At 44.0% G+C, this 71,122-nt stretch overlaps 3 protein-coding genes across 6 annotated transcripts in view; 1 reads left to right on the top strand and 2 right to left on the bottom strand.

The window, feature by feature from the left end:
- Positions 1-10,285, bottom strand: part of Uba1 (ubiquitin like modifier activating enzyme 1) — a 22,137-nt gene extending 11,852 nt beyond the window's left edge. Inside the window, exons 1-8 of the mRNA XM_055607889.1 lie at positions 10,195-10,285; positions 2,190-2,306; positions 1,995-2,053; positions 1,728-1,896; positions 1,498-1,632; positions 468-574; positions 151-241; positions 1-44 (exon numbers count right to left, since the gene is read on the bottom strand). The exon at positions 1-44 is cut by the window's left edge and continues 89 nt beyond it. Of these exons, the coding sequence (XP_055463864.1) occupies positions 1-44; positions 151-241; positions 468-574; positions 1,498-1,632; positions 1,728-1,896; positions 1,995-2,053; positions 2,190-2,306 (722 nt within the window). The 5' untranslated portion in view covers positions 10,195-10,285. The remainder of the gene's footprint in view (positions 45-150; positions 242-467; positions 575-1,497; positions 1,633-1,727; positions 1,897-1,994; positions 2,054-2,189; positions 2,307-10,194) is intronic.
- Positions 10,286-17,857: 7,572 nt separating this feature from the next.
- Rbm10 (RNA binding motif protein 10) lies at positions 17,858-46,546 on the bottom strand. 4 transcript variants are annotated; one of them, XM_055607885.1, is made up of 24 exons: positions 46,260-46,546; positions 43,886-44,027; positions 33,442-33,625; positions 31,658-31,903; positions 29,908-29,977; positions 28,143-28,216; positions 26,587-26,673; positions 24,641-24,701; positions 24,333-24,509; positions 23,835-23,995; positions 23,568-23,665; positions 23,384-23,471; positions 22,019-22,202; positions 21,777-21,916; positions 21,544-21,661; positions 21,374-21,465; positions 21,111-21,275; positions 19,459-19,608; positions 19,299-19,364; positions 19,031-19,219; positions 18,871-18,945; positions 18,485-18,591; positions 18,277-18,406; positions 17,858-18,196 (listed from the first exon to the last, which is right to left on the bottom strand). In XM_055607885.1, the coding sequence occupies exons 2-24, from the start codon at positions 43,900-43,902 to the stop codon at positions 18,071-18,073; spliced, it is 2,805 nt and encodes a 934-aa protein (XP_055463860.1). In that variant the 5' UTR covers positions 43,903-44,027; positions 46,260-46,546; the 3' UTR covers positions 17,858-18,070. The 4 variants fall into 4 exon arrangements, with proteins under 4 accessions (XP_055463860.1, XP_055463859.1, XP_055463861.1 ...); XM_055607884.1 differs by having other exon boundaries at positions 23,838-23,995; positions 46,260-46,544; XM_055607886.1 differs by lacking the exon at positions 31,658-31,903 and having other exon boundaries at positions 46,260-46,541.
- A 146-nt stretch (positions 46,547-46,692) lies between these two features.
- Ndufb11 (NADH:ubiquinone oxidoreductase subunit B11) lies at positions 46,693-49,018 on the top strand. Its single transcript, XM_055607888.1, has 3 exons — positions 46,693-47,232; positions 48,509-48,639; positions 48,802-49,018. The coding sequence occupies exons 1-3, from the start codon at positions 47,032-47,034 to the stop codon at positions 48,923-48,925; spliced, it is 456 nt and encodes a 151-aa protein (XP_055463863.1). The 5' UTR covers positions 46,693-47,031; the 3' UTR covers positions 48,926-49,018.
- Positions 49,019-71,122: the final 22,104 nt, after the last annotated feature.

Below are 71,122 nucleotides of genomic sequence, written 5' to 3'. Positions count from 1 at the left end.
CCATGTCGAGCCTCATCAAGGCAGGTAACCACACCGGGGTTGTCCTGGTTAAAAAGGAGTGAGCCTCAGAGGCAAGTCAAGGTACAAGAGTACAGAGAGGGCTGCCATTGCCTATCTGTCTGCCAAGGCCTCTGAGGCTGGTTTCTTTACCTTGGTGACCATTGAAACCATAGCACTGAGTGGTTGTTCTCCATTGGAATCTGTGAGGACCATTTCCTCTCCAAAGTCACAAAAAAGTTGCCTGTAGAAAGTGGCAAGAATGATGCCTGAAGTCTACACAAAGTCCCAGGCATCTTTCAAAGTGCACTGGATATCTGCTAAGCAAACTTGCCATATCACAGTGGGAGTATAAGAACACTAATGTCACGTAGGGAGAGGTAAAAACACAGAATACAAAACTTGAGTTGCAGAAGAGGGATGAGCATCTTAGAAAATTATGGGGAAAGGCATAGGAGAGTAGCACTCACCCAAATAGGCCTCGTGTATCTGCCACCACTAGCTTGATGCCACGGCTATGACAGAATTCACTCACTCGAAGCTGGTCTTCCAGGGGGCTGTTGGTAAGGACCACCACCTGTGGAGAAGTAGAGCTTGGGTCAAAAGTCCAGAACTAGGAGAAGGGGAGAAGAAAGAACAACGGCAGAAAACTGGTGGGAAGGTTCAAGCAGTTCTCCTGGTCCTCCAGGCCTCTTTCATAAAGACTCTGGGGATCAGATTCAGTGAGAGGAAATCACAGCAAAAAGAAAATGAAAGCTTACAGCATGTTGGGAAAGGTAGTGTGGTACTAGGCAGACTGCAGAATAGCTGACTCACTTGTTTGCTAACTGCCTCAAACCCTGCCATGCCCTGTGAGACACAGGAAGGGCAAAACTATTACAATCCAAAGTCTAAGCTCACTCCTACCATACTTACCTATTGATGGTTCTCAAGATGTCAACCACTCAACAATATTTGAAACTGCTCTCTATCTTCTCCAGGAATATCTATCTCTTTCCACCAGGATGAGTTTCTACTACTATGTCAGATTGTTGTTGCTACAGCACCTTGGCCCTTGGAGGCCTTAGCCCCTGAGCCAGACTCTCAGCTCTTACAGCCTACCCTTTTTAACTAGCAAATCCCCATGCCACCTTTTCTGTGTCCAAGCTGCTATTCTCTATGCTTAATCTTCACAGGACTCCTGCTAAGTCAGTACTGCTGCCATTCCTATTCTGAAAATGGAAAGAGCAAGGCCCAGGATCTAAGTGACCTGCCTAAAGTTGCACTAGAAGAGCTAGACACTCATAGCAGGACATGCTGTCCCTCGTCTCTTCATAACTTCTATTTTGTATGGTGTGTCCACATCTTTCTCCCAAAAGGCAGGCCGAAGATCTCATTTTGCCTGCATCCTCACTGCTCTCCAGCATGACTGATACCCAAGACAGATCATTAAAATAGTGAATAGTACCAAAAATACCAAAGATGAGTTCCAATAAAATCAAGCAGGAGGTTGAGCAGTACCTGGAAGCCATTAAGGAAGTCCTCAACGAGAGGCCCAGTGTAGGCAGTGACAGGCACATAGCTGTTGAGTTCAGCAAGTCGGGGCTGGGATACCTCAGCCCGATTTTTACCAATGTCCTCCTCACGAAGGTAAAACTGTAAGGGGGTGGTAGTGGCAGGAGAATAAGTAAGATAGATGTGGCACACAGAGGCTGGTGTCTCAGCAGGGAAAAGATTTTGGGAAGAGGTACCTGGGAGGAGAGATCAGCCCACTGGGTAGTGCCTTGATCATGTAGGGTGACAGTCTTGACCCCACCAAGGATGATGTTCTTAGCGATTTCCACACCCAAGCCCCGCAAGCCTGAGACAAGGACACTGGATGTCTGGAGCCTTTTCATCGCCTCATGGCCCAAAACATACCTGTCAAGTTAGAGGGTGCTCCAGGTCAGGGTCCAGCCCACCAGGTCCAACTTTTTCAGTGCCCCTTCCCACCTCAGGCAGACTTCAGCCTGACTTACAGCTGCCGGGAGTAAAGGCCCTCATCTATGTCTGTTTCACTGCCGTTCTTCGCCATTCCCTGGGAATGGAGAGCAAGAATGGGTTCAGGACAACATGCATGAGTGGAGTTGTGGGATTGGGACACATGGAGAGTGATATGAAAGACACCCCTTCTTACTACCATAGTTGCCAGTCTTCAGGGAGAAGATACTCACGTTCGTTGGCACTGAGGACACTGCAGACAGCACAGACTGGGCAGGGGAACAGTTAGTACCCGGCTTTGGATCAGGCCCAGACACGCGACGTTTCTTGGACAGCGGCGAGCTGGACATCTAGAGGAGAAAGGCAGGCCAGAGTTGAGCCTAGGACATATACAGATATTTTTCTGGTTTGTTTGTTTTAAATACAGGGTCTCACCATGTAGCCATGATTTGCCTTGAAGTATTTTTCTGCTTGTTAGTGGTAATAGTGGGAAAAGATTTAGTATTGGTACATCTACTTTAGAAAAGAAATTGGCACAGAAAGAAACTGGCTGGCCCAGGATCACTCCACTGTCAGACTCAAGATTTGAACCTAGGTGGTTTGGCTTACAAATCTATACAGCTGACGGCTAAGTCATTTTGTCCTTCCCTAGACTAGCATAAGGGAAAGGTTCCAATACTGTGGAGTAAAATTCTGGAAAGATCAGAGGATGTGTAACTCAGCAAATACTCAGGTTTCAAATCTTGACCCTTACAGATATCATATGGAGCTGCTCCCTCACTTTGTAAAATGAGTGATGATATGGCTCCATGGATTGCCGAGATGAGAAAAGATACAGAGCACAGGCCCTGGGGGGGGGGGGGTAGAGCTTTACAAAGACCAAACCCTTCTCCCACTTTTAGGGATAGAAAACTCAGGCCAATAAACAGGTTACAGGAAGTGAGAAAATGCACACTTCTAAAATCTCTTTCTTGGCATGTGAAGTCCCTTCAACAGGTTAGAAGTAATGATAAATGAATATTTACTAGGAGCCCTCTCTGTGTCAGAGGCCACACTAAGCACTTTATGAGCCTTGTTATCTGTCCTCAGGGAATCCCTGTGGGAATTGCACTACTATTTAATCCACCTCACATGGAAGGAAAAATTTCATTCAGGAATATTTGGTGACTTGACCAAAGTTCCCACTCAGAGTGGTTGAAACTGGGATCAAACCAGACCCAATGACTCTGAAGTCTAAGCCACTTCTCAGAGTTAGCAAGTTTCATGCTCTCAATTGTCCTGACCCTGCAAGGCAGGGTTTAAGGTCCCTGTCGAACAAATCAGCCTGCTATTGGAAGTGAAGTCTAATAGTAGTAGATTCAGATTCTTGTAAATAGAACATAAGACCTAGAATCATTTCTCAGGCTCAGTAGCTCTTCAACGTACCAAACCTTTTTGTATACCCTGAGTCTTCTGTTCACACAGCTGCTCTTACTATGAAGCCTTTTTTGACCCTCAATACCAACAAAGCCAAGGTTCCAATTCAGCACCATCACATTCTAACATTAACACAATGACAAGAGCTCCCTACTATCAAATCCAACAGTCAGAAGATTAAGGACTTTAACCCTAATAATGCCTATGAACTACATAACATACTATAAAGCCTGGAGAACTCCACTCATTTGCCCAATGTCATGTAGCTGGTAGCAAATAGTCTGTATGATTTTCCTAGGTGAGTAGTGTCAGGATTTGGCTTTGGGTCCAGCCCACACTGCTCAAAGATGGGAGATAAATGGTGAAAGAGAGAAGACAGGAGGCCTAGGGTCAAAGTCTGCTAGTGAAATTGCTGGGAATGTTTAGATCCAACTTGGGTAGGAAGAAACTTGATAAATTAGGAAGGAAACAATGGTAATTCCTATTTTCCATTTACTGGCAGTGACTTGGCACAGAGATCTCATTTCCTCTAAGCCCATTTTCTCAAAAATCTGGGATAAAAGGAACTGTCTTCCTCATGAGACTAAAGAGGCTATCTGTGGTCAAAACTGAGGGACCTGAGGACATAAGCTCCTCCCTAGGAGGAGGCCACAGGAGCCTCCATTACTCAGTTATCTCCCTTGCCTTGTCATTGGTTACTTTGTTCAGGGTATATTCTTTCTTCACTCCCTACATCAAACAAGATCCAGGGCCAGAGAGTTCTTTATCAGACCTTTTACCTCTCCACCCCCAGTGCCAGCAGCAAGGGTCTAAGTAAGCAGGTTCAGGATCACTGTTCAAAAGTAGACTTCAAAGCCAGGTGTGGCAGTATATATCTACAGCCCCAGAGTTTAGAAGGCACAGGCAGGAGGACTCCATGTTGGAGGCTAGCCTGAGCTGCACAAAGAGAGGCTGTCTCAAAAAAGAAAATAAAAAAAGGAGATTTCAATTACCAGGTTTTGAAGTACCCCTTTATCAAGGCAAACAAGAGGAATCTAGGGCAGAGACCTTGCAACAAGAGCTAAAGATTCCCCCACTCCCATACACACACACACACACACACAGAGAGAGAGAGAGAGAGAGAGAGAGAGAGAGATCCTTTCTCCCCCGACATGTGCCCAGCCTTTTCTACTGGAATATATCTTCCAAAACTTGCTTGGAAAAGCTGAAATTAAAGCATTTCAAATTTACCTCAGATCTCCACACTGATGAAGGAAGCCTAATATTCTATTCTCAAAACAAAGAAAGGCTGGGTGGGGGAACCCTGGGGTAGGTTTAGGAGGCACAAAGTCAGTTGATTAAGGTGGAAGATGATACAGGGGAAGATGCTGGGGCCTGTCAAGCTTCTTGTGAGGTGCTAACTGAAAAAGTCTTTAGGAGTGTGACAAAGGCATCAAGAAGTGGTTGAGCTCAGGAGCTGTGAAGGAGATAGGAAGAGACCTTAGCAGGCCTTACAAGTAATGGGGGCATTAGACAAAGTTATAAAGGAAGACTTATGTCTGGGTTTCTAGAAAGAGGTGGGAGAATTTAGAACCTGAGACTACTACAGGAAGATGCTAGGGCTGAGAGAGTCTAAGATTCTAGTGATAAAAACGCTTCACCAAAAATAATGAGAATTTACACTAGTGCCAGGAAGCTGGGAGATTAAGTGCTAAGTGACTAGAAGTCTCTGGGGGCAGACTCTTGGAGAGGGATTTCTAATGGAGCAACAAAGGCCTTGTGTATATCTAATAGGTACCACAGCTGCTCTCATAGGGTAGAAATGGGAAGATGAATTTCAGATAGTTCAAACCTTAAAGATGCACTGCGCATGGAGGTACACAATCCCAGCACTAGAAAGGCAGAAGCAGGCTGGTCTCTTAGAGTTTGAGGCCAGCCAAAGATGGACACAGTAAAACTCTAATAAACAAACAAACAACAACAATAATTTACCAAGCAAATACTAACTAGATCTCCAAGTGAAGTTAGGTTTCTCTTATTCTGTGACTCCACAGAAACTGGGTAAATAAATAGATACTGGGGTCTTTCTACTCTGGTGAGGGATAAATGGGCATGTTGGAGACAAGGGTATCTGACAGTAATAATGGTGTTCAGTGAGGCCAAAAGCAAAAGCTGAGACCCTCTGAATGATGATGTTGGAAACCTTTAAAAATGATGTAGACAGATTCTGAGCCCTGCTGTTACATTAAGGGATCTATAAAAAGAGAAGCTAGAGTGCTGGTCTGCTTGTGAAGACAGAAGTTGGGTCTAGGATGAGACCGTCTCTGGTAGATAGGGCTATAAATCAAAAGTCTGAAAGAGTAGATAGATGGTGGCAGACAATCATTAATGGAGAATTGTGTCCAAACGGGTCCTCCCTGGTGTCTAGTCCCCGAGATGCTCTAAAGGTTAAGGATGGCTGATGGGGAAGAAGATAAGGCCAATAAGGGCACAGCCTTTTTAAGAACAATGAGAGCATGAAAAAGGGGGGGGGGGAGTCCCAAAAAGCAAGGAAAGTCCCTATGTGCTGATGATTCTAGAATCCAAAGGAGCGTCTAAAGGCAGATGCTGAAGAGTCTCTGACTAAGAATGCCAGGTATCCACAATGGAGAATGCTATGTCAAAGTGGTGTTGGGAGACCTCGAATATAGGAATGGGTCTCCCGTAGGAAGGCCAGGCAGACAGATTTTCAAGGAGTTTACTCCGGATGGCAGCTGTAAGGGCAGAGAGTATCCTTGGTGGGGACAGGGGGTGGAAATTCTGAAATTGCTGAAATGAAGGCCACAAGGCTCCTTCCTAAAGTCTGGCCCCTCTTAAGCCACGAGGGCAAATATTGAAGGGCTAGGAGAATTCTCAAGGGAGATTTCAGGGCAGGTCTTCAACAGCACACAAGTATGGACGGCTTTTACAAGCAGCAATGCTGATTTCCGTGCCTTTATTGGAGACTGAGGAGTTCTGACAGAAAACGCGAGGCTCAGGAAGGGATCAAGATATCTGGTTATAATGCTGAGCCAGAAGTCTCCGGAAACAGAGATAGGGGTTCTGATGTCAAGGTCAGATCTCAGCCCAAGGGAATAGGGGTGGTCCCAGACAGAAAAGATCCACCCTGTCCCAGGATTTGTACTCCCCCACACCCACTCGTCTAGTGATTCCTGATACCCACAACGCCGCAGAGCACCCAGACATTGGGCTGGCAACGAGCCAGCAGGGACCCTCCCATACCTCCCAGAGCCCTTGCTTCCAGCCAGGTGCAGAGAAAAGCTATTACCAATGCCGGTTCCCCGGGTCGCGCCGCCGCCTACTCCTCAAGGAGCCGAAGCCAAGCTCGGCCGCCACCCTCCTCTTTTTCCTCCTCCTCCCTGCCGCCTGGGCCAGCTAGGATCACTGCCGCCTTCTTCCCCGACCGCTGTGGTTGTGGTCTTCCCTACCACCTCCTTCACCCCAGCAACTGACACAAGATGGCGGCGGCAGAGCCCAAGGCCGGAACAAAACCCTAAGCCCTACCCCCAGATGCCCGGATGCAAGAGAACCGCGCCCATTCATGAATCATGTATTTTCCCTGCCCAGTTTGGGACTTCTTTAATTTGAAGGAGAACAGCTCCACCAAGCGGCTCTGGAGGCAGAAACTAGAAAAACAGGTAGCCCAAGAGGTCACACCCCATGAAACACGAATAAAGAACCATGGCAGCTAAACTGTCAAAGAAATCAAAAAAGGACTTCAACATAATTCTTCCAGATCATGAATTGTGAAGCAAGGTTTACTAAAACTAGGCAACCGGAAAGTAGATGTTAAAGCATAGCAACCACACCCCATGCTCATGAATAATGAATGATCTTGTAGCTGCCGGGAATCTAGGAGACCAAAGCTACATCTTATTCATGAATAATGCAAGAGGCTCAGTGGGATGGAACAAAAGAGGCAGGCTTGCCTTATTGCTCCATCTAATACCCAGTAAGCAAGAAATGGGGCTACTGCAGGGAAGACGGTCTCCCTTGGCTCCTGAGTATTGAATGACGATGCTGTAGCCACAGCTCAACCTGAAAACAGGTCAAGAAAGGTGGGTTATGCCTTTAATCCCAGCGCTCAGGAGGCAGGAGCAGGAGGATCTCTGAATGTGAGGCCTGTCTGGTCTACAGAACGAGTTCAGGACAACCAGGGCTACACATAGAGACCCTGTTCTCTCGGGTGGAGGCAAGGGGGTGGGTGGGGACACCAAAATAATGGTTGTACTTAGACTCTGCTTGTGTACCTGGTGGCACATACCTTTAATACCAGCAGTAAGGAGGTCGAAGCAAGAGAATCATTAGTTTGAGGCAAGCCTGGTTAACAAGAAAACCTGTCTCAAAAAAGTACAAAGCTCATCCATTTTATTAATTATTCATGAGGCTTGATGGGTACCAACCCAAGGTGGTCCTGCCCAGCAAGTGAAGATTATAATAGTCAAGACATGTGTCATAAAGGATAACCCTGCAAAGCCAGAGGGGAGCACAGTCCTTGCTCCTCATCCTTGACCACTTAGGGGATTATCTTGTCCCAACTAAATTCATACTCACTATATGCCTTTGATAGGCAATGATAGTAATAGAACTAATCCACCTCGGGTTGAAGTTGTAGACTTCCCAACACCCTGGGTTCAATCCATAGTATCATAAAAAACAGACAAAAAAAAACCCAACATACCAATCTTACTTCAAAAAACCTCAGATTGATAAAGTGTGTTATGAAAATGAGTACACAAAGTGTCTTAGAGCAGTGCTGCCACAAGGATCATTACAATTTTCAAATACATGTAACTAAAGGTAGTGTGTAAGCATACTTGCTTTGATCTAAAATTACTTATGTGTGAGGATGTAGCCAGCCACTGCAACAATTATCAACTTGAATGTTTCCAGATCAGAAGATGTGAATTAAGAACAAGAACTTACCTATGATTGAGTAAATATTTAGAAAGGGTTTAGAACAGTGACTGGCACATAGGACCATATAATTAACCTGAGCAATAGCAACACTTTTCTTAAAAGACAGGATTTTGCTGGGGTAATTCCATAGTACTTGGTAGGCTGAGGCAGGAGGATCACTAGTAGCAGTTAAGTGTGAGGGAAACAGACTCTGGGGGAAACAGACCCTAGAGAAAGAGACAGAGAAGCAGACACAGAGAGGGAAGGAAGAACAGAAAAAAGAGTGAGAGAAGAAAGAGTAGAGAGGAAAGAGCAGAGTGGAAGGAAAGAAGAGAAAGATGGAGAAAGAGAGGACAAGAGAAGTTTTGTTTTGTTTCCCTGTGTTGCCCATGCTGGATCTCAAACACCCTTATTTGAGATCCTCCTGCCTCACTTAGCTTCCCAACTACTCTTGTAATCCCATATTACTTGGCAGGCTAAGGCAAGCAGGTCTCTAATTCTTTGGCAAGCCTTGGGAAACACAGTGACAGCCTGGAGAGAAAGGAGGAGGAGACATGGGGAGAGAGAGGGAGGGATCGGATGAGAACACACCAGTAAAAGTACTATTAAGTACTATTAATAGTACTAATAAAAGTACTATTATCCAACTTTGAAACCAGATAGAACAAATTTGAACTCTAGTTCAGCCACTCACTGAGCGACTTTAGGACAAATTACTTACCTATCCTGTGTCTCAGATTGCTTATCTATGAAGTAGGATGAAGCTACTTTTGAGACGTTGTGAAGATAAAATGGATTAATAAAAATAAATAAATGGATGTAAATTATTGTTATTGTCCTGCATACCATTTTCCGACTCCCAAAAAGACTTGCCAAAGACCCACAACAATAAAGATGATCTGAATCCAGAGTCTCGGTTAGTAATCTAAAATTACTTCGACATAAGGCATGAACAAACATCTGTGCGGCATTATCTCTGATAGATGCCAGGTTTAAATCCTGGCACCTGTGAGGGAAAACTTCAGATCCCGAGGAAACTGTAAAGGCCACGCCCCTCACAAATTATGCCTAGCACCCTAGAAGAGCTTAAAAACCCTCTGGGCGCTACTCACCTTCACAGTTTATTGTATGGATTATCAGTGAACTCTAGTTTGTAAGGCAGACTTCGGGATTCCCCGTCAACACGCCCCTTCCGCAGGCTGATCCGCCCCCTAGAGAGTAATTCATAAACTGACACTTCTAGTGGACCAGGTGCGAAGGAGGGTTCGCACCACAGCCCCGGCCCTCATAAACGAATAAAGCGGCAACCAAGGACCTCTCGGTGGCCCAGTAGCCCTAAGTCCGCTCGGAAGAGCCAGGCAGACAGTCTTTCTTGGCCTCCGTTATGAGGCACCTCTGCTGGCGTCGGGGACCCCGAAGTGTCTGGGTCTCACTGCGCAGGGTAACCAGCCGCGGAGACCTCATCAGAGGTCACAAAGGCCACTGTTACCTCCACAGTGCCACGTTCCCACTGTCACCCTATCCGGTCCCGAAACAACTCCTGCTTTGACTTTAACTTTAACTTTAACTTCAAACTTCTTTCCTCTTGGAGAGCCCGAAAATTCTGTTCTGCTGACAGATTACTCATAGGCAGACCCCAAGCCTTCCCCAAGCATCCCCTAAGCTCTGCTTCCAAGGAGTATAAATCTGCATCTGATAACTACCTCATAAAGCAGACTATTAAGTGCCACCCGAATCCCCAAGCACTGTCTCCTAACGGTCTCCTCAAAAGTAGACACCCTCTGAATGCCACCTGGGCCCCACAACCTCCAAATTTGCCCATTAGAGATGCCCGAAGTTGGGATTCGGGAAGCACCCTCTTCCAAATGCTGTCCAGGGGCTTGGTGGCAATGTGCTCCCGCTCACCCCAGTGCTGGGCGGAAGCCTCGCCTTCCTTCTGGAGATAAGCCGAAGCCACAGGGCAACGGAAGAGCAAACCACCTCCGTCGTGCAAAAGGAACCAGAGTTTGCGCGGAGCTCGGAAGCGCGGGGCCTTAGAGGGCCGGGTCTGGGGTGTACCATAGATACCCAAATAAAAGGGCGCTTCTGCCTACTTCTGTGCTTCTGGTGCCGGTTTCAAGAGAATATATCCCCTACAGGTTGTGGTATGATCTCCATACGCAATGCATCCTGGGAGTGGTAGTTTTGTCCCGCTAATGCCTGGTGCACGTGGTGGGCATCAGCCCCTAAAAGATGGGGAAAATGTAAGCCTGCGTTTATTTCCTAGAACTGTGTACTCTATGAGGGTGGGAAACGGGAACGGAACATGATAGTGCCTCCAGGTTAGAAGACACATCCAACATAAGCTCAGGAAGGCTGAGACTCTAGTGGCCAAAAGTATTCATTTTCTTTTTCCCGTTTGTGGAGTTGAAGATGTGGGCTAGGTGTTCCTTGCCTTCATGGAACAATATTCTATTCCGTCGTGAGAAACAGCCCGTAAACATAACAAATAAGAACAAACATATACATATCCATTATAATAAGTAGCCCGTGACTACATAAATTACCTATGAACATAAAAATGTGTGAGTGTTTTTAACAGGAATCCCTTATGCAACTTAGGCTGCCTTGGAACTTGCTGTATAGCCCAGGCTGATCTTGAACTTCTGATTCTCCTGTTTACTTCACCAAGTTCTAGGATTATATACAGGCATGCTCAGCTGCAAATGTTAATATGTAAAATAGTTTACATTTATTTGTATATAATGTATCTTATATTTAGTGCATTGTGTATATAACTGTATGACTGACTAGATACATTGTATACACAGCATATATGTAACTATTGTATCGTTAAGGGATTATATACAATAGTTACATATATGTCATTAGGCAATGTCCTGCATGAACTTACATAAAACCAAATGAGCACAGCTTTGCTCATTTAAGCTAAATGGTTTAGCCAAGGATTCCTAGGCTACAAACTATATATATATACATATACATATACATATATATATATATACAAATATATATACTGTATAAATATATATACTATCTATAGTATATGTATTTTATGTGTGGACTAGTGGTATTTGGGGATCAAAACATAGTAAAACTAGAGCAAAAATACTAGACAATATGGGGTGTACTTAGTGGTGAAATACTTGCATAGAATGTGCAAACTCGTGGCACACACCTGTAATCCCAGCCATTGGGGAGGCAGAGGCAGGTGGATTTCTGTGAGTGAGGCCAGCCTGGTCTACAGAGTGAGTCCAGGACATCCAAGGCTATATAGAGAAACTCTGTTTCAAAAAATTAAGAGAAAGAGAGAGATTGTGCAAGCTCTGGATTTGATCCTTGGTACTTCAGAATAATAATAACAATAATGCTGGATAATAGGAAATTTTCATGTATAACTTTTGGGAATAGTCAAATATGCTTTCTATACATACACGACTGTACATGATATTTGCTAAATGCTATGGAGAAAAATAGACCACAGTGAGGTGAATTTGTTAGGATAGGTTGCAGTTTTACATAGAGAAGAACACAATGGTTTTTAGAGTTGGAGAGGAAGGAGGGGCATTAGATGAGGTTTGGGGATAGATCAGCCACGTTCTTATAAATGAGATTGAGATGTTTAGCATTTAAGATTCAAGGAGAAGGGCTGGGGAGATAAGCTCAGTGGTAAAGTACTGCTTAAACTTGAGGACATGAGTTTGATCAGGATCTGAGCACACTTAAGAAACTGGGCATGATGGCCTAGGCCTGTAATTGCAGTATTGGGAGGTTAGAAACAGGAGGCTATCTGAAGCTCACTGGCGAGCCAGTCTAGCTAACAGGTGAGTTACAGATTTAGTAAGCAATTTGTCTAAAAAGTAAAGGGTGTGTGTGTAAAGGAGGGAAATACAGAAGGAAAAGGGAGATAAATAACACTAAAGGTGTTTGAAAAAGCCATAGGAAAATACACTATTTTATAAGCTTACTTAACATACATATGTGTGTGTATATATATATGTAATACATACCTTTACATATTGTAATGGAGGTGGGCCACATGGAGTGATGATGTCCCCCCTTCCCTAGAGCCATAGCCTTAACAAAAACTCCAGCACCAGGCAAGGGAAACACCTTCCCAATTTTTGGTCAGGGGCCATTAAGAGAATCCCCCAAAACACAACCCCTTCACAGAAGGGAAAATCAGGAAAACAGGTAGAAAGATTGTAAGAGCCAGAAGACCAGAAAGCCTACTGCTAGATAGTGTCTTCTAGACATGACAGAGAAGCTGCATCCAAGAAATCCCAATATGGTTTCCTAAACAAGAATTGCATAATGACAATACCAGTTGAGGTGGCAGGGGGGGGGGGGGGGGGGTTACAGACAATCAGTGGCTGCTAAGAGAATCAGTTTTCTGAGACATACCTCTTGACAGGTTATCCAAGTTATCAGCCTTACAAGTAACACTAAATGAACTCAGTAGGATATATATATTGTATTATAGATGTACCAACTGGGGCTGGGCATCCAATGGTCACTTCTCTGAATTTTGACCAGTTGTGGATCCGTGTAATGGTGTCTGTTGCAAAAATAAAGTTTTGGTGGGGAATGATAGCTACACTTACCTGGATATAAGGATAAGTATGTTAATACATATATTATATATATATGTATTATATATATATATATGTATATATAATATATGTATATATTCTGTAGAATATATATGGGGGTCATGGGAGGAGATGGAGGAGGGAAAAGGGTAGAAATGATGTAATTCAGTACTCATGTATGAAATTCTTTTTAAAAATTAAAATAACCTGGGCATGGTGGCAAACACCTTTAATTCCAGCACTCAGGAGGCAGAGGCAGAGGTAGGCAGATATCTGTGAGTTCAAGGCCAGCTTGATCTACAAAGTGAGTCCAGGACAGCAAAGTTCTACACAGAAAAACCCTGTCTCAAAAAAAATTAAACAAATATGACACAGGTGAAATGGTTCAGCAGGTAAAGGTGGTGTGCTTGCTGTGCAAACCTGATGACCTAAGTTTGACCTTTGACTCTACATAACATTGAAAGAACCAATTCTAATTCCAGAGTTGTCCGCTTCATATGTGTGACATGCACATGATGATAATAATAATAAAGTTTAAAGATAAGGTGGAGAATGACAGAAGGTACCTGATGTCAACTGGCCTCCAAACTTGTACATACAGGTATGGACACTTTAACATATCCACATATACATACTATCAATGAGGAAAGGTAACAGGATTTTATTTTTCAAGACAGCATCTTACCATAGGTCAGGCTGGCCTGAAACAGCCTTAGATAACTGGGGCTGACCTAGAATTTTCAGTAATCCTCCTGCCTTAGCTCACCAAAGGCTAAGATTATAGGAATGAGCTACCACACCCATATGTAACCGGATTTTAAGCACAGGAATAATACAAAAATAATAAAAATAAAATTAATAAATAATAAAAAGTATAAATAATTAAAAAATATTGCCATGTTGGGCCTTACACATGCTAGGTTAGCACTCCTTCAACTGAGTCACACCCCAGCTCAGTTGAGAAAACAGTCTGGGTGTGTGGAAAGACCATTTTTAATAAGAAAGGGAAAAAGAAAACCACTGGAAGTTAACTGTCAAAAATCCAAGAGGTAATGCTAAGAGCAGTCCAAATCAGTAAAGTAGAAGCAGAGAGGAGGAGTCCCCTTCTGGACTGATTTCAAACTTAAACATGCTAGATTTGCTGAGAGATCAATCAGATTTGGGATATGAAAAATAAAGCCATTGCGGATCCATCAAGTTCCTGGCCTGTGTGGCTGGAAGGATGAAATTGTCACCCACAGGCATTGGAAATACCCCATTAGGAGCAGGAATGGGGCAGGACCAAGAGTTTGGTTTTACCTGTACTATACTCAAGATAATTGTTAGATACCTGTTGGTATAATGTTCTTGTGGAATGTATACAGTTTACCCTTGTTCTGATTTCTCTACCCCACTATCTGGTTTCTACCTGAACATTGCATTGTGATGTTTATTCTAAGAATCACCTGTCTCAAGTTTGTGTAAACATGCCACCATTTGTTCTCTGTATTTTCAATTAAACAACCAGCCAATGCCATGCAATGGAGAGAATAGGGTAGGGCATGCTGGTCTGGAGGGAAGGAGAAGGAAGTGTGTTGGGGAAGTGGGAGAGTGAGTCTTGGAACCACCTTGGAGAGAGGAGTTATAGCCACCAGGAGTGATGAACCAGACCTAAGATATGACTAAAAATATAAAATGGGGATATTCTGAATGGTAGGAAACTATGCGGGCTTGGAAGTTTAGGATGGAATAACTATTGCCCAGCACTGTGCTCTAGGTTAATTAAATAAATCTAGAGTGTGTGGTGATTTGTGTATACAGTTGGTTTAGGAATAACCACTGTTTAACTAAATGGTAAATCAATGATAAATATTAATAGCCAACAACAGGTCCCCAAGGAGATGTTGCTCTAGAGAAGACCACCAAGACTCTGGAGGCTATGACAGGAGGATTGCTGGCAAGTCTGAGGCAAGCTACACTGTTGAGTTCCTGTTTGAGCTACTGTGAGACTCAAAACAGACAAGTGAATGCACACAATTTTAATACTTAGGAGTTGGAGATAGGAGAATCAGGAATTTGAGGCCATCCTTGGTGACATAGAGAGTTATAGGCTATCCCAGGTTTCATGAGATCCAATTTAAAATTTAAAAAAGGAGGAAAAATGAGAAGGGTTGAAGAATGAATATTGAATTCAGAGGGTGAAGTCTACACCAGAGCTGTGAACTGAAGATCTGAGTATGTGGCAACTAAAACCATGCATGACTTTTTAATTGTCTTCACTTTTACCAATGGGGTGCATTAAGGATATAGTGTATGGTGTATATACAGCCATATTGCATAATTGAAGCATAACCCAGAACCTTCCTTCCCTCCCTTCTCCAAATGTAGTCTTTGCCTTCCTATGTTGCTAAGGCTAGCCTCAGACTTTTGGGCTCAAGTAATCCTCTGGCTCATACCAACTTTCTGGAATCTCCTGTCCAAGTATCTGGGACTACAGGCCTATGCCACCATGTTTGAATAAAGTTTTATTCAAAATGGAGTCTCAGGGGTGGCAGTGTAGCTTAGTGGTAAGAACACTTGCCTAGCAGGCAGTGGTGGCACATGCCTTTACTCCTAGCACGTGGGAGGCAGAGGCAGGTGGATCTCTGCGAGTTTGAGGACAGCCTGGTCTACAGTGGGAGCTCCAGGAAGCCACAGCTACACAGAGAAACCTGTCTCAAAAAACCAGGAGAGGAGGAGTTGAGAGAGGGGGAAGAGAGACTTGCATAGCATGGGTTCAACCTCAAACACCACAGACACAAATAACAGGTTCCTGAGAGATTCAGAAAATTGTGCTTTGTGCATTTACTCCTGCCTCCAAGGTCTGTTATGTGTCAAAGCCTGTTCTAGCTAGTAGAGATATTTTAAGAAGCAAAACTGACAGAAGTCCCTTCCATCATGGTGCTTTTGTTTCAATTCAAGCAACAAATAACAGAATAACAGATACGGAAAATATTTCATATGATTGTACATAGTGTGGAAAGTAACACAAGGGAACACATGGAACATGGCAGGGGAGGCTTGGGAATTTTACATGGGGCAGCTGGGACAGACCTCCCTATGGAAGCACTGCTAAAATGCTCAGACAGCACGTTTCCTTCAGTCTTCCTTTGATGTTCCTAACCTTAATGCTTTTGAAGATTATAGACCTTTTTACAGTTCATTCCTATTTGGGTTTGTCTAATGTCACCTGACTTGGATAAGGGACTCAACCAGGTGATGGCTGTCTCTTTCTCAGCCAGTCTTTATGGGAAACAGAATCCTAATACACCATAAAGACGGAACCTGTCAGGTTTCTCTCCAGTAAAGTTACTAGTTTTCCCAGGTATTAAGTACATTTAGGAGGCTGGAAAGATGGCTCTGTAAAGAGCACAAGGTGCTCTGAAAGAGAACTGAGGCTTGGTTCCCAGCACCTTCCTGGAGGCTCATATGGGGTGCTCCACATTCATGAGTTCACACACAGATTCAACCATGACAGAAAATGTTCAGGGAGGGCTGAGAGTATCAAGGAAGGCCCTGGGTTGTCCCTAGCACCAGTAAATAAATAAATAAATAAATAGGGGAGAAATTACACCTGCCTTTTATACGTACTTTTCCTTCTTCATTCCCTAATACTGTGTAAAAACTTACAGAATATATGTATTGTATCAGATACTACAAATGATCCATAGATGATTTTAAGTGTACACAGGTTCTATATAAATACTCTATCATTTTTTTGTATAAGGAACTTGAGTTTGGCATAGTGTCACATGTCTGTAATCTCAGCACTTAGGAGGTAGAAGCAGAAGGATCAGTTTAAACCCAACCTTGAAAATATTCAATTTGAAGCCAGCCTGGTTGAGAGACCTGTCTCAAAATAAAACAAAACTTAAGGTGGGAATCCTGCCATTTTGGTTCAGGTGGTGAAGAGCAATAACATTCCCAAAACAATGCCTTGCAGATAAGTAAGGGACATTGTGTTTCCTCCTTCCTTTTGTTTTTGTGGTATTTTCCTAACTTATTGTGTAATCTACGTGTAATAAATGCCATCCCCACCTCAGCCCTGTTCTGCCAACCACTGTCAAATTGCTTGGACTTCCAAATTAATGGAATCATCTAGTATGTACCTTTGTGTCTGACGTTTTACCTAGTGGTGTTGGTGAGGTTCATTTGATATATTTATCAGCATTTTCTACCTTTTTGTGTATTTCATTCTACAAAACATAAAGCTTTTGTTTCGTTGGACTTTTGGACTATTCCCAGTTTGGGGCTATTACCAATTCAACTGGTACAAATATGCATATAAGCCTTTTGTCGATGTATTTTCATTTGTGTTAACTAAATACCGAATTGTTAAATGCAATTGTTAGGTCACCAGGCACATGCATCTTTAACTTCATATGAAGTTAGTTTGCCATACCATTTTACCCTACAGCCATTGAGACATGTGAGTTCTCTGGGGATTCTGGTAATCCCTGCCAGTGGCATAAGTATAACCTGGGAGTCACAGGTGGTAAACCAGAGTGAGGCAGTGTTTACACATGTGGATGAAGGAAACAAGGGTGCTCATGAAGACATCCTTAGGCTGGGGACCTATAGACCAAGCTTCCTGTATCTCTTTGGGGTCATCAATATGTGAAGGGTATAGGGACAACCAGGGTTTAAGCACTTGCTGTGTTCTACATAGAGATGTCTCCAGCTCAGAATGGTTCCTATAGTCTAAGGACCATAGGCTAAGAGCAGGTTAGGGTTAAGTGAGGACAGGGGACTGGGAATTCCCAGTCCAGGTTCTGAGCCACAAACTTCAGGTCTCTGATAAAGGATGGGCCATGGCTAGAATCTTGCTAGTTGGGTTTCTGGCTCAAGTATTTATTTATAGCCAACATTGCCATCCAGCTTTGCCTAATAGCTATCTATGTATTCTGTGTCTGTGTAGTAACAGACCATGCTGGGTATGAAGAAGTAGAAATGGAAGATGCAGGCATTTTAGATTTTATTACAAAAGAAACATGATTTGAGCCCAATTTCCCAGCAAAAGTCACCAACTCCAAGTCTAATTTGGTGAGGGGCTTCTCTGGTTGGGGAGTAGGCTGGTATATATTAGAGCCTCCCTCAGACCACTCCAACACCGCATCTTCTCTGTCCCTGGATGGACAGCCCATGTCTGTAGAAACTGCTTTCAAAGTTGTTCACTGGGCTTCATTGAAGCGGGTCACCATTGTCTTGTGCAGTGTCTCTTTGTAGGATTCTGTTGATGTAACCCCATAGGAACTGCCCCGGGCGCCCAGGCCAGAACCTCGAACCCGTGTTTGGGCCTGTATAAGGGAGGCAGGTTTTGTCAGGCTGGTAGAGTTGCACTGGGATTGTTGGGGACAAGTGGCTCATAGAGACTCACCTCAATGGGCGTCACAATGCCCTGTTTCTTGCGACCCAGACCACTGCCTTCTTTCCAGCCCATGGCCTGGAGCATGCGACTACCAATGTTGTCACTGCCTAATCCATCCCGTGTGGGCTGTTCAAAGTCTCTGCAAGGGACCATGTATAGTGTTAGTGGTGTGCCAGTACCAGACTCTGTCTCACCTTGTACCTGGCCCTGTACTCACACAGAGGCTGTAGATATGCCACCGTACTTCCTCCTTTTGGGTTCTGGTGGCTCGGGGATACCATACTTCTCCCTGCGTTCAGCTGCACGGTCTCGGTACTTCATTTGCTACAAATTTGTACATGTAAGGATATTGGAATTGGCTGTTATTTTCAGCAAACATAAGCATGGATGAGGTGGGGGCCATGTATGTCTGTCTGGCCTGGTCCTAGGTCCTGAGGGTAAGGACATGATAGAATGGGACCTGGGAAGAAGCCTCACAGCAATAGGACCATGATGGCTGTCAGGCTGTACTTGGCTAAGGAACTTTAAGTCTCACTGCCTGGAGGGACAGGGACTTGAAGAAGGGGCATACGGGATAGAGCCTAAGAGTTGGTCACACCTCACCTCCATATCATTCTTTTCTAGTGCTTCCAATTCATTTTCTGACAAATGGGCTCGCCGATGAATCTCAAGGTTTTGCTGCAAAGGGGATAATGATAGAGTAAAGCAATTGGGCTGGGATAGGCTTGACATAGGATATCCTGCCAACTCTCTGCTTATTCACCTTGTGGAGCCCAGAGAGCTGCTGGTGCCGGATGAGTGCCTCCTTGCTGGGAAACTGGCGGCGGCAGAGCAGACAGGCTAGCTTCTGCCAGTCTGTGAGCTTTTCTTCCCGCTCTGGACCCCCTCGCTCCTGCTCCTCCTCACTGTCACTCTCCCCACTATAGGCTGCCACCAGTCCTCGAGGTGGGCTCTGTAGAAGGTGAGGATGAACAGTCAGTCAGACTTGCTGAGATCAGGGACCCCCTACCCTTTTTTGCCCTGAAACTCACTGGACGGTCATCACTGGCCAACTTTGGGAGATCCATGCTAGTGTGTTGTCTTTCAGCTAGTGCTCCCTGAGGTAAAAGACACAGAAATTCAGGGCTTCACAGAGGATCCTAAAAAGTGATGAGATTGTACATGGGGTACAGATGGACAGTCACAACACACCTTTTTCTCAAGGATGGCATAGCCTGCATCTGCAGTTGCAGACTCCCGCCGTTCATCATCTCGTAGAGCACTAATAGGCTGGAAGCTGTTTTTGAAGTTTTCTTTTTGCTTGTTGAGACTGCGGGCCCACCGCTCCATGTCCTTGGCAATCTAGGGGTTAAAGGTGAAGGTTAGAGTTCCATGAATTCCTCAAGCTTGGGGCTCTATTCTCTCACTCATGGCTCTTGCAGCAGCAGTCCTTTCTGCTCCATAGCCTCAAACCTATACCTTTCTAATCTGAGCTACTATAAAAGTCAGTGTGTACCTGGCTTCTGGGCTACAACTTTTAGGACTCACCCTTGTAGAACAGTCCTTTGCAAACTATAAAACAAGCTCAAATATCTCCACTTCCTCCAAACTATCCCATTAAAAATTAACTCCCCTCTACTGGTCCCATCCCCAAATATTCCTTGCCTCCCATCTACTCCATGTGGTTTGCAAAGGCACAAATGCAAAGGCAGCAGCAGTAGTCTGGGAAAAGAAGGCAGATACATCTGGGAGGCAGAGCAAGTAGGTCAGAAGGACAGTGGCTGTAGCACGAGGTCCTATTCTATTTTGGCTAGGGATCCTTTTCAAGACAACCCCTGGTTGCAAACTTCAACTTCTGACTGGCACGTCTATTACTATTTATCCTTTCATTTTTATCTTTTTAAATGTAGAAATCTATATACTTGTATACTAGGGGAAAGGGTACTGGGCCTTGAAAGATACTAGACAAGAATTCTTCCACTGAGCCATACCCCCAGCCTTGTGTGTGATGTCCTGGTTGTTTTTTGTCAACATGATACAAATCTAGGCATATCTGGGAAGGACTCTGAATAGAGAAATTGCCTCCAATAGGTTGGCATGTTACAGGTTGGCATGTTAGTAAGTGTACGGGGCATTTTCTTGGTTACTTATCGATGTGGGAGGGGCCAGCTCACTGTGGGCAGTTTTATCCCCTAGGCAGGTAGTCTTGGGTTGTACCAAGAAAGCAGGCTGAGCAAGCCATAGAAAGCCAGTAAGCAGTACTCCTCCATGGTCTATGCATCAGCTTTTGCCTCCAGGTTCCTGCCTTCACTTCCCTTCATGATAAAATAAATAAAACCTTTCATGCCCACATTGCTTTTGGTCAGTGCTTATCACAACAGTAACCTAACTAAGGCATGTGACAGACATCATGTCACATTTACTGTTTGGCATTTTTCCCAGGGCATGAACCATTTTCAGAATTCCTCAGGTTGCTGAGAAAATATTTATTTCTTGTTTCTAAGCACTGTGCCTCAATGTCATACCTTTTCTCTGAAGTCCCCCCTACCAGAAAATGCTGCAGTGTTTCTTTTCCTATTCAATCCTTATGGGCCTATGAGAATTTCTCTGGGATCAATATACATCCACCAGCAGCATGAAGGTTCCCTTTGTGGGACAAAGAAAAGCTGTCAGAGCTCACTTCATAGTGGTAGGTGGCCCTGCTGCTGGTATTAAAAAAATAGATCTGGTTCCAGAGTACTGTCTATCTGAAGCAGTTACTATCTCTGTCCATGCTCACCCATCACCCCACTTCCCATGGCAGGAGAGGGTAAGAAGTGACAGAACATAGACTACAAACATCCAGATGATGGCTGGAGGTTCACCTGTTGGGCTGTCTTCGTCTTATGCTTCTCTTTCTTCTCTTTTCCCTCCTTCGATGATGCCCCTGAGTCCTTATGTCCATCAGCAGACTGCTCCAACGCAGGTATGTAGGTCCGCCGCTCCCCATCCCAGTATAGGTACTGTTGACTCTGAGCATTGTAATAATACTGAGGGAGAGAATGGGAAGAAGACATGAGGGAGGACATCTAGAGCTAACTGTCAAAAAACCACACTCCAGCTTTCCCTAGGCCACCCTGTCACCTACCTGGGAGTTGGGGTCATAGTATAGACCAGTCTGGGGGTCATAGTAGTAGCCAGATGTCTCATCATATTGGTAAGTAGAGACATCAGGAACAGCTGCAAGGAGGAAAGGCAAGGTTGTCAAGAATTCCTCTAAGGTTCATACAACCTTACCCATAGGCTATGAATACTCACGGTACTGGCTGTAGGAGTCTGGAGCAGTGGGACTGGTAGCCGGTGGTAAGGCAGAGCTAGGATGAGTAGGGCTCTGGAGCTCAGACTTGAGCACAGCAGGTGACATGATGGTATATGACTATTCATGGGTCATATAAGGGAAAAGGACTCAGTGTCTGTTAATACCACCCTACCCACTTAGGATTCACTCTGCCAGCCCACCAGCCTCCCCAGAGTATCAATGTCATTCTCACCTGGCTGTTGGCAGCGGTGCCCTGGCCACTACTCCCCTCAGCTGATTGCTGATAGAGCCCAGGGGCAGCACCAGGCTGGGCTCGGGAGAAAGCCTGCAGTGACACAGAGTCGGCCCCTGCCTCAAGGGAGGCCTCAGGACCTGAAAGGAGAACCATGGAGAATGCCCATGAATGTCAGAGAGCATAAGACCATGGGCCACTAGGCCTGACAATTATGCTTAGCAGGAGAGGATGAGGCTCACCTGCTCCAGCTGGATCCCCTTTGGTCCCAGTCATGACAGGGCCCTTGGTGTTCTTAAGATAGCCATGGGCATAGAGGGAATCTGTTCCCTGGCTGCTGCCATAGCCTTCATCTTGTTGGTAGTAGCTGTAGTCAACTGGTGGCTCCTCAGGGGCAGCCCAGGCACTCTCTCCACCCTGGGAGGCCTAAAGGGAAGATGGGAGAGCATTAGATCAGGAGAGGACATAAGGGAAGAGATCTGCAGAAGCAACTGATCTATATGTGGAGTTAGGATTTGTACTTGACAGAAAAGCATGTAGTCTTAAGTAAAAAGCAAGGGATCACAAGAGAACAATGGAGAAAAAGAGACTAGAAAAAGGATACATGCCCAAATGCCCCCTGGACTAACACTGATGAAATACATGTATTGCTCCTTAGACAAATCTCTTGCTTTCCCCCCCCCCTTTTCTGCCACACTCCTATAACTACCATGCTGGCCTAGAACTGGCAATCCCATTGACTTTGCCACAAAGTCATAACCCACCTCGGTGCTAGGATTATAGGCGAACATCATCATATCTTGCTATCCTCCTAGTCTTTATTCTCTTCTACCAAATTTTTTACTTTCTTTTTGGTTTTTAAGACAGGGCCTAACTCTTGCCTCTACCTCATAAGAACTGGGGTTATAGGCATTTACGACCACACCCAGCTCCCATAGTTTTTTAAAAAAGATATTTATAAATTTCTTTTTATTCATACTTAAACAATGCCTCATACACATATACATGCAAAACAATCACACACACACACTTGAAGAATACGTAACACATTAGGATTGTCCTAATCCAGGACAATTTAAAAAAGTTCTACACCCCCCCCAAAAAAAGTTCTACCCAACAGCATAGAGAACCAACCCAAAGAGTGCTGTCAAGAAAAATACAGGAGATAAGGACGGAAAGATAGCTCAGCAGATAAGAGCACTTGCTGCTCTTGTGAAGGACCCAGGTTCGGTTCCCAGCACCCACATGGTTATTCAAAAGCATTCAAAATTCTACATGCAGAGGATCAGATACCCTCTTCTGACCTGTGAGGGCACCAGGCACACATATGGTACACATACATAGGTATGGGCAAAACACTCATACACATAAAAATAAAGTAAAAGAAAAATCTTAAAAAGTCCAAAAGGTAACTGGGAAGGATAGAAAGGATGGAGTAGGAACGGATAACTACCTAGAAAGGCAGGAGCAAAGTGGAAGGCCCACAACACTTGTTATATAACAGGGCATAATGTTTTGATAACAAGCCAACTTTGTTGTTTGCAAAGAGTACAGAAGGGTTAAGAAAGTCAAGTGCCAGGGTGATGGGGACAGAGGAGATAAAGTACCTGTGAGATTGCCCACTGGGCAGCAGCAATGGCAGTACTGGCCACAGAGGCAGCATTGATGCGACTGCCTTCATTGGAGGCCATATCCCTGGGGAGGATAGTAGAAACTGAAAATGAAACAGGGAGCCCCAAGGTGCATGGGGCAGGGGTACAACCTGTGAGAGGGCTTAGGTGGGGCTCTGACCTCTTAGAACCCTTGGCAAACTCCACGTTGATGGTCTTGCCATCGATGGTGAGCGGAGGGTGCAGGGCTTGCAGGATCTGCAGCAGCTGGGCTGCCTCCTATGGGTGAAGGGGTGGCAGGGACCCAAGGGTCAGGCCCGGGGAGGCCCCCCGGCTCCATTGCCCCATTTCCAGATTTGGACCGCGGTGAGGGTGGGGTAAAGGTCCCTCCTCCCTACCCTGGGGGCCGGGACTGTGGCTGCCCGGCCCCCCCCTATGCCGCCCTCACCACGATGGTGGAGAGCTGGATGAAGGCGAAGCCTCGGTTCAGCTGGGTCTGCTTGTCCTTGATAACACGCACATTGGAAGAGGACAGCACCGCATAAGGTGCTAGGGCCCCCAGGATAGAGTCCATGGTGCTGTGCGGGTTCAGGTTGCGCAAAATAATGGCTGTGGGAAAGGGCCGAGTGTTAGGAAGCACCTCTGACAGTCTGCTTGGGGGGGGGGGCCCTTATGGATCCTCATTGCTCCCTGTTGTCTTGCTCATATACCTTCCTCTTCCTCTTCCTCCTGAATAAACTCTGCCTGTCAGTCCAGGTGCCAGCTCTGTCTCTTATCTATCAGGAACTCTGTCATACTCTGTCATATGCTCTCTACATATGTTTATCCCCATACCAAGTAGAAACACCCTCCCTCAAGATGTATCAAATTCTTTTCTCTGCCCTGAGAGGTCCTAGACCAGATGCCTTAAAGCATAGAGGAAGGAGGAAAAGAATGACTGACTCACTGTCATTGGCGTTCTCGGAGCTTGGCTCTGAGCCCTGTGACAGGGCTTGGGAGGTCAGCACTCCCTGGGCCTGGTAGGGCTGCGGCAGTGGGAGTAGGCCCTGGCTTAGCTCCCGGCCACCCAGAGGCAGTGCCTGCTGATCCAGTCGAGTGCCAAGGGGCAGCTTCTGCTCTGCCTCTGTCAGGGATTGTGGAAGGTAGGCTGATGAGAGGTGGAGGCTCCATCGCTGGTCATACTCCCCAACCCTTACCAACCACCTACACACTGGTCATTCATGCTTCTTGCCACTCCCAGTTAACACAGCTCACCTGATTTGGGCACACCACATTTGAAGCACTTCTCTCGGCGTTTGAAGTTCTGGACACCACACTGTGAGGCATAGGCCAGGTGGTCAGGACTTTCCATGATATCCTCCAAATGTGGACCCACAGAACAACATAATCCCCAGGAAGGGAGTTTTCAGGGTCAGGGGTGACAGGAGTCTTCTGGAACTTTCTGTTAATCTTCTCTGACAATTTGTTCCCAGCACCAGCCCTCTTACTTCAGCAATCAGCAACTATCACAAGTTATTGCAGTTGCTTCCCCTCCCCAAATTCTTGGGACTATCAACTCTCAGGATTTTATCCCTTCTTCCTGATACTTGCTTAACTAACAGAAACCTTCACTATTTCCTACTGGAAGTCAGCAGCTTTTAGTCAGATCCTTTCTCTTCGTTATTGCTACAACTAGATTAAATTCTGCTGTTTTTACATTTTTTCTTGGACATTCCAGCTACCAAAGACCTTGTCTAGCTTCCATCACATTCTATTCCTGTTCCAGTCAGTTTCTAAGCAGTGCTCCTGTGTCAAGCCCTATGCCATGTGATCAGGACACTCTGCTTACACTGCGTTGACAAGACTAAGGGACAGAGAATGGGCTGAGAGGGCCACAGCTCACTGAACTGGGATACACAGAAGCAGGGATGTTAGATCTGGGAAACTCAGAGGTTTAGTTTTGCTGGGAGGGACTAAGAGACTTTCTACAGCTGGTAAGAGAGGGCATGCAGAGACAAAAGCCAAGGCTGGCATGGGAAGATGGTGACCATTAAAGGAGGGTCTTCTTGCTAAAACTAGATATTATTAGAGTTTTAGGCAGAGCAGGTAAGGCATAGTCAGAGCTGAGTTTCAGCTGCAACATCACAAGTGAGGCTAGAGAAAGAGGGATGACACTAATAAAACAAACAGGTCTCTGTGTGAACTGGATGGGAGGGTGTAGGAATTGGTATAAACTGTGAGAATAGCAAAGGAAGGAATGTGGCTATTCTGAGATGGAAGCGACAGGATCTGGTAACCGAAAGACATGTAGGACAAAAAAGGAGGGGAAAAACACAAGGAACGCTGGTTTCAAAGAAAATATGCAAAAGATGAAGTGCCATTATCATTTTGTCCTTCTTTCCAGAGAGGCTGAGTACCTATACAAAGATGACAGATACTATTCTCCCACTAACCAGACTCCTTCTCAGGGAAAAGACAGGGTCTTCCACTAGGTCTCAGCCTTCCTTACATTTCAGGACTACAGATAGTACTGGGAGATGTAAAACTGGCCTCAGGGAAGACCTAAGGCCACCTAGGGAACAGGAGGTGGCTATGTGAGCTAAAGGCTCATACATGGTTCCACTTCTCTGAGCTTTACCTTCCTCTCAGGGAATATGGCAGTGATCACACAACCTATAGGGTGGATCTTTGAGGCTTAATATTGGCATGGCTATATCAAGGTTGAGTTACCCTCAGAACACTCTGTGCCTCCTTTCAAAGGTAACAACAGGCAATTACAGAGTTGAATGTGGGCCAGAAGCATTTTTGTGTTACTCTCCCATCAACAGTTTCATTCTTTCAACAACTTAATCAGTTGCTCACTCACCTCTTAAAGACAAGGAAAGTGATGTAGAGATAGGATACACACCTTGACCACCATCAAAGCAGACATGAGACAGTCTGCAAGCAGCCTGGCTTTGAAGACAGGTGCGGCAAAGCAACCTGATTGGCTTCTACACAATATAAGTAGGCTTATATTGTCAATGATTATTCATCCGTGTTATTATTTCTTTTAAGTCTACTAGACCTTTAGGCAAGGCTGTGTTTGATGATGGCCATGCTCACTGAGGCTGCACAGCCTGTCCCTGAGACCACACTTTTTCTCATAGGCTCTGAGAGAGAGTAAGGTGCTGCTGGAGCCAATTTTCTCCCCAGCACAAGCTGCCCACCCACCCCTGTACCTTATTACACAGCCAGTCCTCATTGATCTTGGGCTTGGGGTCACTGTAATGCATGGATACCTTCTGGCCCAGGATGTTGAGGGAGTGCTGTGGGAAAAAGCAGAGAGCAGTAAGGCCTTGGTAGCAGTGCCCCACACACCATTTCAGCAAAGGAGAAAAGAGTGAGCGAGCCCTTCAGCTGGATGGATGAGGGACAGGGATTGAAGGGAGTTTGGAGAACTGATGGAGGGAAGATGGAACGGAGGGAGGGAGGGACAGAAAGCACCACAGCTCTCAGGGCACAGCTGCTTGTTGCTTACACACATACATACACACACACACACTCAAGCACGCATTTGCGTGCGTGCGCGTGCGCGCGCGCGCACACACACACACACACACACACACACACACCCTATCAGGCACATAATCATAATGCTTTGTTGACCAACGACTGCCAATTTTGGAGTACTCCCCCAACTTGGCCCTGACAGTCAGTGCTAGGCCACATCCAGGGCCAGCACTACATAGGCTATACTGGGAATGAGGGGAGATGGGCAGGGAAGAGAGAGGAGGGGAAAGAAAAAGAGAAAGAGCGCACGAGCGCTAATGCTGGAGAGGGGGAAAAAAGAAAGCCAATTTAACAGATGGAGGTTTCCCGCCATGAGGCCACCTTCCCAAGGTTGGCCAGGTCCTGGGCCCACCGCACTAGCCTATTGACCCTACCCACAGAGCCGGCCACAAACTGCCTATCAGGACCCTCCACTTTACCACAGCTGCCCCTTCCTCCCCTGACACTTCTCTGCAATGCTCTACACCAGTGACAGGACAGGGCTGGGTAGCCAGGTTAGACCCTTGAGTCTTGGAAGGTCCCAATGCAGTTGAGTTGGGATCTGTGTTGGGATCCAATGCCAGGCTAGGGGAGCCTGCTCCCTCTGTTGCCTACAGAGCATAATTCCTTACTCAGAAGGTAGAGGTGGGGCCTCCTGAGGGTGGGGAGGGTGCTGTGAATGGGAGGGACTGGTGAGTTGAGCCCAGGGTGTCAATAACACTATCACACTTGACTGGAACTTTCAACCAAAAGCAGTGTTGTCCCTCTGCATGGAACTCAGAGGGTGAAATTCACATGTAGGAGATAGCTGGCAAAACAAGTCTTGCTAATTTATGTGCCAACATCTATGTTCCCCCAATGGCAGTACTTCCAGTGGTCCTGAGAGCACAACCAAGTTCTGGCTCTGCAGAAGGGTCTTGCTTGGGTGTGGGAAACTAAGGAAAGGAACCCATCCTGGTAGCTCTTTCTCTGAAAGCTCAGCCAGGAGAGGTGAGGGAGCGCTAGTGCCTGGCAGTAGGAAGGGGCCAGGGGACAGTGCTGAGAGTGGGCCCCAGATGGGAAGCCCAGTGGGTAGTGAGAGATGGGAAGAGGAAATAGTGGGGGTCAGGAGGGGGAAAAAGGGGGCAGGGGTATGGGACACAGGGCCACAGGGCAGGGAACTGTGTCCATAAGATTCAGGCGATGGGGAGCGCTCGATTATAAAGTAATATTTGTTTGGGGGGGGGTTCAAGTGCGGCAAAGCAACCTGATTGGCTTCCATCCATCGTGTAGCGTCCTGCAAGTGACTAAACTCGACGAAGGCGAAGCCCCGGCTCTGACCTGGAGACAGCATTCAGATACAGACGCAGTGGGTTAGTCAACAGCTTTGGACACACGGCGTTCCCGGGGGCAGAACCCGAGGGGAGAGGACCAGGGGCAGAGAGGGAAATGGGGAGAGGAGAGAAGAAGAGAAAAAGTGATCAGAGAGAAAGAACAGGGAAGGCAGGAGTCAAGGTAGATGGTTGGGAAGGGCAGGAAAGAGGGAAAAGGGGGAGTGAAGAAAATAAAAGTAGGAGAGTCAGATAAGGATAGGAGACATATACCCCAACTGTGCAGTGAGATGGGGCTCAGACAGTCTTGCCTAGCCAACCTGGGGTGACAGAGAACTGAGAGGGAATGTATATAAGGGGAGATCTGTCTCTAGAAGAGGAGGCTGCTTTGGCTATACACAGGCTAGAGCAAATAACTCATGGGCAAGCCTAGAACAAGGCCAGAAGGAGTCCTAGAATAGGTATTTAATCAAAAGAGCAAAAGAGAAGCCAGGCTAAGTTGGTCTGTGAGGCTACTGTGGGTTCCCAGCCAGCACAGAGGAAACCAAGGGTGGTTAGGGGCACAATCTCAGCTTAACCTTGGTGTAGGAGAAGGGGAGGATAATTGCTAGGGAGCCACTTCAGTGCCACCGTGGGGACTATAGCCACTGACAGCCAAGGTTCTCCTAAATAGGCAGATGGTGGCTGGAGCTGGCCAAGAGGACGTTACAGGTAAGAATCATCAGGTGCCTACGAGAAATGTCCAAAGCCACTGAGAGGCAATAACTGGGATGCCTTCTTAGGAAAAGAAACACAGATTCTGTCAGTGAGTGATATAGCTAGAGTAAAGCAGAGCAAGACCTACATGTCACCGAGATAGACTCTACACCTAGACAGGGCTGAGAAGGGGCTTGGGGCTTAAGGTTCTGAGGAAGTAACCCCTTCAGAGGTAGCTATGGAAGGAGGTTTTGGATGAGGTGGGTCTGGAAGGGCATGCTTGATCTCCAGAAGAATTGCCATCAGGATACATGGGAAGATGGGATAGTATAGGGGAGCAGGCAAGGGAGGGTGGAGAGATGAAGGAGGTTGAAGGAGGAGAGAGACTGAGATTGAAAGAGAAGTCCAGGCAGAGTGAGGCCCCACTGTGCCTGCCTTTGTGGAGCCTGGGTAGTGGTCCTGCAGAGATAACTACCCCCACCCTGCTAAAACCTCAGGCCAGCTCCAAGCAGCCTGCAAGAGGGAGGTGTGGCTAGAAAGTTCTAGCTGCTCCTTAGGATAGACTTTCAACGAGAGCCATCCCTAACTCCCTTTTTGAGACATATAGGTGGGTCCGTGCCAGACCTACTTTTGGTTAGAGGCTGTTGTGAGAGTGATGTGGAGGAGAACAAGGGGCATAGGAAGGAGAAGAAAACATATGTCCTGGGAAGGGTCACCACCTCAGATACTCAGAGTCCCAAAGAAGAGGTTTTCCAGAGCCTGGCTCTGGCCTTGCCCCCAGGGAGTAGTCGGCTCAGCCCAGAGCTGCATCCCCTTCAGGACAGCACCTCCGTGGTAGGCTGGAGCTGCGAGAGTAGGGGATGGGAGAAAAAAGAGGGTACCCCCCCAAGCTGCCCATTCCCAGCTGTGGCAGGAAGGGGAGTAGGAAGGGGAAGAGAAAGGGAAAGGCAGAGGCAGAGGGAGTTTTGGAGGCAGAAGGGGAAGACACTGGGAACAAAAGCTCACCTGAGGATTTGTTCCTCATCAGCCGGACCTCCCGTGCTTGGACACCATGGGACTGCAGTTGGCCACGGATCTGTTTAGGAAATACAGAAGTGGGAAGAGTTCAGCAAAGAAAGCAGATGAGAAAATGAGGCCATCTGAAGGCCTCTGAGCCCAAGAGGTCATGAAAGAAACACATACACACACCAATGCCTCCTCTACATTTTTCAAAGCTTTCTCCAGTAACAAAAACTGCAACCCACACTAGTATTCAGTCTCACTTCCAGCTCTGGACTTGCAGAAAGTAAGTCAAACAAGACAGAAACACAGTACAGGGTAAAGGATGGCAGCAAGATGACCCCCAGGGGCACAAAGACAACAGGAGAGCAAGTGAGGCAGCAAATCAGGAATGGTGGGCAGGATGATCTGACAAGAGGCTTAATAACAGCCATGAAGCATAGAAGGTGGAATGCAATTCTTGTCCATCACAAAAGAATTGTTCCCTCTCCTTGACTTACACCAAAAGCTACATATGACACCAAGAGTAAAGGGAAGGACAGGATCTGGAGCCATTCTAGCCATGTGAAGAGAAACTTCACGGCATGGTGGTTGATCTGGAAAAGTTACTGAGTAAAATGAGTTGTAGGGACTAATTAGGCAACTTAAGAGCTCATGTGAGGCAGTCTCTAGGCTGGCAGTACCTCTTTTGGTGAATGGGGAGTTTATGCCAGACACTTTTGGGGGAAAAGTCCCTGTGCTTCTGGTTATCAGCTCATCAGGGTAGTAGACAAGAAATCAAGCCTTATGCACACCGGTATGCAGGAAGATGAAAAGTAAAGATACACAGATCTTATCAAGATTCCAAATAACCAGGGAGGGCTTGAGAAATAACAAGAACATGGGCTCTGAAGTCCAGCAGCAGTCCAGGTTTAGACCCCAATTCTACTCTGCTACTTTCTAGAAAACAAAGCAAGTCACTTTGCTGATTGGGGCTATTTGGGACTGACTACTATGTGTCCCTTTCAGAAAGAGCACCTGTGAGGATTCAATCAGCCTGGCAAGTTGCCCACCCTACCATAAAATCTCAGGTAATGCCAGCAATCAGCCTGATCCTAGAAGCCCTCACATTTCTTACATGGGATTGCTGCTGCTAGAAAATGGGCATCTGGCAGGCTTTCCGGGATGAACTGACTGGGGCTGAAGGTAGAGAGGAGTACAAGGATCAAAGGCTAGTCAAAACTCTACTTTAGTAATACTCTTGGGTTTTGAATGTAGCTTGCCATAAGACATCTGCATGAGAAGGAAATGAGTGAAAAGAGGAAGAGGGAAGGCAGAGAATGTCAAAAAGGCAAACAGGGTTGAGAAGCATTAAGAGCCACCTATGGATACCTGTGGCCAAGCTGTCACTGCTGACAAAAGGGGAAGAATATGGAAGTTCAGAAAAGCCAGTGGACCCTAACACCTCACTCTTACGGGTTTCTGCTGCCAAGAATACCCAACACTGGGCCTGGCCCTCCATCCACATATACAAAAAGGGTGAAAGCCAATGGAATATGCAGAAGGGATGTTCTTCTCTCACACCCACCAGCACTGCACACCTGGCCCATCCTGAAAGATGGATAGTGCTGGGGGACAGGAGTCGGTGGGGAAGAAAAGAGGAAAGGTGCTGTGGTTGGTGGCAAACGATGGGTGGAGAGAAGCTGAGGGCCCTGGAGGAGACCCAGACTGGCCTCTTGCTTTGCCTCCTGCCCAGGGCCATTGGGGGGGCACGTACGTCATCCTCAGTGGCTGCCTGTGGCAGCATCCTCAGCATGACGATGTTACTGGCCTTCTCCTCCTCCTCCTCCTCCTCCTCCTCATCCTCCTCCTCCTCCTCATCCTCCTCCCCTTGCTCGGTCCGATAGTCCTGGTCCCGATAGTCGCCGTCTCTGGGGAAGCCTGGCGGGCCAGTGGGACTGTGCCTGTGCCGCCGCCGCCGCCTACGCTGAGTCTCGGAGCCCGGGGAGGCCTCGTAGGAATCCTGGCCAACAGAATGAGATGAGAGACACCAGACGGGCAGTCAGTCTGGGTGGGCCTAGTGGCTGGCCGCTGGCTCTCTGAGACAGGCAGGCTCTGAAAGCCAGGGGTGGGCAGGCGGGCTCCGGTTAAAGGCTCAGGCAGGCAGGGTGGGTAGGCCTTAAACTGCAGCCTTTTTAAGGCTGTAAATGTTCCATAGGATACTTTTTGGGAGCGCCCTCAAGGAATGGCAGTATTGGTGTGGAGGAGGAACTCCCAAAGAGAGGTTGACAAAAACACAGCTTAAACCTCCTTGGGATAGACTACCCTGGGGTGAGCAAACTAGACCTTCAATTTCTTTTGCCAGCTCAGGGGCCTGTGTACAATTGTTTACTGTGCCACTGAAAAATACCTGTCTCCTATAATTCCCAGCTCAAGATTGGGTCCTGGGACCAAGCCAGCAGCTTAGAAACAGTGTTTAGATATGGGCCAGAGGCAGCCAGCAGGAGTTGGTGGGCCACTATGCTCCTGCTTGGCCCTTGGTCCTCAGCCCTGTAAAAGTCTCTGTTCACTATCAGTTTCCTTCACAATAGAGTGCAGTTGCTGAGTTCTTAATTTCAATACTAAGCAGGTCAGGCCTGAGCCTACATCCTCCCACCTGCAGAGGATATACAACCAGATGCTGTATTCCACACTTGTCAATAGTCCCTTCGCAGGACCCACTATACCCATGGAGACATTAAGAGATAGTGCTTAACAGCAGGCAATGGAGAAGTCTAGATGCCTGTAGGCCCTGGCCAAACAAACAAAGCTAGTGGTCCACCAGGGAAATATTAAAATAGCCCCTCCAGCCCAGATAATAGTTCAAATACAACTTCTCACCAGGGTTGGGCTTACAAGTGTATCCTTTCTATTCTACTAGACCGAGATCTACCTGCCTACCTGTTAGCATTAAGTCTCTGACTGGCCCCCTTAGACTGGAGTTCCCCAAGGCAAAAGGGTTTCTAGCCCTCAGATGTGGGTTCTCTCACAGTGAGCTTCATGCCTCACCCTTTCAGCTAGGGGTAACTACCCACATGAAACTGACTTCCCCAGAGGTCCTTTCCTTCCCTTCTGTCGAGGTTTTGTCAAGACCAGGAACAATCACTGTTAGCTTCCCAGAATTGTTTCGCTTGGTTGATAATTCTGTTCTTAGGTTGTCCTCCCAACCCTAGATACTGGGTCCCGTGGAAGAGATCTTTTTGAGTGCACTAAATTAGTGGGGGCAGGCAGTATAGAGCTTGCAGTGAACCAAAGGCCAAAACTGAACAACAGGGAAGAAGGGAAAGAAGTAGTGGCTAGGAGCCCTAAGAAATACAGAGTCAAGCAGTGTGGAAGCCAGGGAGACCCAACTCAGGAGAAGAGCCCTCAGAGAAGAGAGCAGGGACAGACCCTCCCCTAGGTGATGCAAAGCAACTGAGCAGCCCAAAGGCAGAGGAGCAGAGCACTGCCTACACCTGGTGCTGCAGCCAGACACACAGGCCTTTCAGGAGCATTGCCCCCAAGGCTTGGCCTTGCCCTCACCTCTGCACTTTGCTCTTCAGATGAGTCATCATACTCATGCTTGCCCTCCTGACTGCCATACTCTCGGGGGTATGAGCGGTAATCCATATCTCTATAATCATGGTCCCGGCTGCGGTTCTCTCCACTATCATCTTGTGATCGATCAGTAGCTCCATAGCGGCCAGTCCTGTCACCACGACCACCTCTAGGAGAAGAAGAATGGGGATTAGAAGGCCATTCTTTCCAAAAAGCTCAAGACATGAGAGTTACCCAGCAACCCTCTCTATAGGGTCTCAATCCCACTCCCCAGACAAAGGACTTTTGTAGAGGACCTGAGTTCTTGGCACCCAGATTGGGCAGCTCACAACTGCCTATTCCAGCTTCAATGTCTTCTTCTGGCTTCTGTGGTCATCTGTATTCACATGCATATACCCACATACAGACTCAAACACCTAATTAAAAATTAAAAAAATTCTCTAACTATAGTTAACTATAAAATAATTATCTCAAAGTTGATTTAATTTGTAAATCTTTGATGAGTTAAAAGACAGTAATCTTTTAATCATCTGGTTATAGCTCAGTGGTAGAGTACTTTGCTAATATATGAAAATTGCTGGTTTCCATCTCAGACACTGGGAAAAAGTATTAGGTCTGTAGTCCCAGCTACTCAAGACCCTGAGGCAGGAGGGTTGAGCCTAAGAGTTCAGGGCTTGCCTGGAAAAAATAATAAGGACACCTCCATCTAAAAAACTTGAGTTGTGGGTGTAGCTTATGGCAAGCATAGTAGTGCATACCAATATAATCCCAGAACTTAAACTTGAGAGGTAGAGGCAGGAAGATCATGAGTTCAGGATTAGCCAAGGTACAAATAAATTCAAGGTTACATGAGACTCTGTCTTAAAAAACAAAACAAAACAAAACAAAACAAACAAACAAAAAAAACCCAAGTATTTAAAAAAAAAAAAAAACCAATACATGTTCATTTAAGTTTGGTTCCCTGCACCCAAGTCAGGTACCCACACTGACAAGTAACTCCAGAGATGTGATACCCACTTCTGGCTTCCCATGGGTACATGAACACATGTAAGCATACCCTCACACATACACACAAATTTAGTAAATTCAGGCTATAAAATTAATATACAAAAACACATACTTGGCCTATATTCAAATAACCATCGTTTAGAAAACAAGAAGACAACTTAGCTCTGATTACATCTAAAAGGTTAAATATTGGCCTATAAAGATGGTTCAACAGTTAAGAGTACTGGCTGTTCTTTCAAAGGACTCTGGTTTGATTCTCACCACCCACACAGTGGCTCACAAGAAACAGCCTGTAATTTCAGCTCCTTGGGATCTGTATGCACAATGTGTGCATACACATATGCAAATACATACTCATGAATAAAAATAAATCTTTAAACAAATAATAAAATAGCTACAGATGTGTAAGATCATGACTATTCTTCACATATATGAAGATTTTCTTCCTTCCTTTGTTTCTTTCTTTCTTTATGGTTTTGAGACAGAGTCTCTCTATGTAGCCTTGGCTGTCCTGGAACTGGCTCTGTAGACCAGACTGGCCCTGAACTCAGCGAACCCTCCTGCTCCTGACTCTCCAGTGCTGGGATTAAAGAAATGAGCCACTACCTGGTTATTTACTTTTTCTTGAGATAGGGTTTTTGGTATTTATCTAAGGCTGACCTTAAACTCACTTTGTAGACAAGACTAACTTGGAATTTAGGGTCCTTCTTTCTATACCTCTTAAATTCTAGGATTATAGGCATAGGCTACCATGCCAACCTCGATCAGGAAGCTGGATGTGGTGGTGCATTCCTTTAGTACCAGCACTAGGGAGGCAGAATCAGGAAGATCATGGCCAGCTTGGTCTATAAAAAAGAGTTCCAGGTGAGCAAGGGCTGTTACACAGAGAACCTTGAATAAAAAAAAAGTAAATGGAAGAAATTAAACCATAATAGAGAAAGTTCAAGGGCCACCTTTAGTGTCACATGCCTACAATCCTAGCCTTGAAGAGGTTGAGGCAAGAGGACCTTAATTTTGATGTCAGCATGGGCTATGCTGAAAGAAGAAAAACAAAAAACAAAAAGCAAAAAAACCACCAAGGGATTGGGGCCGAATAGGGAGATGGCTTAGCAGGTAAAGGTGCTTACTGCCCAACAATGCAAGCCTGACAATCTGAGTTCGATTCCCAGAACCTATATGTAGATGGACAGAACCAACTCCACAGAGTTGTCTTCTGATTACTATATTCACATTGAGATATAGTTCCATGGTAGAGCATGTATCATGGAGCTATGCACAAAGCACTGGCTTCAAATCAGAAAAAAAAGTAAATTAGGAAAAAATATATTATTTATATCCACTAAGCAAAAACCCTTGGTCCTATACACTTAAAGGGGAAAAATTACTATGTAAAAATAAAACACTTAAGCTTAGAAAAATATAGAGACCTACAATCACAAGTTACATTTAAAGACAAATACTATAAAGAGCTAGGGGTGCAGCTTTATGGTGACTAGCTTGCACAAGGGCTTGTGCCTAGCGCCATAAATAAAGAAAATGAACTAGTATAAGCAAACAAAGTGGGAGTGGTGGCACATGCTGTTATCTCAGCACTCAGGAGGTTGAGACAGAAAGATGGCAATGTTGAGGCCATTTTAAGCTACAGAGGGAGACCAAGACTCAACAAAAAATCCAAACAAGCAAGAAAATATATAAACAGGACATTTTTTTTCCAGCAACAAAGTTAGACCTTTTTCTAAGATGGATGCAACTGTGTATAGTCATATTAAGTGAATTAAGCCAATCCCAGAATGACAAACATCATACTTTCTCTGTGGTTCCTATATTTTATATGGATATACAAAATCGTGTATATATTTTACATATTTAACAAGAAAGTAGAAGCAAAACTGTCTAAAGTAATAAAATACACTAACATAAAAGATAAAAAGGGGAGGGCACAGAATACAGTTAACATATATTATAAGCCCGCATTAAAATGCCCTTATATGATAGTACCATGAACAATGAATACACACAATAATTTTCTTTTCCTTTTTTAAAATCTTTTGTTTTTTGAGACAGGATTGAAACCTGTTTCAATACAGGTTTAACTGCCTGGATTCACTTTGTAGACCATGCTGGCCTCGAACTCTCAAGAGATCCACCTGCTTCTGCCTTCTGTACTGGGATTAAAGGCATGCGCCACTACTCCTGGCTTGCATGTGCCACCATGCCTGGCTCACAATAATTTTCTTAAGAAAAAAATAAAAAAACCTACCAGGTATTTAATTAAAATATTATTATATATGTGCATATTCTATGTGTGTGGGCACTTGGGCCAGAGCATGCATGTACAAGTCTGAGGGAAACTTTGCTGAATCTGTTCTTTCCTTCAAGCTTTATGTGGCTTCCAGGGAATTGAATTTAGGTCTCCAGGTTTGTGCAGCAAGCGTTTCACATGTTGAAACATCTTGGGCCCCAAATCTAGCAGTTTTAAAAGCAGGCACAAACCCAGCTAGGTACTATTGCAGGATATTTGATCCCACTGTGAACCCTGACATTGTGAACTGTAAAACCCTGTTTCGTTGTAGAGTGGCTCAGCCCTAGCACACACCTTTAATCCAAGAGCTTTTTGTAAACAAGAGCTAAATAAAGCCAACCCTAGGTCAAGAGGCAGAGCAAGAAATCAGCTGAAAAGCATTAGGTAGTAAGGAAGGACTTTGAGAAAAGGATATTTAATTCAATGAGGAAGAGGAGTTGATGGTTTTGGTTTTTAGCTTTCTGGCTTTTCCCATCTGGGATATGAGCTGAGTAAGAAAGGCTTTCTCCTTTGGGACATGAGCTGAGAAGGAATGTCAAGTAGGTGCTTTCTCTGCCTCTCTGAGCTAGTCAATTTTCACTCCTGAGTCTTTATTGATAAAAATCGAACAATTTGGGATTTTCATTTTTACAACAAGGTACAGTAGCACATGCCTTTAATCCCAGCATTCAGGAGGCAGAGGTGGGTGGATCTCTGTGAGTTCCAAGACAGCCAGAGTGTGTGTGTGTGTGTGAGAGTGAGAGTGAGAGAGAGTGAGAGAGAGAGAGAGAGAGAGAGAGAGAGAGAGAGAGAGAGCCTGTCTCAAAAAACAAAACAAAAAACCAGTAACCTAGAGGAAAGTGTGTTTTGGGGTTGGGGAGCAGGGTATGACATAGATCTTACATTTTTGAGCTCACAGCTGTGATCACCTGAGCAACATCTTACGATTGGGCCCATCACACTCTATCACAGAAGTGGGAGATACTCATGGGTCCCATCCCTCCATGAACGTTTAGTGACAGTGAAAGAGCAAGAGCAGAACTAACTCCATCTTGTTTTTCAGACACCATTTTGAATGCCCTGTCTTTTAGGTGACCCAAGTTCTCCCACCAGGAACTTGGCAAGTAAAAAAAAAAAAAAAAAAAAAAAAAAAAAAAAAAAAAAAAAAAAAAAACAGAAGAAAACTGGCAAGTGAAAAATCCCAGGAGGAACTTGCAGTTTTTCCCTTTAAAAACTCTACCCTTCCTAGGCTTGGGGCTGCTCTTTCTGAAGTGCTGCATCAGGGATGATAGACAGCCCAAGCTCAAGCTCGAATAAAGACTTCTATGTGCTTTCATCAGACTCCTGTTCCTGTTGGTCTCTTGGGGGAGAAGGGAGGTCTCTAGATCTAGGCATACCATTTGTAGGCTCCAGCAAGATTTCCCAGGCTTCCAGGACCCCAATCGGGAGGGTCTTAATCTGGTCAGTAAATGGTTTTTTGTTGTTGTTTGTGTATCTTCTGCTTTTGGTTTAAAGCCTCAAGGTTTCTGTGTAGCGGCAATACCTGGCTAAGGAAGACACGCCATGGAGTCACAGCTGTGGAGGAGTCGAGAAGAGGTTCTCAACTCTGTGGGGATGGAGGGCCCCACTCAGTTTCTGTTTTGTTTTCAGTTGTGTCTCACTACAGAATCCATTTTGTCTTTCTGTTCTGTTTGTTGGTGTCTTGTGTAGTGTTGAAGGACATTATGGGACAGACTTCCTCTAACCTCTCCCTGTTCCTCCTGACCCCTCCACCTTCACGTTGGTCCCCCTCCCAGCATCCTGTCACTGGCACCCCCTTCCCTCTCCAGTGAGGCTGGCAGGGACTGCCCCCTGCAGGAAAGCGCATTTTCATCCTGGTGGCACCAGACCATCCAAATGTTACAGACCCTACAGCAGCAGCAACTGCTGAATCTTGGGGCTGAGGGAGCTTCGACCTCAGATTATATGTGGCGTCCCACTGATTTTAAGCATATTAGTCAGTGGATGAAAAGAAACTAACCAGGATTCCCTCAGTAAGTGAACAGGGAAGAGCCCAGCACTGAATTCCCACACGCCAGCAGCTCGGACATACAGAAGAACCCCCCCTCCCTGGGTCTTCCCAGAGTTGGGTTGCTTGGGAATGCAGCCCAAGGCAGGTGATTACTACAAAACCCCCACCCCTGTTTGGGCGAAATTTTTTCTTCTTCCCCCTTTGACTAACCAGTCTTCCCCTGCAGGAGAGGTGCAAACTTTGGTAATTAAGAATTAAAGAGGCCCCAGCGGTTCCAGAACTGGATCCTGCCCCTGCCCCGACTGTGCCTGCTCCTCCTCTGGCAGCTAGTGGCTCCGGCAAGGTTGGCTGGGGTGGGGAATACAGCCTCTGCCCAAGCTTGCCCAGGGACAGTGAGAGCCCAGGGGCGGGGTGCCTTCCTCTGAGACTGGGGATCAGGAGGCAGATTCTATAGGACCACAATTCCCATTGATAGCAATGGCAATCAGCCTCACCATTACTGGCCCTTTGCCACCACAGACCTCTATAATTGGAGACCCCAAAATGCCCCCTTCTCAGAGAATCCTAAAGACCTTATCAGCTTTTTGGAAACAGTTCTTTTTACTCATCAACCCACTTGGGATGATTGTTGACAGCTTTTGCAGGTTCTTCTCACTACTGAAGAAAAGGAGCACATTCTTTTGCAGGAATGTGCCCGGAACCAATGGCATCCCAACTCAGATTCCAGCTGACCTAACTGGGATTATAACATGGGCAAAGATAAGGGGCGCCTCATCAGGTTCTATTGGCAGGTCTCAAAGCGGCTGCTAGACAGCCCACTAATTTGGCCTGGGTATATAATGTTAGGCAGGAATCTAATGAGAATCTAGCACCATTTTGGAGAGGATCATGAAAGCCTTTTGGCAATTTACACCCTATGATCCAGAGCACTCAGACAATAAATTCTCGGTGGCCCTGGCTTTTATTAACCAGTGAGCACCAGATTTTTAAAAAGTTACAAAAGCAAGAAAGTCTAGGAGAAAAGTCTCTCAGAGATTTGGTTAAAATAATGAAGAAGGTTTTTAACAATTGAGAAAGTTCAGAGGAGAAGCAGATTAAAGCTAAAAAGAGACTGAGAACTTTTAACTGGGTCCCAGAACAAGAAAAGGCCTTCGATGAGCTAAAACAGGCCTTATTGTCAGTGCCAACTTTGGGGCTACCTAACATCACCAAGCCTTTCCACTTGTTCATGGATGAACATAAAGGAATTGCTAAGGGAGTCCTAACTCAGATACTGGGACCCTGGAAGCACCCAGTGGCATACCTGGCATACCTGGTAGCTGCCAGATGGGCCCCCATCTGTGCATCATTGCAGCCACCACTTTATTGGTAAAGGATGCAGACAAATTCACCTTGGGGCAAAGCCTGACCATTACCACCCCCCCATACCATCGAAGGGGTGCTGAAGCAGCCACCAGATAGATGGCTCAGTAATGCCAGAATAATTACCAGACCTTGCTGATCAACCCTAGCAGGATCAGTTTCCAACCACCTACTTCCCTGAATTCTGCAACACAGACCTGGACCCTCCTCTACATGACTGCACTGAGACACTGGCTCAAGTGCACAGCACTAGGCCAGACCTGATTTGGGCTGATCATGCCTGATATACACACGGAAGCAGTTTTGTCCATGAGGACCAGAGGAAAGTGGAGATGACCCTATCTACTGAGATAAAGGTAATTTGGTCCCAGTCTCTTCCTGTAGGAACCTCCACATAGAAGGCTGAACTGATAGCCTTGAGCAAGGCTCTGAGATTTTGGGAAAAACCTTGCAGCCAACATCTACATGGACATCAGGTATGCCTTTGCCATAGCCCATGTGCACGGTGCTATCTACCAGGAACAAGGCCTACTCACAGCTAAAGGAAAAACTTAAAAACAAAAGAAGAGATTTTACAACTATTAAGGGCCTTATGGTTACCAACTAGACTGGCAATTATACACTGTCCTGGCCATCAGAAAGGAATATCCACCACAGCGAGAGAGAGGAAACAATTTGGCTGACAAAGCCACTAGTGAGGTGACTCTACAGGAAACTGTGGCCATATTACTAGCTACTGTCCTTCCTGACCAAGGGGACCCCAACTTACCAGAGCAACCAGAATATACCCCTGAGGAAGTCAAATGAGCTCGAAATCTGCCCACGAGTCAATTGTTGGACAAGTACCTTTTGATGTTCGCTGACCCCTTTTCTGGATGGACAGAAGCTTTTCCCACCAAGTCTGAAACAGCTAAAAATAGTAGCTAAGAAACTGCTGGTGGACATTTTTAACCAGGTATGGATTTTTCCACTTGATAGGATCAGATAGAGGACTGGCTTTTGTGTCTAAGGTAAGTCAGGATGTGGCAAAGTTTATTGTGGAATATTGCAAATTACACTGTGCATATAGGCCCCAGAGTTCAGGACAGGTAGAAAGAATAAATAAAACATTAAAAGAACCCTCAACTGGTCGGGACTGGGTGGCTCTCTTCCCTTTTGCCCTCTACAGGGTTTAAACCAGCTCCCATTGTCCCAACCCTACAAACCTCTGCTATTGCTGAACTAAAAAGACAATGACTTGTTATTTGGGATTGGAGCAACTCAGTGGGTTCACAAGCATGTTTGGCCCCTGCATTCTAAATGAGCTTCTACAGTATATGAAGCAGAGACTGGAAACAATATAGCTAATGGTTATGAGACACCCCCCCCCCACCAACTGCATGAAGACAACATAAGACTCTAGAAGAATGCCCATGATTGGGCATCAGAACTTTCTAGTAGAGGGGGGAATGAAAGAACAAGAGCAGAACTAACTCCACCTTGTTTTTCAGACACCATTTTAAATGGCCCTGTCCTTTAGGTGACCCAAGTTCTCCCACCAGGAACTTGGCAAGTAAAAAAACCCACAGAAGGAAACTGGCAAGTGAAAAATCCCAGGAGGAACTTGGCAAGAGCAAATTGGGCCCACAGAGGAACTTGGCAAGAAATTAGGCCCTGCACCTGGAGCCAACCAGTGAAATAAAAGTACATATATAGTTCTGGGTCTTGCCCAGGTCAAGGTGTTCCCTTTTCAATAGCCTGTTTCCCCCCTTATGGTTTGGCCAGAACCAATCAGCTTAAAGGTCAATCTACCTCAATCTACCCAGTCCCCTCTTACCCAATCCTGTAACGCCAAGGCTTGGAATTCCCCACTTGCGGTTTTTCCCTTTAAAAACTCTACCCTCCCTAGGCTCGGGGCCGCTCTTTCTGAAGTGCTATGTCAGGGACAATTGACAGACCAAGCTTGAGCATGAATAAAGACCTCTGTGTGCTTGCATCGGACTCCTGTTCCTGGTGGTCTCTTGGGGATCTCATGATCTAGGCATAACAGCAGTTAATAGCTGACGGAGGGAGAGACATTTTTTCCTAGTCATATAGTCACTGGCAAACTGCCAATGCTCCTGTAAACAACCCTAATGAAAAGTAGTACTGGGGCGGGAGACACAAAATGGCTCGCTTATTGCCAAGGAAAGAACTGAGTCTCACCAGTTGTCCTCTCACCTCCACAGACATAGGTCCCCCCAAATCAATAAATATATATTTTTAAATATATATGAAAATAGAAGAGAAGATAGTTGGGAAATGGCAGGAGCTTAGCACGATTACAGTAGGAGGGGGACAAGAGACTGAATATAAAATATGAAGGTATAATAAAGCCCACTGTTACAAAATATGTGCTAATAAACATTAAAAACATGTAAAACAAACACTAAATATTTGAGGTAAATATTACCTCAAATACATATTAGCTCAGATACGTATTAGACTCAGAATACATATTAGCTCAATGCACTGCATAATTCTGCTTAGTTGGTTTTATTGAGATCAGTCTCACGATATAGTCCAAACTGGTTTTAAACTCAGCATCTTCCTGCTTCAGCTTCCACACAGTGGGTAACAGGATTCATCATATCAGAGAATGTTCTTGACTTATTAAAAGCTACATTTTAAAAATTCCTGTATATATCATACTTAAAAGAAATTTTGACTGGCTAGGGTGGCACACAATGTGTTTAAGGCCAGTGAGTTCCAGGCCAGCCAAGGGCTACATAGTAAGACCTTGTCTCAAAAATAGAAAGAAAGAAAAAGAGGCATTTTGAACATGTTTCTTTAAGACAAGAGACAGTGGTTTACTGCATTTGACACCTACTACTTTTATCTCTCTTCTCTTCCTCCCCTCTACCTTGTGCTGGCAAAGGAACCCAGAGCCTTGCACATGCTAAGCATACATTCTACTTCTGAGTTACATCAGCAGTCAGCCCCCAATATTCTTTTGTTTTGTTCTATTTTATAGGAGGCAGGGTCTTCAGAAGGCTTGGAACTCACTATGTAGCAAAGGGTAATTTGAACTCCTAATAATCATCTGCTTCCATCTCCTGAGGGATAGTATTACAGGCCCTGTTCTATGGCACCTAATATCCTTAATTATAAAAATCCCATGTGTGAGCCAGATGTGGAAGCACAAGCACTCAAGGAGGCAGAGACAGATGGATCTCAGTGATTTCAGGGCCAGCCTGATCTACAAAGTGAGTCACAGGATAGCCAAGTCTATTACACAGAGAAACCCTGTTTCAAAAAACAACAGCAAAATTTCGTATATGTATGGCTGGAAAGATGGATCTGTCAGTGAAGCTCTTGTCTCTAAAGCGCAAAGACCTGAGTTCAGATCCTCAGAACCCAGATAAAGTCAGATATAGGGGCTGGAAAGATGGCTCAGAGATTAAGAGCACTGTCTGCTTTTCCATAGGTCCTGAGTTCAATTCCCAGAAACCACACGGTGGCTCACAACCATCTATAATGGGATCTGATACTCTCTTCTGTCATGCAGGCATACAAGCAAATAACGTGCTCATATGTATAAATAAATCTTAAAAAGAAAACAGTCATACGTAGGAACATGTGTTGTAATCCAGTGATGGAAAGCTTGGAGGAGACAGGTCCTTGAGTATAGACACACATGTGCTGAAAAGAGACCACTCCTTTGCTGTGTTGTTTCTTCTGCCTAGAAGTGCCCCTCAGCATCATCCTGGGATCAGTGTTCATGTCAGGGGAAGAAGTAGATAACTCACCGTCTTTCATACTCCATGTCTTGATAAGATCTTCAGGAACTGCTGGAGCCCCTCTTCAGTTGCTGGCTCTGTCTCACTTCCCAGCTACCCTTGCTGCTGCCACCATGATCTGCCAGCCTAGGTGATAACTCCTGGAGAGACTCTGCAGAGGATGGATGGAAGAAAGGGGTCAAGGCAACTGGAGCAGAAAGGGCCTCCTTGAGAGACTGTCATAGTCAAAGTTATCTACTGTCTTGTAGCCCAAGGACACTGTTTTCCACTTTCTTGTGCTCCTGTGCATCAGTGCAGGAAGACAGCCCCTACTTGGCTTTCTGCTTCCTTTCCCCACAAGCATTAGGTAAGACTTCACTGCCTTTATCAAAGAGCATCTTACAGATATTTGGTGGAACCACAGGCTATGTGACCAAGGCTTTGAATTCTTAGACTGGTAAACAAATATAAGTCCATAGTTGCTTGCTGGGAGAGGAGGCCAAGTGCTGAATGATTAGACAAATTAGATAGTCACAGAAATAGGACGTCACAAAAATTGGATGGGGTTGTAGTTGAGGAGGTAGAACACTTGCCCAGCATGTTCAAGGCCCCAGTACCACAAAGCAATTAGCAAAACACCAAAAGATAAAACAGTAACAAAAGACATCACGACATAGCCTGGTGCTGTAGCTCTCGCCCCTAATCCCAGCACTTGGGGAGGCAGAGGCAGGCAGATCTCCGTGAGTTTGAATGCAACCTAGTCTACAAAGTAAGTCCAGGGCAGCTAAGACTACACAGAGAAACCTTATCTCATAAAAAAAAAAAAAGAAAAGAAAAGAAAGAAAGAAAAAAAAAAGACTTCACAACAATGGGAATCCCAGACTCCTCCCCATGGGTCAAGGTATCATTTCATCCTACCAACAGGATGTAGCTATACCCCTAACAAGGCAGTCAGAAACCTTGAAAAGCTTTTGGAGAGGTAGAGAGGGCTAACTTGGCAACAAGACAACTAACACCTCCCTGGGCTCCTGGCCAACATAGCTCTGGTCCTCAACAGAGCAAGTGGCTCAGCCCTGATGTGCAGCCCCTAGGTGGATCTCTCCCCAGGGATCTTGGACTAAGCTTTCCAGAGGCAAAAGGGCCTCTTTCCCAAGTGGTTCCAAAAGTATCTTGTTCTACTAAGAAGGGAGCAGTCACTTTATCCAATTTTGGGGGCTGCCATAAGAACTACAAGTCCTAATGCATGGTGCACACATCTGTAATCCTAGCATTTAGGAGGCAGAGGCAGGCAGATTGCTGTGAGTTTGAGGCCAGCCTGTTCTACAAGGAGAGTCCAGGACAGCCAAGGCTACACAGAGAAACTCTGTCTTGAAAAGCCAAACAAACAAAAACACTACAAGCCCTCAGAGTGTTGTGACCCAAACAAAAATCAGAATTATCCCTGAATCTTCAGCTGCCACTCCTTGTACAGGAACCAAGTAAAGCTAGGCAGTTACAGTACCTGCCACCTTTCCTTCAGGTACACCCTAAGCCAAGGGTAACCAGTTAACTGATCCTACATGGGGAAAAGAATCACAACCAGGAACCCCAGTGTCTGAGAACCTGATATAAAACGCTCAATGGCAAAAGGGTGAGTCAAACATTGTCATACACACAACACAGTTAAGATTCAAAGTTACAGAGGAGCTCCCAAATAACCAAGGGCCAAGACCACAGGATACCCACAAGGGACATAATCAAGCAGCTTCCCCCTTTTAACACTTGACATCAGTGTCACAGATACAACTCCTAAAACAAAACCATACATACATAGATGTACGTGTCTGTGTGTGTATTCGCTGTACCACCCTTCCATCCATCCCCACACACTCACTAAATAGGTTGTGGTTGGTCAGTAAGAAGACAGCTTCCTGATAAGGAGCGGAGGTCAGATACACACTCCAAGGATAAAAAAAAAATACAGTCACTTTCTCCCCGCTCGCCAACCCCATCCCTGCCACATAAATGAACAGAGGCCTCAGCTGGAGTGGACAGTTAAGTAACACAGGGCAGTCAGCACACCCCTGCTCTAACTCCCCCTCGCGTTCCAAAAGATAAAGTTCGGTGGAGCAAACACAGTAAGGCACAGTACCCCCACTTCCATCTGTCCCTCCCTTCCCCCAACCTTCGTGCACCCATCCTGTTTTCCATTCGCGCACGCGCTTTTGCTTTCATAAGAAAAAGCCGGGGTGGGGGACGACACCCCCTCTCAGGTGCAGGCTGTGCGTGCATCCCTCAACTCTGTGCGAACCCCGCGTGCGCAGTCTGGTCTCTGTGCCTCTTCTATGCACATCGGACCCCCTCCCCCAGCGCGCACCCCGCTCCCTAACCTCGGCCCCCAGGATCTGCAACCAACCGTGCTCACCTTCTTGGCCCTGGCTGTCAAGGGAGGGCTCCCAGGCATCACCTCCACCCGCCACCACCGCCTCTAGAACTACTAGTTCAATGGGAGCCGATGCAAGCAACAACCAAGCCCAAGGCTGGGGGCAAAAGAGAGGGAAAGGGGAGGGGAGACGCGCTGCCCTCCCAAAGAAACTCAGTGCCGCCTCCTCCCAGCCGGCCGCAGTCACCAACACAAAATGGCGACGAGAAGGGAGACGGCGCTCCGACCACCATCCACCTACTAAGGGAGCGCGCTCTGGCCGGCCTTGACTATTGGTTGCCGCCCGCAGTGGGCTGGCCCTGGCATTCTCTGATTGGCAAGCATATGCTACCGCCCCATTCCCCGTGAGAACGGCCCAGGAGTCCAGAAAGAGTAGGTATTGGCTACCCCATGAGGCCCGCTTTTTAGAAGCTTGCTTTCCTTTGAAGTTGAAAGACAAGCGGAAGCTCCACCTCTTTCCGCACAGGTCCGTCCAGATGTCACCGCTTTCTTAAGAAAAAAGGAACAGACCTCTCAAGAACAAATTCCTCCCAAATTCCTCCATTTTCCTCACAGAAAGGGTAAAGTTGATTCGGTGGGAGGTAAAACAGAGTCCGCACCTCGCTGCACTCGAAAACAAACTTAGACCAGGGATCTATTTAGCGAGGTGAAGGCGGAGCAACAAAAATCACACAGGGCTCAACTGCAGTTGCGCACATCGTATTTCCGTCCCCCTCAGTCTTCCCCTCCCCCAGACTCGGCAGTACAAGCTGTCATGGCGGCCTGGCTGTTAAGTTTGTACGCTCGCCGCCTTTCAGCAGCTGTGGCGTTACGAGGGCTCCCGGCTGCCCGCGTTCGCTGGGAATCCTCCAGGGCTGTAATCGCCCCATCCGCTGTGGAAAGAAAGCGGCAACAAGAACCGACCATGGTCTGGCAGGAGGACCCAGAACCCGAGGACGAAAACGTCTATGCGAAGGTGAGTGGGAGGGGAAAACGTGACGCCGCAGCGACCAATCTGGGACAGGCAGACCTATGTCAAAAAGGATGTTCTCCGGCCTGAGGCTTGGCGCTTTGGACAAGATCTTAAAAGATTCAGGAATTTTGCCTAGCTTATTTTCCTCCCTTTTTGTTTTGCTGTATTTGGTCTAGGACTCAAAGCGGGATTTGGTTTTGTGTGTGTGTGTGTGTGTGTTTTTTTTTTCTGTAGACAGAAATCACACTTAAAGTGGGAAGGCAGCGCCCTAAGCTCGTTAAAAGCATTATAACCATGATAATACTAAACTCTGAGATGCCACATGCTTGGTTCCAGTCTCTGCTAGACACTTTGTATCTATTAACTCATCTAAATTGTAAAGCAGCATGATTTTGAGGTAGGCACTATAACTTGTTACAATTATGTGGATGAGAATACTGAAACATGCATTGCTTGCCCAAGGTCACATAATTTGGAGTAGGTAGTGGAGCTGATATTTGAATTTAAGACTGAATTCCTATATTTTATGAATAGTAGAGACTGGAGTCAGAAGCCCTGGTTTCAGAATTATTCGCTTGTATGACCTTGGCAAGTAGTTTCATCTCTTGGTGCCTCAGGGTCTTTATAAAATAAGAAAAGTAATAGGACAGCTAAAAACAAATAAACAAACAAACAACAGATGTGCTTTGTGTGATTAAAGGAGTCAAAGTGGTCCTGCCACTTTAGGAGTACTCAGAATTAGAAGGTGTTTATTATTGCCATTTCCACTTTACTGGGATATTGTGAGGTTTGTGTATTTAAAAATGCCTAGCTTTATAAATACTTCATCAACACTAACCTCTGGTAAGGGGGTTAAACATACAGGGTGCTATAGAATAAGTGGGCCCATAGGATATTGGCAGTATCCAACCATTTGAAAGCTTTTATAAATAGCACTTTCCAAGGGTGCAACTTAACAGAAAGGGTGAGTACCCCCAAACAAGTAGGTGAGGCCAATTATTCATTTGGAAATAAAGTCAAAACCTTGGATGAGAAGGTCCTGATGGATTCAGCAATGATTACATTTGGAAGAAAGGCTTTCTAGGCAGTAGGAGCAGCAAACAGCAAAGCTCTGTGGTGGGAAGGAACTTTACATATTTTAAGACTAGGAAAAGGAATTTAGTGAGGGATAAGAGATTGGCTAGAGATTAGAGGGCAGATTAGAGACCAGGTCATGCAGGGCCAGCATATAGCTTTATGGAGCAACAGGAAGCCCTTACTGACCTTTCCTTCTCTTCAGAACCCAGATTTTCATGGTTATGACAACGACCCTGTGGTGGACGTCTGGAATATGCGGGCTGTCTTCTTCTTTGGTTTTTCCATCGTCCTGGTCTTTGGTACCACTTTTGTGGCTTATTTGCCTGACTACAGGTATAAAGGTTTTCCAAGAGAATAGAGTGGGCAATGGTAGAGGTTGGAGGAGTCTCTGGCCAGAATCCCTGCCCTGCACTGATGGGGGATGGGGTGCTGAGGTGGGGAACTGTTGTCTAATGAGGATCCCTCATATCAGACCACGCCTGTTGCTGTTCCTAGGATGCAGGAGTGGTCCCGCCGGGAAGCTGAGAGACTTGTGAAATATCGAGAAGCCAATGGTCTCCCCCTCATGGATTCCAACTGTTTTGATCCCAGCAAGATCCAGTTACCAGAAGATGACTGATGAATTATTGAGAAGGCTTAAGAAGCACTACTTTGCCCCCTGTCTGTTATTCTCCTGGTTCCTCAGAACACTGTATTAAAGGAATTACATGTATGACTAGTTACTCTTGCTTTTGTTATGGAAGAGGATATATGACAGAGAGTGTGTGACAAGCTTTACAACAGCCACTGATGCCAATCTTGATTGCCTGTTGCTGTGTAGCACTAAGGTTTGGTGGCTTTGTACTGTATTCCATGGCTCTGTGGATCGAATAGCAAGGGTATGTGGCTCCTGTTGGATCTCAGGTGGTTGCTATTAGGTAGTAGGGCTAGAGTCATCTGAAGCACAACTGTTCTGTACAGCCAAGGTTTCTAAAAAACATGTCTGGCACTTCAGGCTTCAGCACAGTAACCTGAGTTTCTTCAAGCAGTGACTCTCAACCTTCCTAACGCTCCAACCATTTAATATAGTTCCTCATGTTGTGATTCCCAACCATAAAATTGTTTTTGTTTCATAACTAATTTTATTACTGTTATGAATCATAATGTAAAGATTGGGGAGGAGGCATAGAGATTTGTCAAAGGGGTCATGACCCACAGGTTGAAAACCACTTGCTTAGAAGAGTTGAAGGCTCTTCTGGATGGAGATACAGCATATAGAAAGAAGTTGACAGCAGACCATCTATACAGACAAGCTACTGCACTGTATATAACCTTCCACATTTGAAGGTGTGCTGGGACAACTGGTGGGTGAGATCAGAGTTTTTCCATTGCTGAGTATGGGAATTTGGTACCCTGCTTTCTCTGCTTCTCTCTGGGGTTCCTGGCTTCTCTACTTCTGTCTTGTTTTTGTTTTGTTTTGTTTTGTTTTGTTTTTTAATTAAGCTTCTGTCTTGTATGTTGGTGAGTCTGGATGCTTCTTCTTATCCTTCTAATCTAATTCTGGAGGGTTTCCAACTTGACATACATCTCAGGACTGGGGATGTAGCTCAAGGGTAGAGTATACTGTAGGTTCCATCCCAGAACCACATACTCAAGAAAGATTTTGTTCTTTTTCTTCCTTCCTCTCCTACTCCTTTTTCATTTGTTTTTAGTTTTTCAAGACAAGGTTTCTCTGTAACAGAGTACCAGCTCTGGCTGTCCTGGAACTTGCTTTGTAGACCAGACTGGCCTTAAACTCAAAGAGATCTGCCTGCCACTGCCTCCCCAGTACTGGGATTAAAGGTTTGCACCACCACAGCATGGCAAGAGTGTATGCTTCTACTTGCCTTTCCCTCTTCCTCTTGTTCTCCCTTTCTCCCTCTTTCTCCTTCCTCTTCTCTCATTATGTTCATCCCTGATATAAGCTGTTTCCTTGCTATTGTCTGTTAGTCATGTGTCCACATATTGCTTTTTTTTCAGCATTATGAAAGCTAGCCTGATGGGGGCAGGGAGGGTGAGCTTCCAGTTCAGTGCCAGCATGATTTCCTGCAACCAAAGAATGAAGTGTCTTCAAAAAGAATATTACCATTTAGTTATGTTGGGCAATCAAGAGCAGTGACCTGTATTGTTTTGGGGGCCTCCCTGGCCTATAAATTGTAAGGAAATAACCCACTCCTGGCCTTGAGATTTTTGTGAACAACCTATAGTTTCTGGGAATATCTTTTTCCACCCATGCACTGTACCTTCATTCAAACTCTTGTTTGCTTTTTTGAGATATGGTCTCATAGCTCAGGCTGAGTTCAAGAATGACCTTGAACTTCCAATCCTCCTTCCTTTACCTCCAAAGAGCTAGGATTTATAGGTGTGTATTACCATGTCTGGCTCGTTCAAACTCTAAACATTATTTTGACTAAAATTTACAGACACAGGCTTTTGTAGGCTTTTTCTCATTTATCATGGTGGATATCATCTCTACCTAACCAAATCATAAAGCTTCTAAGAATTTCACAGGTGTGCCCTTATATCCCATGCAATTCCCTTTGCTTGCTCTTTTTGTTTGTTGCATGTTTTCCATACAAGTTTCTAAATTTGTAAAACACTCAGAGGGGCCCAGGTGCAGTGGTACATGCCTATAATCCCAGCACTTGGGGAGGCAAAGGCAGACAGATGTCTGTGAGTTTGAGGCCAGCCTGGTCTACAAAGAGAATCCAGGACAGCCAGGGCTACACAGAGAAACCCTGTCTCAAAAACCAACAAAACAAAAACACTCAGACATTAGCATTATATGATCTAGGTAATTATATTTTTTATTTGTGTGTGTTTGTGTGTGTGTGCCACAGAAGACAACTTTGCAGAAACTGATTTCCACCTTTAGCCATGTAGTTCACAGGGATGGAACTCAGGGCATAAGGCTTGGTGGCAGGTGCCTTTACCTACTGAGTCATATACCACCTGCTCTGCACTATTTTACAAAGGGTTGTCAGGATTATTAAAGGCCCACCACTTACTATTCTACACATTCTAGGAATCAGCTTCTAAGGGGATAGTTAAGAAAAAATTTTATCAACGTTCAATACATGATTCTGTTGCTTATATCATTTTCTCAAAAGATCAGTATTAGATACACTGGTTTGGATGGGCTAACTTAAGTTAACCTTCCACAATGCACAATCATTCTCCCTGAGTCTTTTTTTACCTCATCTTAGAGTATATCATGGGACACCATATGTCTCCCCACCTCTGAAGGGTTAAGTGGAGCTGGTTCATGCTGTTTTGAAAAGCTTGGGGCCAAGAGTCATAGAGCTGCACTCTCATCTTCTATATCTACAAGGCTCTCCTTGTCTGATAGCCTTTAGGCTAATGCTACAGCAGGCATTAGCATACAACCTCTCTATTGGCCATGCGTGGCTGCTGAAAAGGCCCCAATCTGGATAAACAATCTCCTCTCCAGCATACTTTGAACATTATTTTATTATTTTTAATTATGTATATGTGTGTGCCAGCAGGTGCTCATGAAGGCCAGAGGTATCAGATCCCCCTGAAGTTAGAGTTACAGGTGAGCCACCCAACTGGGTGCTGGAAAATGTACTTGGGGACTCTCTTCAAGAGCATTTTGATCTCTTAGCCACTGAGCCATTTCTCCAGCTGCCAGAATACATTTTAAAAGATATGTTTATCTTATGTATGAAGGTTTGTCTGCATATGTCTGTGCATAGCATGTGCAGTGCCCACGTATGCCAGAAGAGGATGAGGATGTTGAATTCCCTGGAACTGGAGCTGCCTATGTGAGTGGTGGGAATTGAACCCAGGTCATCTGAAAGAGCTGAGCCACAGCTGGGGGTGGTGGTACACACCTTTGATCCCAGCACTCAGGAGGCAGAGGCAGGTGGATTGCTGTGAGTTCGAGATTAGCCTGGTCTCTGCAAAGCGAGTCCAAGATAGCCAAGGCTATACAGAAAAACCTTGTCTCAACAAAACAAAACAAAAACCTAAAAAAAAAAAAAAATAGGCTGAGCCTTTCATCAGCCCCATCCCATTTTCATTTTGTTTTGTTTTGTTTGAGACAGGGTCTCACTATGTAGTTCTGGGTTGCTAAGAACTCACAACTCATGCTATAAACTAGGCTGGCCTTGAACTCAAAGAGCTCCACCTGCCTCTGTGTTTGCCTCTGCTTTCTGAATGCTAGGGTTAAATACATGCAGCACCCTCCTAGCTTATTTTCTGTTTTTTTTTTCCTTGGGGGGTGTTTGTTTGTTTGTTATTGTTAAGCCCTGGCTGTCCTGGAACTTGCTATGTAGACCAGGATGGCCTCAAACTCACAAAGATCTGCCTGCCTCTCCCAATACACTTTCTCACAGACAGGTGAGAAAGGTGAAGTTAACTCTAGGTAAGTATAATTGCCTAGTCTTGGAATAAGCCATATTGAGATTGCCCCCACAGATGCCACACCATAGGATGTCTTAGCTTCAGTTGATTGTCTTTTTACCCACAGTAGAGACAATGCAACTGTTATTCCCACATTCACCATTATCATGTTTCTAGGTGCAGAGTATTGTGTCAGCTTTTTCTGGGGAGACAAGAACAAGCATCTTATCTATTCACTCCAGATATTTCACTAAGGACAAACTGGGGAGCTGAGGAAGCTTTGAGAGTGTGAAGTCCTGAGTGAATACCTGTTGTTGGCATGGCTGTAGCCATACTAAGAATCCCAAAGTCTCAGATCCATGGGAAAATGGCAAAGCCTTTCCCAAGATAGAGGCCCATGGAAATGGCAGAGGCTTCCTTTCTGTTTTAAGTGCAGATGGTGATAGTATCTACAGAAAATGTCCACCATAGCTTTCTATGCACTCCCATATTTACGACCTGAAGACTCCTACTCTGCAGAGACTGCTCCCACTAAGATCAGTTAATTCTGTCTTCTCCATCAAGCTATGTTCCATAAACCCTGCCTCCTTATTTATCTGAATCCCATCTCTGTTAATTCTATACAATAAGCATGCTGAGCTTCCTAGGGTGCTATGGTTCTTCCATCAAAGAACCTAGTTCACCAGAGACCAGCTTTTCTTTTTGTCTGTGTTTGCTTTTTCTTCATTCCATTGTTGCCCCTGTTGAAGCCATGCAACAGACTTCATGCAACAGAGAAACATTTCCATATGTAGCTTGGTGAACATATGGTCTTAATTGGGATTACTTACAGAAACATGAGTGAGGGGTTCAGCTGTTCTCATTTTAAGACAGCAATAACAACCCCATTCCTAAAGAACAGCATTCCACAAAGATAAAAATTCTAGAGGGACAGGTGTGCAAGTGCATTCTACTCAAAGCAGTGCTCAGCATAGTTTGTGCTTGAACATTTGGTCAACTTCTTAGTCTTTTGGCTAAGATAATGTGCTGTCTCTGTTCTTAATCAGTTTATTATCCAACATGTCCTTTGAGGAAAATATATTAAAAAAAAATATATATATATATATACACACACACAGGGAGATGGAATACCTTACTCTTTCCAATAATGCATGAATCTAGCATTATGAGACCCTTAGGAATGGTACATTTTTTTTGAGAATTTAAAATTGGCACATTGCCAGGTGGTGATAGGACACACCTTTGATCCCAGCACTTGGTAGGCAGAGACAGGTGGATCTCTAAATTTGAGGACAGCCTGGTCTACACAGTGAATTCCAGAACAGCCAGGCTACACAAAGAAACTCTATGTGTTACAAGATATTTGATCCCACTGTGAACCCCGAGATTGTTAACTGTAAAAACCTGTTTCTTGTTTGGTGTGGCTCGGCCCTAGTTGATGGATGAAGTGTCCACTACTATATATATCTTCCATGTTCTTAGCTATGAAGAGGTACTATAGATCTAGCAATTACAAAAAGGCATGGAAAGTTAAGTTTCCAGTCAGGATGACACTAAGCATTTTATTCTTATCACATGCGTGATCTACCATACTGATTTAGTGGGAGAAAATGGGAGGAAGAATATGGTCAAAGTACATGACATGCTTGAAAGAAATTATATAACATTCAACAGAACATACAATGAATATATATATCAATTAAAGTGAAAATGTGAATAAAGTGTAATTAATAAAAAATTAAAAAAAGAAAAAAGTGAAAATGTTAAATCAAAAAGTGTTAAATATTCATTACGGGAAAAGCGGTCATCTTGCTCTGGTGATAAAAGTGCAATTTTTTCCAATAAACTTAAATTTCTAAATTTTGGTTTTATCAAGATAGGGTTTCTCTGTGTAACCTTAGTTGTCCTGGACTTGTTTTGTAGACCAGGCTGGCCTTGAACTCACATGGATCCACTTGCCTCTGCCTCCATGAGTTCTGGCACCATGTCTGGCTAAATAAACTTTTTTTTAATGTACATGGGTGTTTTGCTTATATATGTGTCTGTACACCACATGCATGCCCAGTGCCCAAAAAGAACAGAAGATGGTGTCAGATTACCCCGGAGTTACAGATGGTTGTGAGCCTCTGTGTGGGTGCTGGGACTCAAACCTAGGTTCTCTGAAAGAGTAGCCAGTGCTTTTAACGCCTGACTCTGCTCTCCAGCCCTGGCAAAAACTGTGTTTTCAAAGCAGATTTTTCACTATGTAGCTTACTCTGGCCCTGAATTCTGTGATGGTCTTGCCTCAGCCTCCCAAGTACTGGGATTACAGGTATGTGACCCTATCCTGGCTCAGTAAAATTATTTAATTAAAGATAATTAATGTAAGCTGGGCATGGTGGTGCACCCCTGTAAATCCAGCACTTGGGGAGGTAGAGGCAGGTGTATCTCTGTGAGTTCAAGGCCAGCCAGATCTACAAAATGAGTCTAGGACATCCAAGACTACACAGAGAAACCCTTTCTCAAAAAACAAAAACAAAACAAAACAAAAAATCTCAAAAGAAACAAAAAGAGGAAGAAATTTAATATAGAGAAAAATATATACAAAGCTCATTTTTAAAAATAAATTAGCCATACCTATGTGACTAGCTTTCAGATTAAAAAAAAACCAGAAAATATTGACTTTTAAAATAATAATAATTATCATTATTAATTATAATTATATTATAATATAATTATATATTATAATTATACTATTGTAATTATTATAATTATTAATTATTAATAATAATAATAATAATAATTGTTAGTGTGTGTGTGTACAAGTGTGTAAGTGTGAGCACATGCATACAGGCTGTGCCCGGAATGTGGAGGTCAGAGGACAACTTTATAGGATTAATTCTCTCCTTTCACTCTGGGTTCCGAGAATTGAACTCAGATCACTAGGCTTGCATGGAGAACACTTTTGCTTGCTGAGCCACATTGTATGCCCACTCTCCTGACTTCTAAAATATAGACTACTTTGTCTGGTTTTGAACTTTCTATAAATAGGATCACTCTTTGTGATCAGCTTCTTTTATACAATGCAGTATTTGTGAGATCTATTTATATTGCTACATATATTAGTTTCCTTTCTATTTTTTATTTTACTATACAAACATATTATACTCTGCCCATGCAAATGTTGCTGGCCATTTGTGTTAGTTTTTGTGTGTATTTGTTAAGAGTAATTCTGTGGTGGAAATGGAACCAAAGGCCTCTTATATGCTACACAAGTGCGGGCTTCTATGAGCAATATTTTTTTCTTATCCAAAAGGTCTTGGTTTTGCATTGTAATAGGTATCAAATTGTCTCATCTCAGTATAGGTGACCCTCCTCCCCAGGAAACAGGAATTAGGATTGCAGTCTTTTATGTTGTTATGGCCTCCACAAAGCTCTAGGGAATTCCCACATAGTTCTGAGACTTCATAGGAATTCTACAAAGACCAGGCAGAAGGGGAGGAGAAAGCCCTGAGTAAGAGTCTGAATGAATGTGTATTTTGACATAAGCATATCCTGTCCAGAACTCAGACCAACTGGCCCACGGTATATTTGCAAAGCCACTACCCATGTTGGCTTAGCTCAAGAGAGATGTCAGAGCTTTCCTGGAAGTCCAAGTATGAAGGTTTATGAATGATTGTTCAGTGTGTGCAACCGCACTTTCCTCCTCTAGAAATTTTACCTGAGACTGCTTATCTACAGAGAACCTCCTACTGAGACTTGCTACCCCTCCCTCTATGCTATACCTAACAAACACACTGAGGTTCCCGGTTGCAGTAGTTAGAGAACCCCATTTGACCCCAGCATCATTTTATGTATGTCTGTTCTTTCTTCATTCCTTCAAAGCCCCTAACCAGGGTTCAGACTCAAGCCTTGGCTGCTGAGGAAACCAAGGTTGGTGAGAAGCAGTGACAAGAGAAGAGTGGTCATAAATTAGAAGGCTGGCATCTGGGAAACTCCATCCATGGGTCTGCTTAACTTACGGGGCTGCCATTACGTGTGATGAAGAGGTAGGCATAAAACTTCCCCCTGTTCTGCAAGTACATCTTGGCCAGTCATGGTTTGATTCTACCAAGGGTTCAACTGAGAGAGGAGCAGGAAACTGGTGTGGTCTGGCTATTTCACAAGGTACTGGTGGCTTGTGCCCTGGAGCCCAAAACTATAGGCAAAGTGTACTAGCAGGCCAATAATAACAGCAGAAGGACTTGGGGCTGCTTCCTGGAGCTTAAAAGATAGGGTGCATCTCCTGCAGCTGCATATCCTGGTCATTCAGGACCATAAGACTAGGTTTGGGGATCTCAAGGAGCCTGCTTTTCATGCTGAAAAGGTTATCAGAATGGTTTTAGGGTGATAAGAAGAAAGACTTGTCTTCTGGGACTAGAGAGATGGCTTAGCAGTTAAGAGCACTGGCTGCTCTTCCAGAGGACCTGGATTCTATTCTTAGTACCCACATGGTAGCCCACAACTGTCTGTAACTCCAGTTCCAGGGTATTTAATGCCTTCTTTTGGACTCTGAGGGCACCGGGCACTCATGTGATGACAGTCATCGAAGCAGACAAAACACCCATACATATAATAAAATAATTTTTTAAAAAAAGATTTGGCTTTGGTCAGTCTTTAGTGAGAAGGCAGGAGGTTCTCAGAAGATAGGCTGGTAGGAGGCTCAGGCAGTGAAGGACACTGATGGTCAGTAGCCCCTCTTTCAGTGTCAGGAATCAGATCCCATTACCTGAGGATAACTGCAGAGGTAACACCCTGAGAGTGAGGTCAGCCGATGGCCTGACCTCTAGAGCCCCCTATCTGCCAGGTGGAGGACTTCAAGGAAACACCATATTCCAGATATAACAGGGCTGGTACATATATGAACTCACAGATACTGTGACAGCACACATAAGACTGCAGAAATTTAAACCAAACAAAGTCCCAACATAAAAGAAAAATGGACACAAAGTCCCAACCCTTAGCAAGAAGCCATATGCAATTGATAGCTGCTGGCAAACGTAAAATCCAGTTTTTTTCCAATGAAGTGTCACTGAGTATAACTGAAGCACTCCAGGTCAGGCCTCGTGCCCAGAAGTAGTTGGCCAACACAAATTGGACTCCATGCTTTTTATGTGCTCTTTGTTGTCATTTGTCTTATTTATTTTGACGTTGCTGCCTGTTTTGATTTTTAGTTTTTGGTTTTTTTTTCTTATTGTGAGGGAGAGGAAGAGAGAGACAGAGACAGAGAGAGGGATGGGGAGAGAAATTTGGGTGTAGGAAAGATCTGGGAAGAGTTAGAGGTGGGGAATGGATATGATCAAAGTATACTGTATGAACATGTATATATGTATATATGAATATCCTACCACTACAAAAAGCAACTTGATAGGAAAGGGTTTATTTCAGCTTACAACCTTCAAATCATACTTCATTCATTGTCTTAGTTAGGGTTTCTATTGCTGTGAAGAAACACCATGACCACAACAACTCTTATAAAGAAAACATTTAATTGGGGCTGGCTTATAGTTCAAGAAGCCTAGTCCTCTATTGTCATGGTGGGAAACATGGTAGCATGCATGCAAACATGATTTTGGAGAAGGAGCTAAGAGTTCTACATCTTGATCCATAGGCAGCAGAAAGAGACTGTGTTCCACATTGCCTGTAGCTTGAGTATCTGAGACCTCAAAGACCACCTCTACAGTAGCACATTTCCAGCAATAAGGCCACAACTGCTCCAACAAGGCCACACCTAATATTGCAACTCTCTATGAGCTAAGCTTTCAAACTCTTGAGTCCATGGGGGGGACACTCCTATTCAAATTATCACTACCTTTGAGAGAAGTCAGGCAGGAACCTGGAGATAGAAACTGAAACAGGAGACACGGAAAAATACTGCTTACTGGCTTGCTCTTGATGGCTTACTCGTTGTGCTTTCTTATACAACCCAGGACCACCTACCTACCCAGGAGTAGCACAACAACAATGAGCTGTGCAGGCAATCTGATGAAGTTATTTTCTCAACTGAGGTCCGCCCCCCCCCTCCAGATAACTGTAGCTTGTGACAAGTTGAGAAAAAACTAACAAGCACTATTATTAAAACGGCAATAATCAGACATGGTAGGTACTTGACTCACATGTTTTACTTCAGTAGAGAAGAATATTAATAACATGGAGTCCCTTGTTAAAAACAATCATCAAATACTGCAACAGGGTGAGCAAGACTACTCAGCATGTAAAGGTACTCCCTCTAAGCCTGAAGGCCTGAGTAATCTCTGGGACTTGCAGTGGAAGGAGAGAACTGAGTCCTCTAAGTTGTTCTCTGACTTCCACATGTATACTGTAGCATATGTGTGTGCACAAATAAATAAATAAATAAATAAATAAATAAATAAATAAATAAATACAATATAAAATAATTTTAAAAATTATGCAACAGACTCAGCTATAAGAGATCTTGCTATTTAAAAGGAACAAGTGCTCAGTCATCTATGCTGGCTCATCTTATGTCAACTTGACACACAAACTAGAGTTATTTGAAAGGAGGAAACTTCAATTGAGAAAATGTCTCCGTAAGATCGGACTATAAGACATTTTCTTAATTAGTTATTGATGGGGGAGGACCCAGCCTATTGTGGATGGTTCCATCCCTGGGCTGGTGGTTCTGTGTTCTATAAGAAACTAGAGTGAACCAGGCAGTGGCGGAACATGCTTCTAATCCCAGCACTCAGGAGGCAGAGACCGGTGACTCTCTGTGAGTTCGAGGCCAGCTTGGTCTACAAAGGGAGTCCAGAACAGCCAAGGCTACACAGAGAATTCCTGTCTTGAAAAAACAAAACAAAAACAAAAATAAAAGCAAGAAAGAAAAAAGAAAGCAGGCAAGCGGGCTGAGCAAACTATGAGAAGCAAGCCAGTAAGCAGCATCCTTCCATGGCCTCTGCATCAGCTTCCTGCCCTTGAGTTCCTGTCCTGACTTTCTGTGTTGATAAACAATAATATGGAAGTGTATGCCAAATAAACCCTTTCTTCCTCAACTTGCTTTTTGGTTATTATGTTTTATCACAGCAGTAGAAGCCCTAACTTGACAGCCTCCAATATTTACAGAATCCATTACACAGCCATTCTATCCATTCACAACTAAAAAAGAGGCGAGTGGCCAATTCTCTGGTCATTCGACAATTAACTGGCTACCTGGTTGAATTTCCATTTTCAGGGTCTAAATATTATCTTGTCCTGTGGAGTAGATATAGAGGAGGACAAGCTTGATCACCAGAGCCACACTGAGAAACCTTATTTCAAACAAAACAAAACAAAACAAAACAAAGAAAAAGAAATTCAGGCACACATATTCATTAACGTTTTATGAATTTAAGAAGGACAAGTGACACCTACACATTGCAATTTCAGGCTTCTCCAAAAGGAATTCTATAAGGCATCTGGTAGGCATCATTCGCAACCCCTTTTCGTGTATTATAAAGTGTAAAATATTGACATCTGTAAACAAGTTTTTTTTTCCAGTGGTAATATGATTCTACCTATCCCTTAAAGACCAATATCCTCTCATAGTAGAGCTTAGGAGAAGCATGAGAAGAATCACTCTTGAAGGATATATGCAATTAGGGCCAGAGATTTCAAAGCCTGGAAGACAATACAATTTTCTAGACGTGGTGAAAGTGAGAACTTAAGACAGGACATCTGTCTTCAGATAGAGGTGGACTTAACTTACATTATTAATTCATTAAACGTCTGTCATGTATTCACACTGAGTTGGACACCTCAGATGCAAATGTGAACAGAAGGATATTCTCTCTTCAAGAAGCCCATAGTCTGGTAGGTCAGACAGTGGCACATATAGAATTACCACACCTTGTAGATAATTCACAATAGTTACAATGACCTTTGACAGGCTAGAAAGGAGGGCGAAATGAATAAAACTTCAACAGCAGAAAGACAGATTTGTGAAGAATGGAACCAGAAAAAAAAAAAAAAAAAAGCTTGTACTGGATATATAGCTCCAACTGTTCAGGTTGAAGTAACTATGCACGTAGCAAGCTGATGTTTGCTTCTCTTCTTGTGTTGTCTTTAAACTCCAAATACCTTACCTTTTTCTTGTTTTTTGTTTTTTTGTTTTTTTTTTTTGAGATATGGTTTCTCTGTGTATCCCTGCCTGTCCTTAAGCTGACTCTGTAGACCAGTCTGGCTTCGAACTCTTAATAAAGATACTGAAAGGACCAGGCCTGATCCCCTCCCTCAAAAAGTCATCAGTCCCAGGAACTAGGCCATAGGTCACCAATTCCAGGAATAAGAACATAAAACTCCCTACCCAAGGAACATCCTGAGGATAACCATAAGAATGGGAAGGTATCTTATCTCAGGGTGGGGCATCTATGCTGGGCAGCCCACCGACCTAACATTCCTGAGGTGTATAGATAGCTCACTCAATGTTAGTTATGTCAGTTAGCCAATCACTCTGTAACAAGCTTGCCCTTGCTGAATATCATCCAATAGCGTAACTTGTAGGCTGGGAATTCCCAGTTCTTGCTCAAGCCTCAAATAAAAACCCTGCCATGTAGGTGCTCAGGGCTCTCCTCTCTGATCCACTGCACTGGTGATGGTGGAGGGACTGAGCCTAAGCCCAAATAAAGTTCTGTGCTCTTGTATATGTCGTCCGGCTCCTGGTGGTCTTTGGGGACCTTAAGATCTGGCATGACGATACCTTGATGGTAACCAACAGTTCTTTATTGGAATTTTAAGACCCTCTTTTTATTTTTTTGAGACAGGATATTTCTGGCTGTCCTGGAACTCATAGAAATCTGACTGCTTCTGTCTCCTGAATGCTGGGATTAAAGGCATGAGCTACCACCACCCAGTTTAGGGCCCTCTTAATAAGAGAGAAATCATGCCTGGTACTAGAAATCTAGCCAACTACCCAGGGCCAGTAAAGTCACGGATCCTGGAAGAGGATCTACAACCACTGTTTTACTAAATCAGGATAATCTCTAATATCCTAAGTATTTGTGGGTACAGGTAAAGTGTTGTCTTCACTTCTAATCAAGGAAACTTCTCTTTTCAACAGAGAGAAGTTGTGGAGCCTAGTTTCAATGGATATATCTACAAAACGACTCCTTTATCAGAGAACATTACAAAATGACATGGAAAGAATTAAGTCTCATCAACATGACTGCCTACACATGAGCTGAACAAGGACAATAATAGATATACTAAGCTGGAAGGGGGAAAGTCCGGGAGTCCTCAGCTCTACACAAAGAATTACAGGCAACTAAGGAATGATAAGAACCAGAGAATCAGACCACTCCAGAGAATAGCACACCAGTTGGTTATCTGTTGTAGGCGACGATTAATATTTACTATTAATTATCTTTTAGGAATGCTGCTGTTAATCCTAATCAGCTTTATAACCAAATCACCACACAGAGACTGGGTTTATTTAGTTAACCTAGAACACAATGCTGAGCAATAGTTACTCCATCCTAAACCTCCAAGCCCTCATAATTTCCTAACATTTAGATTTCCCACATTATACTTGCTTTTAGTGATATCTTAGGTCCAGTCCATCTCTCCAAGTAGTTCCAAGATCTGTCCTCCAGCTCTGCTCTACTAGCTCTCCCCCCTTCTCCTCCCACTCATTTCCTGCCCTCTGGCTCCTCCCTTTGACAATATTGTGGCTAGTTGTTTTATTTTGACCTGTTTACACAAGAGTTGAGACAGGTGATGCTCAGAGTAAGTATCACAATGCAATGTCCAGATTGAAACCAGAGAGTGGTGGGGAGAAATCAGCATTTGAATGAACAAGGGTAAGGTGTATACATTTCAAAAGAACATTTTACCAACACTTCCCCCTTTAAATCCAATAAAAGGCTCCTTTTCTTTCAATACAATAATAATGAAATTGTTAAAACTTTTAGGTAAAATCTACATGTGCAGTGTCCTGTCCATGTGTATTTAGCACATGGAGAGGGTATCTTAGGAGAAAGTATCTGATTATCCTATCTATCTTGACAAGTTAAAAGTTTCATACCTAAATTAACTTTTATCCTTATTGGTATTACCTATATGAAAGGATTTCTTAACTTCTAAACAACTTAAGCTTAATTGTGGCACTATAACTATTTGGTCTTCAACCTCATCAGAGACTTGAGAAGAAATAAAATTAGTTATTAGTGTAAATAGGTGTCCAGTTCTTTTGTTCTGCAAACATAATTTCTCACAAGCATTATAGAGTTCTAAAATTATAAATGTATGAGATGTGCAGGATGAACCTAAACTGTAAGCCAATTTGATCTATGCAAATTAAAAGGTTAGTATAATACATTTTGAGGATATTATAGTCAAGGATTTATTGGCCAAGTATTGTTGAAGTTTTGGCTGGAGACATATTTTTATGTCTCAGTCAGTTTTAGAGTTGTTCCCATGTAAAGGGATCAACAATATAAGTTACCATTATTATTGAACATACAATCATTATCATGTTGAAATCAAAACAAGGTTGGATAGATCAAAATATCTTTTGGGGCTCTTGAGTACCTGTTGTATTAGGCCAAGTTGCTACCTATTTCCCTAGAGAAGCCTCCCATTAGAAAGACAAGCTGGTTGCCTTGAGCAATAGAAAACGTATGTTTTAAGTAAACTTTATATAAACTCCTTTTTAATTTAGAATATAAGCATACTGTAGGTATCTTGTACCTGTTTTGAGATTTAGCCCTAGATTTTTATATATGTTGTAGCTATTTGTCCTATCCCCTTGTTTATATAGAATGGGCAGTTACACCTTTACAGCCAAACTTTATTTAAACTCCCTCTTACCTTTAGCATTTAAGCATACCCTAGGCATCTTGTACCTGGGCTTTACATCGCTATTGGCTATTTTTTGGCTTGCCCCTTTTTTTATACAGACTAGGCAGTTATGCCTTTATAGCCGAACTTTATATAAACTCTCTTAGCATTAGCATATAAACTCTCGTTACCCTTAGCATTTAAGTATATCCTAGGCATCTTGTACCTGTACTTTACATCAGTAGTGGCTATTTTTTGGCCTGCCCCTTTTTTATACAGAGTGGGCAGTTATGCCCTTATAGCCAAATTTTATATAAACTCCCTCTTACCTTTAGCATTTAAACATAGCCTAGGCATCTTATACCTGGGCTTTACATTGATAGTGGCTATTCTTTGGCTTGCCCTCTTTTTAATATGGGATGGACAGTTTTGTTTTTTAAATATATGAATATAATTTTTGAGTTTTTAGGACTAAATTAGGTTGGCATGTACTTTGTCATCTTTAAGCCTCTTGTGTCTTTTTTGCATCAGCATAACCAACACTTTTCCCCCGTGAAACTGTGTCACGTTTAAAAGAATAAGGCAGTTTTCAGAGCAGTGTGACATTATCTCTCTTTACATAAACCTAAAGTATATATGAATCCAACATTTAGACCAGTAAGGACATAACATCCATTATTAAGAAAAAAGAATTTACATGGTAACCTTAAGGAAAATTTTGTCATTTTGAATCTTAGATTATCTCTGCAAATGGCTAAACAGCTGGAGTTGCCATCTAGAACTCAGAGATCTGCCTGTTTCTTTTTACTTTGTGTTGGGAAGAAAGGCATGTGTCTTCACCAACTTATTCAGATATAGATACATATATATATTTTTTCCTCAAATCAGTATCATTGTAACTCAAAGCCTTTAATTGAAAATCAAACAAAGAGACAAGAAAATTTTAAGTTTGGGGTCAGTTGTGCCAATTTACGCTGGAACAAACAAAGCCCAGTTGGTTATTTTAAATGATGTTTCAGTGAATTGGGGGACCCTTACCAGAAAGAGCTGACAAGTATCTTGCAGCCAGAGAGCTTTGAATTTTGGCCGTTGTTAATCTAATTATTAGGAAAAGTACCCTTTTTCTTGTCTGTAACTTAGTACCCCAAACCTTGGCTTTTCCCCCATTTTCTCCTTGAACTTTCTTGGAGAAGGCATGGAGAAGAACCATCACCATTAAACATATTGCAACAAGATCCATGACTATGACAGCAAAAACAAAACCAAAAGGGATTAAAACACCCTCTGTCATGGCAATTTTTTTATTTTAGGTGCAGTTTAGGCCAAACTCTGTCTAGAGGTTTGTCTGCCTCCAGTTCCTTTCTTTCCTGCCATGGCTATTGAGTTCAGGCAGCTGAGCCAGCCACAGTATAAAGGAGCTACACTTATTTACCCCTCAGTTAGACTGCAGTGGCAGTTTTGTTAAGACTCAGCTCTGCCCACAGGAGGCTGTCTTTTGCTCCTGGGTTGGTTTAAGAGTCTCTCTTAAAGAGACAGTAATTGACCTGGTAGTTTTTAGGTTTTAAGTTTGGGTTTTATCACTGGGAGCTTACGCCCCCCACCAAATTATGATAAAGTATGATTTAAAGGGTGTGGATACTTAAGATTAGTTGGGCACCATTTGTTGTAGGCAGTTAAAATTTACTATGGATTTATCTTCTGGTAATGTTGCTGTTAATCCTAATCAGCTTTATAACCAAATCACCACACAGAGACTGGGTTTATTTAGTTAACCTAGAACACAATGCTGGGCAATAGTTACTCCATCCTAAACCTCCAAGCCCTCATAATTTCCTAACATTTAGATTTCCCACATTATACTTGCTTTTAGTGATATCTTAGGTCCAGTCCATCTCTCCAAGTAGTTTCAAGATCTGTCCTCCAGCTCTGCTCTCCTAGCTCTCCTCCCACTCATTTCCTGCCCTCTGGCTCCTCCCCTCTTTTCTGTCCTCTGGCTCCTCCCTTTGTGCAACATTGTGGCTAGTTGTTTTATTTTGACCTGTTTATACACAGTTGCGACAGGATGCTCAGAGTAAGTATCACAATGCAATATCTGGATTGAAACCAGAGAGTGTGTGTTGGGGGGGGGAGAAATCAGCATTTGAATGAACAAGGGTAAGGTGTATACATCTCAAAAGAACATTATTCCAACAGTTATCAGCTATCAAATAGTCATTCCTGAAAACATACATACAAGTAACATTATGCAGAATTAACAGGTTGTATTTATTTATTTATTTAGATGTGTGTGTGTGTGTATGTGTGAGTAACAACAACCAATGAATAAAGGCCATATATTTGAAAGAGAGCAATAAGGGAGATGTGGGGGGGGAGGTAGAGGGAGAAAAGGGCAATGATGTAATTATATTATAATATCAAAAAGAAGAGAATTAAAATAATAACTTTTAAAAGTCAAATGTTTATATATATGAAAATTTCAGTGGAAGGAGAGAACACTCACAACAAAATCTTGACACTGAAATGTTAGAGGTGGTAGAAACTGGCTTCAAACAAAACTCAGATGGGTAGAAGCTATTTATTCAACTCATATTTATTCACTTATATATTTTTTAATTTTGTATGTTGTAAAAGATCAAATCTAGTGCTTCCTATATGCTAAACACAGGTTTACACATTAAACTACACCATCAGCCCAACAGTTATTTACCAAAGTGCCCACAGACAATGAAGAACAAAACTATAAGTATTTCTGCCCTCTTAGTTTTTCCTATTCTAGCAGGAATGAGGAGGATGTAGTGTCTCGAAGATAGTCAAGGCAGGGCATCTGGCAGATCATAAGCTAGTCATTCATGACCATTTCTCTGACTGGATCACCTTTCCTATTGGACTGAGTGAGCATGAATCAGGAGAGGCCCCCTTACTGACTCTACCATGTATTCACATATAACCAGTTCCAATAAAGATTACCTCAGTATCCATCTAATTCTTGCCATATGACCCATGAAAGACCACTTGGCAGGCAGCACATCATTATTTCTCCATTGAAGCCTCTCCTACTCTAGGGAGTTTTTTTCCCTCAGTTTTGTTTTAAATAACTCTATATTGCCTCTGCTCACTTCTTGTCTGTGCTTTCTTATTCTTCTTGTCCCACCATGCAACAAATTTAAAAGGCACTGTTTCCAAGGGTATAGTGGTACAAGCCTTTACTACCAGCACTCTAAAGGCAGAAGCAGGTGCACATCTGTGAATCCCAAGCCAGTTTGATCTACATAGCAACTACCAGGCCAGGCAGGGCTACATGTCTTATAAAATAGCCACTGTTTCAGGTGGCTTTAATGACCATTGATCTTCTGACATTCTGTGATCCTGAGTTAAGATCACTAAGAACCAAAAACAGTTGGTTGCTCTGAAAATCCCACATCAGGGACACACAGAAAATAATCAACATACCCCAATTGGCCAGTCTCAGGAAGGGCAAAGGAGATGCTCATTTCTTACTTATTCAAACACAGCCCGGCACAGATGGCCCTGTACAAATGGCCCATAACATTAGACCAGTTCGTTTTTTTTTTTTAATTGTTATAAAAGGACCTCATTCCCTTTCAGAGGCCCCATTTTCTCTCTGAGAATTTTTTCACTGTAATCATACAACTTTATGAAGCTGTCTCTTAACCCCTTCCAAAGACTGACTTTTGGTAGACAAGTTTAACATGCCATTGAGAGAGCAACATAATACCTTGAGTTTCTCATGAATCAGAGTTTACAACATAAGCTAAATTGCATAGCTTTAATCTTAAATTATGTACTCTTCAATGTCTCTGACCCAGAATAGTGTGTGTGTGTGTGTGTGTGTGTCTGTGTGTTGTAATCATTTGCTGAGAGAAGCCAACAGGTTGGAAACAGACTTATACAACCAAGTTTGGCTACAATATTTTGGAAAAATAATATATATATATATATATATATATATATATATATATATATATATGTTTCATCCCTTGTAAATATCCCATTCCTTTTCTATGTGATCCATCCTTTTCTGTTCAATAAATACAGAGCAAAGTCCTTTGTTAAGACCAGATAGCATTCAGGAAGACATAGTGACAGAGATAAGACAGCATTTGAGCAGACACAGACACAAGTAACAGAAAGACTATAGATAGGCTATAGATAGGCCAGTAATGATGGACTAGAGACAAAGGAAAGACAGAGAGAGAAGTGGAGAACTTAAATTTTGGTTCTATCTTGATCAAATTATGCCAAGAGAAAGTACTGTGTTTTTATTCCTTACTGTGACATGGATACATTTTGGTGCCTCTGAGGTTACCTTTAATGTGTTAACCAATACAGATTGCCATGTTTCATTCTTTCCCACAACATATAAGTATTAGATCCAGAAGAAACTCAATTTCCCCAAATTCTGAAAGGAAGAAGTGAAAAATGGCTATCTGTGGTGCCAATTAGTAAACCAAAGTACATGCTGGCTTTCAGGCTCCCTCAGTATCACAAATACCTGTTACACATTTCAAAGTCCATTCTAGCATTCAAGCTCTTCCCACCTCCTCCTCTACCCTAAACTTCCCTAAAGCTAAACTTTATGTAAAACTAGGTAAACCAACTGTTTTAAAAAATACAATTTCCTCTTGGGGGAACTCAAGAAGGCTGTTTTCCCCCAGTTTGAAGGGAAAAAATAAACTATTGGTAATCTTTTCCCAAATTGGCCCAGATACAAAAGGGATTAGTGGACACACCTCTAAATTAGTTAAACCATCCTTTAGAAAAGCAGCCAGGTTTGCACACATGTCCTAGCCTTGTTTCCAGTAGAAAGTCAGATTGGAGAAGCCTAAGTTTCATCTTCACTGAGTCTTGTTGGTCTACCTGTGTTTATTTATTTTTAAGTCTTTAAAAATATTTTTATGTATTATTAGTGCTCTGTCTGCATATACACCTGCACGCCAGAAGAGGGCACCCGATCTCAAAATAGATGTTTTTAATCCACCTTGTTGCTGGGAAGTCCTGGAAGAGCAGACAGTGCTCTTAATCACTAAGCCATCTCTCCAGCCCCTCTCCCTGTGTTTATCTGCACCACAGCAGTGTTTTAGAACAGGAAAAAAATGACAAAGTTTGCCACTACTGTGAGAAAGCTTACAACCCCCTCCCCCATTCCAGCTACTCTTTCTTCTTATAGCCTTTCTATTTCAGCTATGCTCTCTTGTTCTGTCTCCCTCCTCCCCATCTTTCTTCTCTTCCACTATACCTCTATGTTCTCCTCTTTATTCCTCTGTTCTGCTCCTGCTTCTTTCCTGGCCAGATCTAGTCTGATGGCCATGTTCAATCTCTGCTCTGGACTCTTCCAGGTGCCTCTGGATGTACTGTCCTTCATATCTACAATAAAAGCTTTTCCCCTAAGTTATACCATAGGGCAGTCATGTTGTTAGTTTATACAATAGTCATCTTAAAAGTCTTTCTTTGCTTCTCTCTCTCTCTCTCTGTATGTGTGTGTGTGCCACACCATTCATTTGAAGGTCAGACAACAACTTACAGTAGTGGATTTTTCTACCATGTGGGCTCTGAGGATGAAACTTAGATTATCAGTCTCGGCTACAAATGTTTTTAACCCACTGAGCCATCTTGATAGTCCCAGCACATAGTCTTTACTACAGTGTGATTTTGTAAATACACTTTTTTAAATTAAATTTTTATATTAATCACAGGTTATTTACTTTGTATCCCAGCTGTAGCCTCCTCCCTCAATCCCTCCCAATCCCACCCTCCCTCCTATATCTCCTCCCATGCCCCTCTCCAAGTCCACTGACAGGGGAGGTCTTCCTCCCCTTCCATCTGACCTTAGCTTATCAGGTCTAATCAGGACTGGCTGCAATGTCCTCCTCTTCGGCCTGGCAAGACTGCTCCCCACTCAGGTGGACTTTTTTGTTTTTGTTTTTTGTTTTTTGAGACAGAGTTTCTCTGTGTAGCCATGGCTGTCCTGGAACAAACTCTGTAGAACAGGCTGACCTCGAACTCATAAAGATCCACCTGCCTCTGCCTCCTGAATGTTGGGATTAAAGGCATGGGCCACCATTGCCCACCAGTTGGATATACTTTAATCTTCCCTCTCCCAAACTTGGCTTATTGTTATTATCCTGTGATGACAAATACTAGTCTCATAAATTTTGGTGCTTGTATAATGGAGGGTGGTGCAGGGCCTCAGGTCTTGCTATATTGTCCATGCTGGACTCCTGAACTCAAGCCATTTCTTGATTCCATCTCTCAAATAGCTGGGGCTATATGAGTGCATCATATAGTCTGCAAACTTTTATTTAAAATACATTTAACATTTTTGTATTATAAACCTTGACAAGTTGAGACTTTCCTCAGAAGAGGATATGGAGCCTGGGAACAGTTTATAGCAGGAAAGTAACCCTAGCTTGAGCCTAGCTAGATCATGTTTCCACTGAATGGCCTTGGACAAGTCACTTATTCTATTAGAACCCATTTCCTCTGGTAGATATTAGGGGTCAGTTATCACCTAATCTGCAGCCAAAACCTTAAATGGCCGTTAACAGCAAAACAAACAAACAAGCAAACAAAAATTTCAAAGCTTACTATACATTCTACTCACTTTTCATGGATCATTATCTTCTTTTTACAGATGCACCACTCAGTGTACCCGATCAGACTGCCTTCATTCAAATCCCAACTCTGCCACTTACACATTTCCATAGCTATATTATAGGGATGTTAAAAGCTTATCTGTAAGGCTTTGATGAGACACAGAAGGTGTTTAGAATTATTCCTAGTACATATAAACAGTCGATAAATGTCAATCAAGGGCTAGGGCTGTAGCTCAATGGCAGGTTTAACAGATGAGTTCTACCCCTAACACCTCTTCAAAAAAACCTTAGACACTGAAGTCTCTCTGTGCAAAACTCTCTTACAATTTTCTCATAAAGCAACCACGAGAAAAGAAAAAGAGGGACTGGAGAGATGAAGAACAATGGCTGTTCTTCCAGAGGGCTAGGATTTCATTCCCAACACCCACATGGTGGTTCACAACTGTCTGTAACTCCAATCTCCTCTATGGGACTCCATGGGCACCAGACACACACACACACACAAATAGTGTACAGATATACATGTAGACAAAAATGACCATGCAATAAAATAATTTAAAATATTTACTAAAAGGGGAAAAGATAATAACATTTCTGTGAAATATAAGTACATTTGCATGAAATAGTAGAGTATTTCTTTCTTCCCTTTCTTTCTTTCTGCCTGCCTACCTTTCTTGCTTTTTTCCTTCCTTCCTTCCTTCCTTCCTTCCTTCCTTCCTTCCTTCCTTCCTTAAGGGTTTTTGAGAGAAGCTTTCACTCTTAGATCAAGCTGGCCTGAAACTCACTACATAGTCCAGGCTGGCCTTAAACTTAATTCTCTTGCTTCAGCTTCCTGAATGGTGGAGTTAATAGGTATCAGCCACTATACCTAATGAATTCAGGAGAGTTTCTATGTTATTTTCATTAATTATTATTAATAATTAGTAGTTACTAATATTTGCAAGATTCCCATATGAGACCTTATTATTTCTCTTTTGTAATCATGTTACAGCCTGATCCCAGGTCCCTTCCTCCACTCCTCCCAATCC

Source organism: Psammomys obesus, unplaced genomic scaffold (genome assembly GCF_907164565.1).
Source record: "Psammomys obesus unplaced genomic scaffold, mPsaObe1.curated_primary_1811, whole genome shotgun sequence".
In the NCBI taxonomy this organism is placed as follows: Eukaryota; Metazoa; Chordata; class Mammalia; order Rodentia; family Muridae; genus Psammomys; species Psammomys obesus.
The sequence above is the reverse complement of the archived record's forward strand: the minus strand, read 5'-3'. Positions and strand labels throughout refer to the sequence as shown.

Bases quoted from the DNA above. Each gene is read 5' to 3' on its own strand.
- Rbm10 (XM_055607885.1), bottom strand. The intron at 21,917-22,018 runs GTGAGCCTCATC...TTCTCCTTTCAG, and splicing joins AGGGGATCCAGCTGGAGCAG to GTCCTGAGGCCTCCCTTGAG. The intron at 21,466-21,543 runs GTGAGTATTCAT...TCCTCCTTGCAG, and splicing joins AGACTCCTACAGCCAGTACC to CTGTTCCTGATGTCTCTACT.
- Ndufb11 (XM_055607888.1), top strand. From the start codon at position 47,032: ATGGCGGCCTGGCTGTTAAGTTTGTACGCTCGCCGCCTTTCAGCAGCT. The intron at 47,233-48,508 runs GTGAGTGGGAGG...CCTTCTCTTCAG, and splicing joins ACGAAAACGTCTATGCGAAG to AACCCAGATTTTCATGGTTA. The intron at 48,640-48,801 runs GTATAAAGGTTT...TGCTGTTCCTAG, and splicing joins GCTTATTTGCCTGACTACAG to GATGCAGGAGTGGTCCCGCC.